We start from the raw sequence: 72,089 nt of genomic DNA, 5'->3' as shown, positions 1-72,089 counted from the left end.
ATTGCATCACATCACTGAATCACCAAGGTCCACTTCTGTAGGCAGAGGCTGCTCATTCATTTTCTGGCCACACAGATGCAAAACAATTATACAGGTAATATGTTAATGCTAGCTAGCTCTTATATCTTTAATTAACCCATCTCTATTAATCTGTGCATCACCATGACATCATGGTCTACCAGGAGGGTTCTATCCAGTTTCTGTCTCCTGTGGTGACTACATGGCATCTCACTGACTCTGCCTTCTTTCCTCCTCTATCTGCCTAGATTTCCCACATTGTTTTATTCTGCTAAGACACTGACCAAGACAACTTTATTCAATAACTGATGAAAGTAACATATATACAGAAGGACTTCCCACACCAATTCCCCATTTCATTTCAAATAAAGAGTGATGTGAGATTCCCTTCTGTATGAGAGGAAAGTAACTATAAATATATAGTCTTCAACTCCATCAAAGACCCAAGAAGGAAAATAATATTACTTGAGTAAGAAGGAAGTGCAATAAAACAACTTCCAAAAATGTACAACAAATGACAGAGACAACTAGCTACCTGGACAATCACCCAAAATCTCATTGGCACCACTGAAGCAACCAACTTTGGCTAAGGCCTAGATTAACTGATAGACCATTTTCAGAGGCAAGAAATTTTTCAAAACTGTCTTACCCAGTCTTGGCAAGATTTGATAGTCTTAATCCTTGTGTCATGATTATTTATTTCTGTATACCATGTACTTTGTCAGTGGTTGAGGCACGGGCAGTTCCTTGGCCAAAGTTTGGTTTTGCCATGAGTGTCTTCAGTGCTCAAAATTCTCTCAGGAATAGATCGGTGCTGCCAGGAACAATCGTATCTCACTTCAACAGAACCCTAAGTTATTTAAATACCATATTCTATAGTTCATTGAAGTTGTTGCAGATTCCCTATCTATGAAGAATACAATCTCTATGTATCTAAAGAAGCTGATTAGTCTAACTATAAGTATGATAAACATAGACAACTTTTGATCTATAATTCTTAATACCTATAAAACATAAAGACTAAGACTTCATATTAGAATATTATACAATAAACAACTGTGCAACAAATGAGGACAATGACCTCAAAATGTAAACAATATACAAGTATCCTGATCAGAGGTAGAAACTGCAATGTGATAAATATATCATAAAATCTTATCAATTTACAAAAATGTTTTAAGAAGAGGTAGAAGCATGCATGCATATATATGACAAAATAACTTTGCCTAGTTATACAAATATTGTAGCCTAAAATAGGAACATATTAAATATAATTGAAGTTTGTATCAATATACAAGAATCTACACCAATATAAATTGCCTATAAATAAAAGCTAACAAGTATTCACCCTAATACTCATTATTATTATGAGCTTACTCAAACTAATCTATCATCCCTTCCAATTTTCCCTGAGCCTATAAAATTTATCCCCAACCCCAACCCCTAAATGAAGTCCCTAACCCTAAGGACAAACTTTGCTAGGAGAGGGGACATTGTCCTCTAGAACTACTTCCACTGCGATGGGTGCAATATTCTTCCTATGGGATTGTGTGAAAAGAAAATGATGGTTAAGTTCCAAGATTACTGTCTGGTAAAATTGCAAATACTCTCTGACTATTTGGTAGGGTTTTTCTGAGGTTTCTATTTGGAGTTCTGGCCAGAACGTTGTAAAAAAAAAATATGCACCATTTCAGCTAACCAAGTTGGAACCATCTTGAGCAGCTGGTAATGAAAACAGTCTTATAATAGCACTATCAGCGTCTTGACATAACCAGATGGAGTCATTGTTGTGGGGCCACATCTTCTTCCTGAAAACTTCACAGATTACTGCAGGAAAATTCATTGTGTACTGTGGAAAACTCAAACATTATTTTATACAGACATAAATATTCAATAAAAGATTGTATAGAGACAAAATATGTATGAAGAAACATATTTTTCTAAATTCTTTCTTCTTTCTGGCCCATAACAAACACTTCTTGACATGAGACAGAAACTCTGAATTTTCTTTTAATAACATGACAGAGTACAATGGCTCTGTCATTCTACAAGTTCAAATCCAGCTCTATATATTCATAAATATGTAAAAATATATGTGTATCAATTATCTGACCTCATAAATTGCATTTCTTTTTCTCAATGATCCTTAGTGGATAGTTAATTTTACATCTGTCATCATTCAAACATCCAGGGTCACTTGTATTTTTGAAGATTAATATTTTCCTGAAAAAACAAGAACAGAACCCTGCCATACCCTGTATGTTTTCCTGACCATCTGTATAGTTCTCATCGTTCTGGTTATCATTTCTCTTTTTCCAGAGATTTCCCTTTTTCAAACTGAATCTTTATTGATTTTGATGGTATCTATAGTTTTTCTTCTCCTGTGGATATAAGAGCAAAACCCCTTCCCAATGTAACACATCTCCTGTCTTCCATTGTGAGGTCAGCCCATCCTTGAAATAAACCAGCTGACTTAATTCAGAAGACTTTTCTACTATCAAATGTCTCTGCTATTGTCCCTTTCTCATTAGTATTAAGAAAATTCAAGGTTAACAAAGCATTCTGTCATCTTTTTCTGGGGGTATTTTCCACCCCTGTAACATGACGGGCCTGCTCGTTGGGGTATCTGTCCCACCCAGTACCCCACAACCAGCAAGCCCCAAAGAAAATCACACAGAGATCTCCATAAGTTATAAAACTGATTGGCCCATTATCTCAGTCTTCTTATTTGCTCTTGTAGCTTATATTAACCCATTATTCTTATCTATGTTAGCCACACAGCTTGGTACCTTTCACAGCTGGCAAGTTACCCTCTTGCTTCTCGGTCGTCTGGGCAGGAATGTCGGAGGGAGCTTCCTGCTTCCAAGATTACTCCTATTCTCATTGCCATGCCTCTACTTCTTGTCTGGTTGATCCACCTATACTTCCTGCTTGGCCAATCAGCATTTATTTAAAACATGATTGACAGAATACAGACAATTCTTCTGCACCGCACCCCTTTTATTTCTTTTAACATATCCTTCATAGTTCAATTTGATCTTTCTATAACTGTCTAACCTGTAGGATTGTGTGGTGTACCTGTAATATGCTTAATATTATAATAAACAAAAAACTGTTTCATTTTCTTAGAGACTTATGCTGGACCATTAACTGTCATTATTTATGCAGGTATACCCATGATGGCCATAACTTCTAATAAATATGTGATTACTGAATCAACCTTTTCTGGGCTTAAAGCAGTTGCCTAAGGAAATCCTGAATAATTATCAATGGTGTGATGTACATATTTTAATTTTCGAAATTATGAAAAGTGGAACACATCCATCTGCTAGATTTTATTCCTTGGAGTACCCTTTGGGTTAGTCCCTGTAGGTAATGGTGTTTGGTTATAAAAAGAGCATGTAGGACACCTCTTTATAACCTTATTGCCATGTAATACAAAACTCTTTTTTTTAAACCTTTGCTATTGACATGATATTTTTTCATGAAACTATGAGGCCTGCAACATGCTTCCCATCAATAATTGATCAATTTCTGCATTACTTTGTGCTGGAGGACCTGGCAGACCCATATGGGATCAGATATGTTTTATGTATATAAGACAATGCCTATTCCTGATTATATCTTGCACCTGGATAAATAATGAAGTCAATTCTGTGTCATCTGGTATAAATTAAGCAGTTTGAATTTGCAAAACAACGATTTCTTCATATTGTAAATCAGTAACTATATTAGGAGGTTCTTTAAAATCCTTTATCACCATGACAATAGCATATAATTCTGCTTCTGAACAGAAATTAGGGCTTTGTTCCACCTTTCATTATTCTTCGGATTTGTAACCTGCCTTTCCTGATTTATTTGCATCAGTATAAAATATACAGGCTCCAGTTATTGGAGCATCATGTACAATTTAGGGAAGAACACAAGTAGTTTTCTTCACAAGGTTAAGTCTATTGCTTTTGGGATAATTTCTATTGACTTCTCTCCAAAAAATTAGTACAAGCACTTTGCCATGGTTCATTGCCTGCCCATAACTTTTTATTTCATCAGTAATAAAAGGCACTATAATCTCTGCTGGGTCTATACCTGATAGTTGATGTAGTCTCAGTTTACCTTTTATAATTAATTTAGAAACTTTTTCCACAGAAGTTTTTAATTTTTTATTTGGTTTCTGTGGTAAAAATGATCCATTCTAAAATAATATCATCCTTCTGCATTAAAATTCCTGTAGAAGAAATTGTGGAAGGATATGTGACTAGAATACAATTAAGATTTGGATTCTCCCTATCCACATGTACCTCCTACAATTTCTCCTCAACAATTGTCAATTCATTTTCTTCTTCAGCTGTTAATTCTCTGGGAATATTCAAGTCTTTGTCACAATCTAAGATTTTTTAAATGAATTATTAGATCAGGTATTGTCCTTACAGCCAGTTATAGACTGGAAATGTCTCCTAACATTCTTTGAAAGTCATTGAGAGTATAAACCCAGTTTCTCCTAATTTGTGCCTTTTGTGCTACAATTGTCTGCAAACCTGTTTTATAACGTAGGTAATTGGCAGAACCTCCTCTTTGTATTTTTTCAGAAACAATTTGCAATCCTCATTTTGGCAAAACTGTTTTTCCTTCTTTAAACTTTATTTCTAAAGTATCCTTGTTTGAATAAGATAGCAAAATGTCATTCTTATAATGGTAATTATAGATATAGTAATTTAAAAAGTATTATTCAAAATGGATGACTTAAAATGTATTGGCATAGGGTGAGACTATTGAGCATTCCCTGAGGAAGCATGATCCACTGGTATCTTATAATAGGTTGAAAATTATTACAGGTAGGCACTGTGAAGGCAAATTTTTCTCTGTCCTTTTCTCGTAAAGATATAATGAAGAAAGAATCTTTTAAATCAATAACTATAAGAGGCCATCCTTTTGATAATAGAGAAGGCAGAGGAGTTCCAGATTGTAGAGGGCCATAGATTGAATTACCTTATTGACAACTCTTAGATCTGTCACCATTCTCTGCTTGCTAGAGTTCTTTTTAATAATGAATAGTGGAGAATTCGAAGGGCTGGTTGATTCTTTAATATGGTGAGCATCCTGTTGTGCTTGTACCAACTGTTTTATGCCTGCAGCTTTCTTCAGTTAGAAGCTACTACTTAACCCATATTGGTTTCCGAGTTAACCATTTTAAAGGTAGGGTCATTGGTACCTCTAAAGATTTGCTAGCTGCTTTGAATTCTTGAAAAACCTAAATGACTGGTGACCTTTGTGTATAGTACCCTTCCCAAAACTGCAGGAATGTTAATCTGAGTATTCCATTGCTGCAACAGGTCACAACCTCATAAATTCACTGCAATATTAGCCACATATGACAAATATTCACTCTCAGACCTTCTGGCCCTATTCAATCAGCCCATATTGTGGTTTGTTTAACTTGAGATATGGTTCCAATTCCTAGGAATTGAACATCTGACTCTTAATGAGGCTAATTTGGATGCCAAGATTCTGGAGTAATGATACTCACATCTGTAGCTGTGTCAATCAAACCAACAATTTCAATACCGTTCATATACACTCTTAGATTTGCTCTTTGATCATTTATAGAAGTTTACCAGAATATACATTTTCTATTTTCTATCAGAATTTTCAATTTGTTACATCATCCAGAACAGTATGGTCTTTTACAGAAAGCTCTGGATGTTTTAATTTCCCTGGTGAGACAGGTTCTCCATAGTGAATGGTAATGACTGGACCACTTTTGTCTTAGGGCCCTTTGAGAGGCCCCTCAAGGAGTTTCCTAATGGTATCGGGTTGCCTTGTCTGTTTTTTGTTGATCTGCATTTATTTGTCCAATGTTAGCCTTTGTTACACCTTCTATATATACCTGACAACTGAGTCCTCTTATTCTTGCCATTACCAGAGGAGATATTGTTCCTAGGGATTCTTTGTCTATAGTCCCTTCTCAGATGTCCTATTCTACCACAATCAAACATTTGGTATCGGGTTGCCTTGTCTGTTTTTTGTTGATCTGCATTTATTTGTCCAATGTTAGCCTTTGTCACACCTTCTATATATACCTGAAGACTGAGTCCTCTTATTCTTGCCATTACCAGAGGAGATATTGTTCCTAGTGATTCTTTGTCTACAGTCCCTTTTCATATGTCCTATTCTACCACAATCAAACATTTGGCATTTTGATGTCTTCGCATTCCTTTGGAAATGGCTTCTTCTATCCAAGATTCAGTGTTATAGTCAAATGTCTCAATGTTCATCGTATGTAGGATCAAATCATCCATAAGTGCTGATTTAACTTTTAAAGGCCCAAGTATATTTTTGCATTCTTAGCTGGCATTTTCAAAAGCCAGAGATTCAATAAGTACTCTCCTAGCATCTGGGTCTGCTACTCCTATTTGTACAGCCTTAGTTAATCCTTGTAAAAAGTCACTAAAGTGTTCTCTCTAGCCTTGTTTAACCCTGGTATGATTCAAACCATTTTCCTGATTCTTGAATTCTGTTCCAAGCATTTAAGACTGCTTTGTGTCATAGGAACAAGATTTGTTCATTATATAAAGAGCTTTAATATGTGAGTTACCATAAGTGCCCTCACCAAGAATTTGATCTTGCAAATCTCAAGTCTTTTTGCTTTTCCCTGGTGTTCCAAAATTTTAGACTCTTCCCTTAAATAACAGCTAAATATCAATTAGGGTCCATCATCCAGGACAGCTGAAACTAACTGAATCAAGTCATGCGGTATAGCCTTGATGCTAGAAGACCATGTCTTTATCATCTCCCTAATAAATGTGGAATGCAAGCCATAAGTTTACAGCAGCTTGTTCAATTTCTTTTAGATCATTCATTTCTATCAGTATACATCTTTTGGGCCTTTAGAACTTGATGCTTTGTCAGAGTAGATTACAGGTAAGAAGCTAAAATCCTGGAAAGGTCATCTCTGACAGCTACGGGTAATGTTGAGTCATGTCATTGTGCCTTCTTTCCGTGTTCATCAGCTCCATTAATTTCCTCAATCATTTCTATTTTTTACTATTGTCTTTTGTAAAGCCTGAATCTCCTGGCCTGTATATATTTCTAGTGGTTTCCTTGAGGCATATAGCCTCTGGTCCTCATTCTGCACACGTGATTCCAAGGTCTGAAGTTTCTCCTTTAAGGATAACACCTCACCCTTGGACATTGCTTTGAAAGCATGAAATTGTTATCCTGAAGAGAAACTCTATCTGCTAACCTAGCATAACTTTTTAACAAATTTTGATTGTCAAATTCAACAGTGTGAGTTCTTTCATGGAGTAGGTGAGCCTTCTGTCTATGTGTTACTTTCATTGATTAAATAAAGAAGCTGCCTTGGCCATAGGTGGGTGGAGTGGACAGAACAGAATGTTGGGAGAAAGAAGCAGAGTCAGGCAGATGCCATGAAGCTCTGGTCCAAGACGGACATAGGTTAAAACCTTCCCAGTAAGCTACAACCCTGTGGTGATACACAGATTACTAGATATGGGTTAGAACAAGACATGAGAGTTAGCCAAGAAGAGGCTAGAAGTAATGAATCAGGCAGTGTTTAAATGAATACAATTTGTGTGTTGTTATTTCAGGGTATAAGCTAGCTGGACGGTGGTACACACTCCACTGCTCCTTTTACAACACTTACAGATAATTTTTCAGTACCCTTAGATATGGATTTAATTTTCTCTGTCAAATTAATGTTACCCTTTTAACATTATTAATTTTTTCAGATAACTTTCAATTTTCAATGGTATTAATCCTGTCAACTAGCTGTTTATTGTTAGTCTGTAAAGACTGTGTCATTCCTAAAAGTGCCACATTCTTTTTAGTTGTAACAGGAGGAGGGGGCTGTTTGTTGCCCCAACCACCCAGCTAGCTTACACCTGAAATAATCACACAGAAACTATATAAATTAAAACACTACCTGGCCCATTAGCTCTCGTTTCTTATTGGCTAATTCTTACATCTTAGTTTAAACAATTTCTGTTAATCTGTATGTCACCACGAGGATATGGCTTACAGGGAAAGATTCAGCATGTCTGACCTGGCAGCTCCATGGTGTTTCTCTATCTTCCCTTCTTCCCAGCATTCAGTTCTGTCTTCTCCATGCCTACCTAAGTTCTGCCCTATCAAAAGGCCAAGACAGTTTCTTTATTCAACCAATGAAAGCAACACATAAACAGAAGGCCCTCCTACACCATAATATGAAAAAAAACTGAGTCCCAATAACAAATAAATTGAAGTATCACTATAACCATATAAGCCTCACAGAATTTAATACATAGCATTAGCAAAATGTTACTAAAAACTTCAATACTGAGGAGTCTGCTATATTGCTTGATTAATTACCTGTTATGAGATCCAGTAAATTGTTTTCAGTGTAACAATCTTTATTGTCCAGCAGATGTCATGATTGTAGAGTCGTGACTAGCAGCAATACAAACAGTGGTGGCAGGAATGGACCTGAGTTGCTTTAGTGTCCTACCTTGGTACAAGTTAAATCCTGAGAAATATGCTCTGCTTGACAAATTAAAAGCCATTAAATCAATTCCATACACAGAGCAAGAAACCCAGAACTCATGGGCAGGCAGCACAAACTAGAAACTGTACAGTTCATGTGGCAAGGAACCTCATCAGGGAACTGCACCAGGGAATGTGACCGTCATGCATGGGCTTGGGAAATTTCCAATTTGCTGAAAGCAGTAAGCTCTGCTGTCGTGGGGTTCCACAAAAAATACTTAGGTAAAAGCAAGCCTAGTCGGCCGTGTGGGGAGTCTTTCTGGGTCATGGACCAGCTAGGTCTTGAGGCCATCCAACCAGTAGATGTGGAGTCCAAATCCACATGGGCACCAGAAGAAGAAGGACACTTAAAAGAAATCCCACACTAGCTCAGAATTGAGAATAATAGATGGGTATTTATTATATAATAGACTTACAAATCGATATCCTTTGCTGGAATGGAGAACAGCAACCAAATCCCATAGCAGGAAAAGAGGCTAGATGCATATATTACATCAGTCACACCCCAGTGGTCAGGTACCTTAAAGGCGATTGGCTGTAGGATTCTGTACAGCAAAATGGCCTGCACAGTTTTGGAAAAAGCTACACCCATTTTCCCAAATACCATTAATAAATCTTTCTTCATATTTAAATGGGGATATGCTATTGAGGTTTGCAATGGTATGGATCTTGGTTTATTGATACAAATTTATTGAGAATTTTGTTATAGAGTGCATATATACTTCTGATCTCGATTAACATATTGTATTTGTGCAGCTCTATTAAAAATGTAATGTGTAATTAAGACATATAGGTTAATAGATAATCATCTGTAATAGTCAAGGGTATAGTCATTTTGGTTAGATTTTCTAGATCCACAGAGATATTTCAGATAGATAGGTATTCTTCAAACATTTCAAAGACTGTAGAATATGTTATTTATTTTATTTTAATGGCTTAGGACTTTTCATGATAATGAGACCCATCTCTTCATAGCAGCATCAATTACTTCAAGAAGAAAATGGGCATCTAAGAGGTTCCTTATGGAGTTGGTTATCAATTTTGGCAAGAAACTGCTCTTTCCTGGACTGCTTGATGAAGTGGTCATTCAGAGCCCACAGAAAAATGACTGTTGAACCTCTCTAAAGATGAGATGGTACTTCGGAGTTCCAGCTTCATGAAAAAGTCTGCTAGACATTCTGAATTATCCAGAAGAAAGTGACTGTCAAACTGCCAATATAGGCAAAACTGTCTTTGAAATTTCCTGCCTCATGGAAGAGTATGCCAGATACTATGGGCCTGTAGGCTAAATTTGGATGCTCCAATGGTACAGAAGAACTTTGGGTGATTGTCCAGTCAGCAAGATGTCTCTATCAATTTTAGAGTTATGGAAGTTGTTTATAATGCACTTATTGTTTACCTAGGTAATATTATATCCTTCTGGAGTCTTCAATGGAGTTGAAGAATTTATAGTGATATAGTTTTCCTTAGTCTTGTTAAAAAATAAAGAAGATACAAATATTGTAACTATAATCCTCGCTTGATACCTGTTTTGTTATATGTAATTATACTATATTAAAGTTAAAACCTTTCTTTTTATTTAAACAGAAAAGGGAAGGTTATGTGGGATTCCCCTCAGTATGTTGTAAAAACCATTGGTTTATAAGGAACTGCCTTGGGCCTATAGCAGAGTTATAAGAGAACAGAGGTAGGCAGGAAAAACTAAACTAAATGCTGGGATTAAGAAAGAAAGATTCAGAGAGAAACCATGTAGCCCTGTTGGAGACAGATGCTGGAACCTAGCCTGTAGGCCATGAACCTCATGGTAAAATATAAAACAATGGAGATGGATTAATTCTAGATGTAACAACTGGCAAGCAATACACTTAAGTAGTTGTCCAAGCAGTGTTTAAAATAATACAGTTTCTGTGTGATTATTTTGGGGCTGAGCAGCCAAGAACCAAGCTAGTGGCCTTCCTCCAACAAAAAAGGAAGGTTTTAACATTAACAGAGTAAAATTATATATAACAAAAGAGATATCAAGTAATAATAACAGTTACAATATTTATATCTACTTTATCTTTTGTTATAACTTAGAAAAGCTATAATTATAATTATCTATTCTTTAACTCCATCAAAGACCCCAGAAGGATATAATATTACCTAAATTAATCTTAAGTGCATTGTAAGCAACTTCTAAAACTCTAGAATTAACAGAGACATCTTGCTACCTGGGCATTCACCCAAAGTTCTTTAATAAGGTTGTGTTACCCATCTTCAGTCTACACACCCAAAGTGTTTTGCAGACTTTTCCATGAAGCAGGAGATTTTAAAGACAGTTCTGCCTATATTAGCAATTTATCAGTTACTTTCTCCTCTATCCTGCAGAATGTCTGGCAGACACTTCCATGAAGCAGATGCCCCCAAATACTGTCTCACCTTTAGGCAAGTTCAACAGTCATCTTTCTGTGGGTCCTGTATGTCCAGTTCTTACAGCAAAACATCAAACAGCCCAAGTAATAGCAGTTTCTGGGCCAACAATATTAGGAGCCTCTTTGAAACCCATCATTCTCTTGAAGTAATTGGTTTTGCCAGTAGCAAATATGTCTCATTGTCATGAAAAGTCCTAAGTTATTAAAACATTTAAAATGTCATATTCTCTAGTCTTTGAAAGGTTTGAAGAATACCTGTCTCTCTGAAATATATCTTTGTACATCTAGAAAATCTAGCTTATATGACTTTAAGCTTGACTATTATAGATGATTATCTATTAACCTATATTTCTTAATTATACTTTACATTTTTAAATGAGCTGCACAAACACAATACCTTAATCAAAAACAGAAATATACATTAAACAAAATTGAACTTAGATTTTTATCTATAATCAATGATCCATACCACTGCAAAGCTTTCATCTCTTCATCCTAACACCCTTTAAATGTAAAGAAACATTTATAAACAATCATTTAAGGAATTTGGGCATAGTTATCTCTAAACTGTTTTCTGATTTTCATTGGTAAAATATTTTCTTTTTAGGGGTTAATGGAGATCTATTGGGGCCTTAGTACATCAAACCACATGAGTCTGGAAGGAATTCAGAGGTTCTCGTCCTCTGTGAAGACAAAAGTAGAACTTCTTTTACAAAGCAACATATCCTTAGACCTAAATTTTGAAGTCAAGATAACTTTAAATTATATTTGCAAGTTTAGCTTAGCAGCTTGTACAATAAAATGTCTCTCTGTACTTACATCATGCACTTCTTGTTAACTCATATAATGTTATATTCTTTTGGGCTCTTCAATGGAATTGAAGAATAGACGATTATAATTATAGTTTTCCTTAGTTATGATAAAGAATAAAGTAGATATAAATATTGTAACTGTAATTCTTACTTGATACCTGCTTTGTTACATATAATTTTACTATGCTAAAGTTAAAACCTTCCTTTTCATTTGTACAGAAAATGGAAAAATGGTGTTGGATTCCTTCTGTATGTGTTGCTCTTATTGGTTAAAAAAAATAAAACTGTTCTGGCCATTGGCTTAGTAGAATAGAACAAGGAAGGAATTCCAAGCAGAAAGAGGAGGAAAGAAGGTAGAGTCAGTGAGATGCCAAGTAGTCACTGCTAGAGACACACACTGAATGAAAACTCTGCCTGTAGAATATGATAGGTGGTTCACAGAAATATAAAGATTTGTTAACTTAAGATATAAGCTTAAGCTATTTGCCAAGAAATGTTACAAATAATATAGTTTCTGTGTAATTATTTTGGGTCTCGGCAACCCAGAAACAAATGAGTAGCAACCACCAACATTTTTGCCTAATTGAATTGATTTATAAAACTCCCTTTTGCAAATGAAATTATTATGGAGTATGTTCTTCTGTGTGAATACAATTGTAGGGATACATATTTTAATATTATTCTCAATGTATTTACTAGAGAAATTAAAGTAAAAATCTCAGTTTGTCATTATAAAGAGATTTTCTTCTTGCAAAGGATTCTTATCAGGGATTCTTTTATATCTCTGTTTCTCAGGCTATAGATGAATGGATTCAGCATGGGAGTTACCACTGTGTACATCATGGCCATGGCTGTCTCCTTCACAGTAGAGTTATTGGCTGATGGACATAAGTAGAGACCTATAATTGTCCCATAGAACAGTGAGACCACAGACAGGTGGGAACCACAGGTAGAAAAAACTTTCTGGATAACCTGAGCAGATGAAACTTTTAGGATGGAACAGACAATTTTTACATAAGATACAATTATCAGTAAGAATGGGATGACAACAATGGGCCCTCCCAAGATAAATATCATTAGTTCATTAATAAAAATGTCAGAGCAGGCCAACTTGAGCAGGGCAGATGTGTCACAAAAAAAGTGAGGGATTATGTTATTCTCACAGAATGACAATCTAGCCAAGAGGAGGGTGTGCAACATGGAATACGACATGGTACATACCCAGGACAGCCCTACCATACACACACAGAGCTTGGTGCTTATGATGCTGGTGTAATGAAGGGGAAAACAGATGGCCACATAGCGGTCATAGGCCATGACTACAAGTAGAAAGTTTTCCATGTTTGCAAAAAACATGAAAAAGTACATTTGTGTCAGGCAACCTACATAGGAGATGGACAGATCTTGGCTTTGCATGTTCTGCAGTAATTTGGGCATTGTGACAGAGGAAAAGCAGAAGTCAGAAAAGGACAAATTACTGAGAAAGAAGTACATGGGTGTATGAAGATGGGAGTCCAGTAGAATGAGGATGATGATGCTGAGGTTCCCCAAGACAGTCGTGAGGTACATGGCCAGGAACAGGGCATAGAACAGGTGCTGGTGCTCTGGGGGGATGGGCAGGCCCCAGAGGATGAAGTGAGAGATGACAGTTTGGTTTTTCATTATCCTTCTTATTATCTGGTATCCGAATGAGGAAATATTAGAATCCTTTTAAATTAAAAACAAAATGAACACATATTTAAGATTTATTTTGTACAAAAAGAGATCTGAAATGGTTAGAGTGACTATATCCTCAATCTCCTAATGTCTTTAATTATTATAATTATCATTGATTTTTTCCAAGTTCTTCTTAACATGATACCATCTCCCATCCTTCTTATGAGATATATATGCATTTCTACTCCAATCCAATGGTACTAACACTTCTCTCTCCTACTGCCTGCTCAACTGTAATTTGTTCATTTGTAATTTGCTGTAATTTTGTGTATTAATATTACTGTAAAATCTGTTAAACTTTGTCATTATTGTGCGTGTGTGTGTGTGAAAAGAAAAACACACATACTCCAATGACATAGATTACCATTTAAATCTCAGATGTGTATGTCTCTGTACCATACAAATTTCTGTTCCACTATTCACTAATAATCTTCTTCCCACTGCATTTAGTACAGGTATCAGGAGCTCAAAAGCCCTGGATGAAATTTATGTTTTCACTTTGCTGTCTTCCAGAGAATTCCTGATTCTCCTACCTCTCAATTTTTCCATTGTACAGTGAAAAAAAATTCAGGTTTGAATCAGAAATCTCTGAATGTTGATCCATTCATTTTTCACTATCTTGAACTAGTATTACAAATTACTCAGAGTCACTCCTTTATTCACTTCCTGTTTCATCCATCACTTTTCATTAGATATTCACATATCAGGATCACCTTTTGTCTTTACTGGAACACAGAAGCAAATTCAATTCATGTCCATCTTCTTTTGTCTCTTGATTCTTCTCTTCTCCTTCAGCATGCTTCATTTATGCAGTCTAACAGAGGTATTCAATCAGCTATTGTTTGATTTATTCTTCACATTACCAATGTTGCTCTAAGGATAATAAAAAGCTCCTATTAGGGACATAAACACTGTTTCATTATCTCAAATGTGCCAGTGGTATTTCACCATATTGTCTCACAGTGACACTTGCCTTTTTCTCTTAACATATGCTTGGGTTAAAACTCTTCCCCTTCCGCATTTTAGAGTTGCTCATCTACTTTACTATCACTTCCTTCCCTCTTCTCCTCCATCATTTGGTTAATCTGTATTTGTATGCAAAGGTATTGCTTATCACCTACCCAGCTAAATTTACCATTTCCCCACGCTAAGTAAGAACTTCATCTATGTCTCATATCATTCTACTTATATCCAATGCACTTAACATTTTAATCACTGCTTTCAGCTTCCACCACACAAATTGTAATCTACATGCATAAGAGGTCTTATATGACATAATTCTATCTGGTTATTTACAATTTTTCTTAATCTCTAACTAGGGCCAGTATCTACTATGAATTACAATTTTGTTCAGTGAAAGTTTATTGTCTGGTGCCCAAACTGATATATATTTCTTCAACTTAAATATAAAATTCCCCATTTCAGTTGAAAGACATGACCATTTGATTTACAACTCAGGTGGGTTAGACTCCGACATCAATTTTGGAAAAATTCTAGGTTGTAATAAGATATTCTATAAATATTATTAAAATCTGCAGATTTTATGTAAAACAACTAAAATTTCATAATATGAGCCTCATTCAGTCAGTTCAGTCAGAAGAAAGAATTAGGGGAAGGGGACAACACATTGTAGAAAACTTTTGCATTTTTGCCTTAGATAGAAGTCTATAACCTCCACTCTTCTCAGAGGCCCAAATATTCTAGAGAGTTTTCAAATGTTCACCTTATCAGATGCTAATCTATGTAATCTATGTAATCAAAGTCACATACATGTGCACACACACACACACACACATCATTCTGGGATTCTGTATAGCACTGACTAGTGAATGCATTACATGTTTCAAAGCTGATAAAACAGGAGAAACATAAAGGTGTCTAAGTAACTTTCTTTGGAATGCTACAGCCATGTCTGACAGTATGTATCTTCACAGACTGACAGTCTTTAATGCAGCTGAATCCAGAGTTTGTACACTTAGACTTTGTAGATTAGCCTGGCAAAGAAAAACTGTGTGGGGAAAAAATCACCCACCAATTAAAAAGATGCTCACCTTAGGTATCCAAGACTGGTCTCAAGGAAACAACACCCCTGACTCTTTCTCAAACACTGAGATTACAGTTATGTGTCATTATTCCCAATTTCTGCTTCTCTTATAAACAATATAAGAGACATGTGTACATAGATCACAATCCAGAGAAATCACCATCAACTGTTATCAATAATGGGCTAGTGGAGGCTCTGCCTTCGTGCCTTCTTTAGATATGAGGCCCACCACTCTCAAATTAAATAACACAGGAAAATACCAAGGGATATATTTCAAATGGTTGGTATGCCTGTGTATTATCTTTGATTCTGTAGAAGAACTGATTTCAATTATAGAGATTTTATTTTACATGAGCACCTAGATGATATTAAGATATTAATATTTTCCTTGATGGACTGCATTTAGGAGAAATACAAGATGTTACCACTGAAACACAGATTCGTGAACTTGTACAGATAAAATGGACTGTAATCTTGGGTAGGACATTGTTCAGAGCTTGCTAAGACAATACAGCAGAAAATATAGTAAACCATTCAGCACTAGAGTAGTGAACTCTATCTCACAGTACTATCTCATGTTGAAAAGTTGTGGTATTGAGAGAAAATTGCATAATGAGTAATTGAAATGAAGCTATCAAAATGAAAGTGGTTATATGATGATGATCAAACATTCACAGTGTGATAAATTCTTGTGAGAAAGTGAAAAGACTAATGTTATCATACCTGAAATATGCCCTGCATGATACTGGAAATTTGCATGGATTGACAGCAAGACACCAGCTTATTTTTCTGAATATACCCAAACCTAATGAGACTGAGTCAAAGTTTCTGGTTCAAGATCCTGCTCCCCTTTATTTATTTTTGCAGGCACTGTAACTAGTGGCCTCTCTAATCATCATCTATCTGCCCATTACTACTCATATCCACCTGTGGATATTCCTTGGCTTTAGAGGCCCTGCATCCCTTAGGAGTCCAGATCCTGTATACCACATTAAAAACAGAGTAATTACACAGGTCCTTCCTAGGACCAATTTACCCAGTGGAGAAAAATTATACTCACTGATCATGCCTTTTTCTACTTACTGGAAGGTAAAATTTAAAGAACAACTACAAAGAGAATAAATATATAACATTAACAAGAAAACTAAAAAAAAAAATGTAGAAAAATGCATACCCATTGAGTGTTACAGCAATGAACAAGTTTCTGTTTGACTGGAATCCACTTTGTCAGAGGGAGAAATGTAGAAATTGACAAGAAAACCACCCAAGTTACCAGGCATTATTTTCATTGCTAATGAGTTAAAGCATCTCACACAACAAAAATTTACACAAGAAGTCACAAATAATTTTGAAAGGTTTGGGAGTGATCTTCTCCTGTAATGGCTGAGCCATCTCTCGAGCCCATCATACAGTAGTTTTTAAGTGGGATAAAATTGTAGACTATCACACACACTGTGATGGCTTTCAAATACAGCATCTCAACTCAACATTACTACTTGTAAAAGGATTTAGGATATATACACAACCTTCTGGAATAATTTGAACTCTATCAGCTAACTTTCTATGTGTTCCGAAGAAAAGGGCTGGAATATGATGTTGTTGCTTGTTTTCTTTTCTCTTCTGGGGTACTGTTCCCCAGATCTCAATTAAATCACATATGGAGGCTTATTCTTAATTATAAATGCCCAGTCTTAGCTTGTTCATTTCTTATCAGTTTATTTTAACCTAAATTATCCAACCTGCCTTTTGCATCTGGACTTTTTCCTTTTCTATTCCTATATACCTTTTCTTTCCTTCTTACTCTGTGTCTGACTGTGTAGCTGGGTGCTGGCCCCTGAAGTCCTCCTCCTTCCTGTCTTGTTCCTTGATCTTTCTTACTGCTCCTCCCAGATTTCTCCTTCTATTTACTCTCTCTGCCTCCCAGCACTGCTTATTCTTTGTCCTGCCTTGCTATTGATTGTTAAGCTCTTTATAAGACCATCATGTGTTTTAGACAGGTACAGTAACACAGGTTCACAGAATTAACCAAAGACAACATAAACACAAGTAACATACTTTAAAATAATATTCTACAACAATATGGCAAGAAGATGGCATGTTTAATGGTTCCTCAAGCCAACAGAAAAATCAGTCTACTGTTTACTCATTTGTAACTACAACCACCATTATTACCCTAATGCTCTCCACATATGTAATATCAGTTCCTAATGCCCTGTTCTATGAGTTCACCCTTGATCATGAGACCATTGTTGGCTTTTCTAAAATTCCTTCCTTCACTGTACTGGTCCTGAACATTGTAGGGTTCTGTTGATGGAGTTTTGCATATGATAGTGAAACACAAATATCCACCTCCAGAAAAGCTTAATCCTTATTGGTCTAATGTGATTGGGCTATTAGGGATGAATAGCTTTTGTTTTTGAATGTGAAAATAGTAAGTGGGATCTAAAAATATATCCAGCATTTTAGACAGTGTGCTGCCTGCTCTGGTTGTGTTAAACAGCCATATTTTGCTTGAAATGTGTTTGTTACAGATACTTCCAAGAAGAATGATATTTCTACTCTCTATGTTTTGATTGACATTAGAAGTAAAAGTGGTTTATGGTAGACTCAAGTTCCAATTCATTTATCCCTAAGGACTGTGAAAAAAAGTAAATAGGTTTAGTATTTTCACTGTCTTTGGTTTACTAGAGACATGAATGCTTACCCTTGTTTATTAACGTGCTATTCACAATTGCTAGAAATACAAACAGTATAGATTCAACTGAGAGATACTATTGAGCTTTATGCAGTGTACAGTGTACACATTTATAATGCCCTTACCTATGCCTACATCTTGTAGTGTGTTTCCTACTTTTTCCTAAGAAGTTTAAGATATTCATGATGAAGTCCTTGATCCAATAGTCATTGATTTTTATATTAATTTCTTTCTTTTTTTGCTTTTCTGCAATTTAAAAAAAATCACACAATTTATTTTGCTCTTTCTTACTCTTACTCTTCCAATTCCTCCCAGACCCGCCATATCTCTCGATCTACCCCATTCCATGCCTCTTTACTCCTTCTTTAAAAATCAAACAAAATAGAATAAACGCACACACACACAAACAGATACACACATGTATGAACTCCTCAAAACCATAAAATAGACACCAAAACACAAAAGCAAAAAAAACCAATAAGACAAAAATGACCCAAAAAATCATACTGAGGCCAAATCTCTACAAAATTACTGAGTTCATTTAGTGTTGGTCAACAACATATGAGCATAGGCATACACTGAATTATAGTTCATATACCCTGTGAGACTTCACTGGATAATTTTTTTCTTTGCCAGGAGGTATTAATTTCATATATCTTCTTTCTTTTGTTCTCTCTCTCTCTCTCTCTCTCTCTCTCTCTCTCTCTCTCTCTCTCTGTGTGTGTGTGTGTGTGTTTGATGATTTTCTTTTTTAAAAAAGAACTCTACCAAAAACTCTACCAAAGAACTCCTACAGCTGATAAACACCTTTAGTAACGTGGCAGGATACAAGATCAACTCCAAAAAATCAGTGGCCCTCCTATACACAAAGGATAAAGAAGCAGAGAGGGAAATCAGAGAAACATCACCTTTCACGATAGCCACAAATAGCATAAAATATCTTGGGGTTACTCTAACCAAGGAAGTGAAAGACCTATTTGACAAGAACTTTAAGTCTTTGAAGAAAGAAACTGAGGAGGATACCAGAAAATGGAAAGACCTCCCCTGCTCTTGGATTGGGATAATCAACATAGTAAAAATGACAATTCTACCTAAAGCAATCTATAGATTCAATGCAATCCCCATCAAAATTCCATCAAACTTCTTCACAGACCTTGAGAGAACAATAATCAAGTTTATATGGCAAAACAAAAAACCCAGGATAGCCAAAACAATCTTATACAATAAAGAAACTTCAGGAGGCATTACCATTCCTGACTTCAAACTCTATTACAGAGCTACAGTATTGAAAACAGCTTGGTATTGGCATTAGAACAGAGAAATCGACCTTTGGAATCGAATAGAAGACCCGGATATTAACCCACAAACCTATGATCACCTAATTTTTGACAAGGGAGCTAAAGGTATACAATGGAAGAAGGAAAGCATCTTTAACAAATGGTGCTGGCATAACTGGATGTCAACATGTAGAAGAAGGAGAGTAGATCCATATCTATCACCATGCACAAAACTCAGGTCCAAATGGATTAAAGACATCAACATTAATCCATCCACTTTGAACCTGATAGAAGAGAAAGTGGGAAGTAATCTACAAGATATAGGCACAGGAGGCCTCTTCCTAAGTAGGACCCCAGACAATAAGAGAAACAATGAATAAATGGGATCTACTGAAACTGAGAAGCTTCTGTAAAGCAAAGGACAACGTCAGTAAGACAAAAAGGCTGCCTTCTGACTGGGAGAAGATCTTCACCAACCCCTCATCAGACAAAGGTCTGATCTCCAAAATATACAAAGAACTCAAGAAACTAGACACTAAAACTCTAATTAACCCAATTTAAAAATGGGGTACTGAACTGAACAGAGAATTCACAACAGATGAACTTCGAATGGCCAGAAGACACTTAAGGTCATGCTCAACCTCCTTAGCGATCAGGGAAATGCAAATCAAAACCACTTTGAGATACCATCTTTCACCTGTCAGAATAGCTAAAGTCAAAACACCAACGATAGCCTATGCTGGAGAGGATGCGGGGTGAGGGGAACACTCATCCATTGTTGGTGGGAATGCAAACTTGTGCAGCCACTGTGGAAATCAGTGTGGCGATTTCTCAGGAAACTGGGAGTCAATCTCCCTCAGGACCCAGCAATTCCACTCTTGGGAATATACCCTAGAGATTCCCTAGCATACTACAAAAGCATTTGTTCTACTATGTTCATAGCAGCACTATTTGTAATAGCCAGAACCTGGAAACAGCCTAGGTGCCCCTCAATAGAAGAATGGTTAAAAAAGGTGTGGAGCATATACACATTAGAGTTTTACTCAGTGGTAAAAAATAATGACATATTGAATTTTGCATGCAAATGGATGGACATAGAAAACGCTTTACTGAGTGAGGTAAGCCAGACCCAAAAAGAGGAACACGGTATGTATTCACTCATAAGTGGATTCTAACCATAATTTAAAGGTCTTTGAGCCTATTATTCGTGATCCTAGAGAAGCTAAATAAGAAGATGAACCTGATGAAGATTATTTAGCTATCCGCCAGGAGGTAGGAAATAGTCAAGAGTCCCAGGTAACCTTGGGTGCATGGGGGGGTGGGTGGGAGGGTTGTTGGAAGGGGAGAGGGTTAGAGAGAAGGGAGTAGGGGAGGAATGGAGAAAGCTTGGTTGACCGGGATGGGGGGAAGGGAGGAAGGATGAATATGGGTTCAGAAAGAATATATTTCAACTAAGGGAGTCATTTTAGGGTTTATAGGAAACTTGATTATATATGGGATCCCAGGTCCAAGGAGAGATCCCCAGATTGTTCTCTGGACAGAGGAGAGGGTGCCTGAACTGGCCTTGGCCCATAACCATACTGATGAATATTTTGCTTATCACCATAGATCCTTCATCTGGCGATGAATGGCGATTCAGACGGAGACCCACATTGGAGCACCGGACTGAGCCCCCCAAGGTCCAAATGTGGAGAAGAAGGACGAAGAAAATGACGAAGGACTGCGAGGGATGCTATCACTCACTGATACAAGGGGTCAGATCTAATGAGAGTTTACCAAAGGCAGTTGGACTGCGACTGAACAAGCACGTGATCCAACCAGATTCTCTGAATGTGGCCGGATTCTCTGAATGTGGCTGGCCCGGAGTCTTTCTGAGAAGCCATTGACAATGACACTGGGACTGGTTTCCTCTGCATATACTGGATTTTTGGGATCCAGTCTGTTTGGATACTCACCTTCCTGGACCTGGAGGGAGGGGAGACGATCTTGAACTTCCCACAGGGCTTGAAACCCTGACTGCCCTTATGGACAAAGAGGGAGGAGGAGAGGGGGGGTTGGGAGGGTGTTGGGAAGAGGGGCATAAATGGAAACTTTTATAATTTAATAAAATTACTTAAAAAAATACTCTAAATTTTAATTATGGTTGTTTGACAAAATAAATCAAATAAAACTCTTTGGGCTATATCTTTAAAACGGGTATGAAAACTATTCTTCAATAAATTTGAATTTAAGATATCAAAAAAAAATTATTTACTTATTTTATTTTCTTATTATTTCTCATATATTGCACTATGATCACATTTTTACTCCTCTCTTCTCATCCTAGTCCTTTCTACATTCCCTATCCCCAAGATCCTCTCCTCCTCCATTTCCCTTCTAAAACAGTAGGCTTCCCAAGGATAGCAATCAAACATTGGATTACAAGTTGCAATAAGATGAGTCACAAACCCTCATATCAAAGATGAATGAGGCAGCCCAGTAGGAGGAAAAGGGTCTTAAAACCAGGAAAAAGAGCAATAGAGATCCAACACTCCCTCTGTTAGTACTCCTACAAGAAAATCAAGCTACACAACTATAACATATATGCAGAGGACCTAGGTCAGACCCATTCCATGTCTCTGATTATTGCTGCAGTTTCTATAGCCCCAGGAACACTATTTAATTGATTCTAAGTGTCTTGTTTATGTGGTATCCTTGACTCTCTGATATTCGCCTAATGTGTGTGAGTCTCTGCATCTGGTCCTACAAGTTGCTGGAAAAAACCTCTCTGATAACATTTATGCTAGATTCTGATCTATAAGTGTAGCAGAATATCATTAGAAATCATTTCATTGACATTTTTAGCATTTAGGTTTGGTTCTACCCTGGCTATTCTGTCTCTGGTTTCTGACCTCAGGCAATATCAGGCTTGGGCTCCCTCTTATGGCATGAGTCTCAAGTTGGACCAGTCTTTGGTTGACCACTACCAAAAGTTCTGTGCCACTATTACCCTAGCACATCTTTCACATGGGACAAATTGTAGGTTGAAGGTTTTGGCCCATGTTGATGTCATTCCTTTCATTGGAAGTCTTGTGTGGTTATAGACGATAGTGGGTACAGACTCTGTATGCTGCATTACTAGGAATTTTTGTTAGAGTTATCCCTGTAGATTTCAGGGAATTTCCATGGCAAAACCAAAGTGCCCCTCCATTTCAGTTGTCACTCCCAGTATTTTCTTCTCTACCCTCTCAATTTGATGCCTTCTGTTCCCAATCCTACTCACCTCCAGTTCAATCATATATCTCACTTCCAATACTCCATACATCTTCTTGGTTATGGATGGGAAATTAGTTCTTTCTCAGATTTGACACTCCATCTGTCTGGAATGTGGGCATGAAACCACATTCTTTGTGAGTTCATATGTGAATCAAAAATGTTGTGTCCAGAAAACATTGTTCCTTTGAATTCTTCCACCACCTGTGAATCTTATAATCTTTCAATCTCTTCTTCCAAGCAGATTTCCTTGATGTGATTGGTGATGTAACATAAAGGGTCCTGTTTGTTGGGGTTTTCTGTCCCGCCCAGTACCCCACAGCTGGCAAGTCCCAAAGTTATAAGCTGATTGGTCCATTAGCTCTAGTTACTTTTTAGCTAACTCTCACATCTTGATTAACCCATTATTCTGATCTATGTTAGCATTGTGCCTCAGTACCTTTTTCAGCTGACATATCACATCCTGCTGCTTCAGTGATCTGCACAGGACTGGCAGGAATCAACTTCCTCCTTCTCAGAATTCTCCTGTTCTCATTACATCATTTTTACTTCCTGTTTTGTTTTTCTGCCTATACTTCCTGCCTGGCCAATCAGCATTTATTTAAAACATGATTGACAGAATACTTACAATTCTTCTGCACCAGGTGACATTGTTATCTTATCACTAGTGTGTATTTATTTTTGTTCTCCTAGTATGAAATTGGGTATTCATAGTGTATGGACTTTATCTGGCTCTTTGGTTTGATCCCATCATCAATATGCCTATTTTCATGCAATACATGGATTTCATGCACACTAAGAAAGATATCCACTGTCCCCAGCATTATTTGTTGAAGAGATTTTCTTTTTCTCTAGGTTTAATTTTAGATTTAGCTTAATTTTGCTATTGATTATATACACTAATGCATGTTAAAATATTAGGTTTTTCTCATGTAGAGAAAAATAATTTAACTTATATGTTAATATTCTTTATTGATGTGGGATTTCCCTATGTATGCTGTGAATACCACTGGGTAATAAAGTAGCTTTTTTGGACCTGTGATAGGGTAGAACAGAGCTAGGCAGCGGAAACTAAACTGAATACAAGGAGAAAGGAGGCAGAGTCAGGGAGAAGCCATGTAGCCTAACAAGAGACAGATGCCAGAACTTTACCTGGTAAGCCACAGCCTCATGGTGATACATAGATTAATGAAGATGGGTTAAATTAATACATAAAAGATAGCCAATAAGAAGCTAGAGATAATAGCCCAAGTAGTGAATTGATCAGTTTCTGTGTGGCTATTTTATGTCTGAGCTGATGGGCAGCTGGGAAACAAATAAGCAGCCTGCCTCTTACTACAAATGAGTACCCAACATGGTGCCAATTAAAATCCACATAAAACTTGAGAGGACTTGAAAAGGAATTCTAGACTCTAAAAACCAAAGTTTAGCCACATTTTTTCCCCAAATGGGCGTTGCTAGATGGCAGCATGCTGCGGCTCCTTTAAGAGAGGTCTCCCTGATTCAGCAGTAGCAGAATAAAGCCATGGCTTCCCAGGCCAGGCTGCCAGCACAAACTCTGATTCTTTTGGGAAGCAGAGCATTATGATAGGGTTTGTGAGCAGAGTGCTACAACTTGTTTCATGATAACATAGACCTGCTGTGTGCCTGAAAATGGGGATGTGGGTATGACTTGCATTAAACAGACCTCTGCCTTGCATTGTTGAACTGAGTAGAGCAGGGAGACTGGGCCTTAGCAATGCTGCTGCTTAGGTTTTTAAGAAGTTCTTAGCCTTTTAAGAAGCAGTCCTAGTCAGAAAAGAATTACAGATACACAATAAAGACAAATACAGATAGAAAATAATTCTAAATGAGTCATAGTGTTGTATGTATGCTTGGGAGAGAGAAGAGAAAAAATATAGAGAGTTATAAAAAGAAATAAATGGTTTTAAAAAAACAACACAAAGTTTTTACAGAGACAGTCATCGATTAAAGGAATAAAGATAATAAAATAAATATTAAAAAGTAATAGAGTAAAAATAAATAAACCACTTAAAGATGGAATACACACAGAGGGTTTGAATTATGTATATTATTGCATTTTCTTTGAATTTTTGACTGTGAAGGAGCTAAGAACAGAGAGACAATTCATTTTATGGGCTGCTAAGCTAGAAAATGAGGTAACAGGAACAGGATGGTGGAATTGGGTGCAGGAGAGAGGAAAAACAAAGAAAGAGATATTTTGATAGAGGGCACAATTATGGAATTAGGAAGAAACTTGGAATTCTCAGGAATACACAAGTATGACCCAACTAGGACTCTAAGCAATAGTGGAGAGGTTACCTTAACTGGCCTTTCCCTGTATTCAGATAGACAACTACCTTAACTGAAATCATAGAACCATCGAGTAACTGATGGAAGCAGATGCAGAGATCTACAGCTAAGCACTAGACTAAGCTCCCTGTTGAAGAGAGAAAGGAATGATCATATTTCCAAAGGGATCAAGATCATGATAGGGAAAACCACAGAAACAGCTAAACCAAGTTAGTGGAAATTCATTGAATCCAGACTGAGAACTTGGTAACCTACATAGGAATGAAACAGGACTTCTCAATGTGGGTGACAATAGTGTGACTTAGGCAGTTAGTGAGGCCACTGATAGTGGGACCAGGATTTACCCTTACTGCATGAACTTGATTTTTGAATCCCAATCCTTATGGAGGAATATCTCGCTCAGCCTAGATACAGTGAAGAGGGCCTTGGTCCTGCCTGAGACATTGCTGACTCCCAATGGGAAGCCTTACCCTCTTTAAGGAGTCCATGGGAGTGAGGTGGGGGAAGGATGGAAAGTAGAAAGATTGGAGGGAGGGGAAGCTGGAATTGGTGTATAAATCTTTTTTTTTTAAAAAAAAGAATGCAAGGAACGTAAATCTGATAAAACTGTGGGTCTTATCTAATGATTTTCAAGAATTGCTCATGTAAGGCAGAGGATGGTATCATTGAGTCATTTTTCTCTTCTTTAATTAAACAACTTTATAAAATTCCTGTTTGCAATTGAAAATATCACATTTCTCATTATTATCTTTATATGTGGATCACATTGTGGGGAAATATTTTGTGATATTATAAACAAAATATTTATAAGATAAATTTAAGTAAAATTTTAGTATTGGCATTATAAGAAGATTTTCTTATTACAAAAAGGTCATATTAGTGCCTCTTTCCTATGCCTGTTCCACATGTTGTAGATGAAGAGATTCATCATGGGAGACACCACTGTGTATATATATCATCATGGCCATGGTAGTATCCCTCACATTAGAGTTACAACCAGATGGACATATGTAGACAGAAATAACTGAGCCATAGAATAGTGAAACCACAGACAGTTGGGAGTCAGAAGGTGAAAAGACCTTGTAGATAAGCAGAGCAGAACAAACCCTTAGGATAGAGGAGATAATTTGTACATAGAAAACAAATGTAAGAATGAAATGAAAATATCAAGCCCTCCCAAGGTAAATATTATTAGTTAATTAATGTAAATATCAGAGCAGGCCAACTAGAGCATAGTAGATATGTCACAGAAAAAGTAGGAATTACATTGTCTTCACAACATGATAATCTTGCAAAGAGTAGGGTGTACAACATGGAATATAACATTGTTAGTATCCAGAACAATGCTACCTGTCACACACTGAGCTTGGGCTTCATTATACTGTTGTAACCAAAAGGGTAACAGATAACTACATAGTGATCATAAACCCCCAAGAAGAATGTTCTCCATGTCTCCAGAAACCATTAAAAAGTATATTTGTGTCAGAAAATCTGCATAGAAAATCTAGGATGGATCCTGGTTTTGCATGTTTTGTAGCAATTTGGCAGTGAGACAGAGGAAAATTGTCGATCATAGAAGGAGAAGTTGCTGAGAAAGAAGTGCATGGGTGTGAAGAGATGGGCATCCATTAGAATGCAGATGATGATGATGATGATGATGATGATGATGATGATGATGATGATGATGATGATGATGTCCCCCAGGACAGTGGTGTGGGACATAGCCAGGAACAGGGCAAAGAACATGTATTCTCTGGGAGAATAGGCAGATGCAAGAGAATGAACTTGATACAACAGTTTGGTTGCTCATTATTGTCTTTCAGCCATTTTAGATTCCTCTGTTGAGAGTTCTCTGTTTAAGTCTGTACCCCATTTTTTATAGTATTATTTGTTCTTTTGATGACCAATTTCTGAGTTATTTGGCTATTTTGGTTTTTTCCTGATAATTTCTATTACTTTATTAATAATACCAATCAAAATTTTCACTTCCTCCCCTCTTCCCACCTTCTTCCTAAGAGAGGGCAGGATACCCTGCCCTATGGAAAGTCCAAGGTCCTCCCCCTTCCATTCAGGATTAGGAAGGTATGCATTCAAATAAAATAGGATCCCAAAAGCCAGTACAGAGACAAATCCCAGTGCCATTATTATTGGCTTCTCTGTCTGCCTCAATTGTGAGCCACATTCAGAGGGTCCAGTTTGATCCCATACTTATTCAGTCCCAGTCCAGCTGGATTTGTTGAGCTCCCATTAGTTCAGGTACACTGTCTCAGTGGGTGGACCAACTCCTCGTGGTCCTGACTTCCATGGTCATATTCTCCCTCCTTCTCTTCAACTGGACCTTGGGAGCTCAGTCCAATGTCCCAATGTGGGTCTCTGTCTCTATCTCCATCCATCTCCAGATGAAGGATCTATGTTGATATTCAAGATAGTCATCAGTCTGAGTACAGGACAAGGCCATTTCAGGCACCCTCTCCTCCACTGCTCAGGGTCCTAGCTGGGGACATCCCTGTGGACATCTGGGAACCCATCTAGAGTCAAGACTCTTGCAAACCCCACAATGCCTCCCTTAATTAAGATATCTTCTTCCCTGCTCCCATATCTGTCCTGCCTCCATCTCAAACAACTCACTCCCCCAAGCTATCCCTAAACCCCCTTCTCCCTTTTCTTTCCCCCTCTCCCCTTCCCCCCACCCCATCTCACCTCCATGCTCCCAATTTTTGCCTGGCGATCCTGTCTGCTTCCAATTTCCAGGAGGATTTATATGTGTTTTTCTTTGTGTTCACCTTATTACTTAGGTTCTCTAGGATCATGTACTATAGGCTCAAAGTCCTTTGTTTATGGCTGGAGTCCACTAATGAGTGAGTACATACCATATTCATATTTTTGGGTCTGGGTTATCTCACTCAGGATAGTGTTTTCTATTTTCATCCATTTGCATGCAAAATTCAAGATGTCATTATTTTTTACCACTGAGTAGTACTTTATTCATTCTTTCATTGAAGGACATCTAGGTTGTTTCCAGGTTCTGGCTATTACAAATAATATGGCTAAAGCTTCAACAATTAAATATCCCAAACCAAAATCTTCCGACAAACACACAAACATATTGAATAGACAGCATAAAAAGAGAAAATATAAATGTGCAATTACATTTTAAAACATGTTCAACATATTAAAACTCGCCCATTTGTTATATCTAGAACTTTAAAGATAGTTTTAGATCATAATTAACTGTCAGCAAGTAAAGCCATGGAAAGTTGTAACAAGTGCTACTGCGTATCTATGATAGACCTCTTCAAAACTATAAAATGATGGTTTAAGAGATTAATATGAAAAGGTAACAAAAAATGTTATCACCTCATTATTTGCCCCCAAAGCCTTTTTTTGATGTTTAAAAGAGATTAATGATACAAGGGACATATATAAAATAATAAAGGCAATTCACAGTTATCCTATAGCTAACATCAAATTTAAATAGTGAGAAACTTAAAGCATATTGCTTCTATTTTGATTTAATTTGATAGATTTTTATATTTTCAACCACCCCTGCATCTCCAAGATGAAGCCTAATTTATCATGATACATGATCTTTTGGATGTGTTCTTGTATTTGGTTTCCATTTTGTTGAGCATTTCTGCATATAACTTCATAAGGAAAATTAATCTGTAATTCTTCTTCTTTGTTGAATCTTTCTGTGGTTTAGATATCAAGGTGACTGTGGTTTAATAAAATGAATTTAGCAATTCCACTAAAATTAGGATTGAGACAAAGTTGTCTACTCTCCATATCTGGAGTAAGAGGAGTGGGCTGCATCCCACCGTCAAGCTAGCTTAACCCCCAAAAAAACCACACAGAAATTCTATTAATTTTCTATTAATTAAATTACTGCTTGGCCCATGAGCTCTATCCTCTTATTGGCTAACTCTCACATCTTGATTCAACCCATTTCTAATAATCTGCATGTCACCATGAAGTCGTGGCTTATCGGGAAAGATTCAGTATGTCTGACCTGGTGGCTGGCTCCATGGCGGCAATCTCTGAACCCTCTTTCTTCCTCCCAGAATCAGTTCTGTCGACCCCACTTACCTATGTTCTGCCCTATCAGGACAAGTAGTTTCTTTATTAATTAACCAATGAAAGCAACACATAGATAGAAGGACCTCCTACACCCCATATTCAGTATTGAAAACTGGAAGTTTTAGCTAGAGCAGAAAGACAACTGAAGGAGATCCAGAGGATACAATTTGGAAAGGCAGTGGTCAGAGTACCGTTATTTGCAGATGATATGATATATAAATAAGTCACCGCTAAATATTATACCAGGGAACTGACAAAGCTAAGAAAACATTCAACAATGCGGATGGATACAAGGTTACCACAAAAAAAGCCCATAATACTCAGAAATGCAATCAACAGATTGAGAATGACATTATAGAAGGAACTCCTTTTACCAGGACCCCAAATAATATAAAATATCTTGGGGTAACCCTAACCAAACAAGTCCAAGACTCGTATGACAAAATCTTTTAGTCTATGAAGAATGAAATTGAAAAAAATATCAAAAATAGAAATTTTTCCCAAGCTCATGGAATTCGTAGAATTATCATAGTAAAACTGGCCATCCTACCAAAAATAATCCCCATCAAAATTCAACACAATCCTTTACAGTCCTTGAAAGAACAATACTCATTTTCATAAGCCAAAACAAACAAAAACAACAAAAATCTAAGGGTAGCTAGTACAGTCCTAAAAAATAAAAGAAGTTCTGGAGGAATCACCATCAGTGATTTCAACCTGGACGACAAAGTTACAGTAATAAAAAACACATTGTATTGGGATAAAATGAGGCATGTTGAAGAACAGAATAGAACCAAAGACCCAAGTGTTGCCATTACAGGAATATTTTCTTCTTGGAAAGGACTCTTAGCAGGGCCTCTTTCATGTCTCTGTTCCTCAGGCTATAGATGAAGGGGTTCAGCATGGGAGTCACCACTGTGTACATCATGGCCATTGCAGTCTTTTTTGCAGTGGAGTTATTAGCTGATGGACATAGGTAGAGACCAATAATTGTCCCATAGAACAGTGAGACCACTCGGGATAACCCGAGTAGATGAAATCTTTTGGATGGAGCAGACAATTTGCACATAGGACACAATGATTAGTAAGAATGGTATGACAATATTGAGCCCTCCCTCAAACAATATCATTAGTTCATTAATATAAACATCAGAGCAGGCCAACTTGAGCAGAGAAGATATGTCACAGAAAAATTGAGGGATCACATTGTCTTCACAGAATGACAACCTGGCCATGAGCAGGGTGTGCAGCATGGCATGGAATGTGGTCAGAACCCAGGACAGCACCACCTGATACAGACAGAGCCTTGGGCTCATGATGCTGGTGTAATGAAGGGGAAAGCATATGGCCACATAGCAGTCATAGGCCATGACTACAAGAAGAAAACTCTCCAAGTCTCCAAAAAACATTAAAAAGTACATTTGTGTCAGACAACTTGCATAGGGGATGGATGGGTCCTTGCTCAGCATGTTCTGCAGCAATTTGGGCATTGTGACAGAGGAATAGCAGATGTCAGAGAAAGACAAGTTGCTGAGAAAGAAGTACATGGGTGTGTGGAGATGGGATTCCAGTAGAATGAGGATGATGATGATGATGTTTCCCAGGACAGTGGTGAGGTACATGGCCAGGAATAGGGCATAGAAGAGATTTTGGTACTCTGGTGGTATGGGGAGGCCCAGGAGGAGGAACTGGGTGATGGCAGTTTTGTTGCTCATTATCATTTTTCATCTCCAGAAACCTAATGAGAAAAATATCAGGATTAATGAAAGCTCAAAATGTAAACAAACATTTATCTAGAATGCATAATCTACAACAATGCATCTGACAGTTATCATAATTATAATCTCAAAATCCAAATATCTGTAATCATTAAAATCATTAATGATTTTTCTCAACTTCTCTTTAACACATTTCTGTTTTCATCATTTTCTATTCGGTTCTATGTATTTCTACTGAGATACAAAATGGACTAATGCTTCTTTCTCCTGCTGTCTGCATATCCTGGGAAACTGTTGTTTGTTCATTTTTATGTTGTTCTATGTTATGTATGTTGGTGTTCTTAAAGAATTTTGATTAAGTTTATCACCATAATTCTACATAAGTTTCAAGAAAAACACACAAACTCTATTTCCTTAGATTACCATTTCAAATCGAGATATACAGGTCTCTGAAACACACAGATTTCTATTCCACTGCTCACGAGTCACCTTCCCTTTATTAAATGTGTTACAGGCTTCAGTAGGTCAAAGCACCAAGTTTAATTCATGTCTTCAAATTGCTGCCTCGCAAAACATTCCTCATTATCCTACTTCTCCTGTATCCCATAGTGTAGTAAAAGAAAATCATATTTAAGTCACAAGTTTATGAATTTCAATCACTTACCTTGAACTTCTGTCATACATTAAACAGAGTCTCCCTTCATTCTCCTCCTATATTATCCACCCTTTCCTGTGAAATTATATCCATAAATTAGGATCAGATCTTGTCTTTACTGAAATACAGTAGCAGACTAAGTTCTTTCCTTTGTTCTTATGTCCCTGATGTTTTACTTCTCCTTCAACCTCCATCATTTAGACCATGGCATCCTAATAGAGATGTTTGAACATCTCTTGTATGAACTATGCTTCAGATTACCACTATTGCTGTGAGGATAAGGACAAAGCTCCTGTCAGGGACACTAATCCTGTTCCACTATCTGAACACTAATGCTGTTTCATTATCTCATGTGTTCTAAAAGTATATCCTTACATGATCTCACCATATCTCTTGAATTTCTCTTTTTATCACTTTTATGGTAAAACTCTTCACCTTTCAATTTGAGAGTTTCTCCTGAACATTTCCTATTCCTTCCTCCCTTCTCTTTCCCCTTCATCTGGTTCATCCTCATTCATATGTAAGAAATATTACTTATCACATACACACAGCTAAATTTACTCTGTCTCTCCATACTAAGTAAGAGCCACAGCTATGTTCCACTGCATCTGTACATATTCCATGCACTTAATACTTTTATCACTGATTTAAGCTACCTGCCATTCAACTGTAAATTATATGCAAGAAAGGTCATGCATGAGTTCATTCCATTTGATCATTTACTGTCACTCCTAATGTTTAATTAGGCCAGTATTGGTCTTGATGCACAAATTTTGGCAATGAACATTTGTTATCTGGTGTTCAACCTGATACAGATTTCTTTTAATTCAAAGGTAAAAAATCCGCATTATAATTGAAAGACTTGACCAGTTCTCCTAAATTTTAAACTATATAATGAGTATCAGAAATATAATGTCACATTTCTACAGTATTAGGGTTAGTCATTTGTATCACACAGAGTACTGATGACTCTAAATTATATCCATATTCTTTAATTCATAAGCTGTTATTGATATTGGTACAGTAGACAGATATTTTAAGATTTTTATGAACAATAAAAGTGACAAAATTAGTTATCTTTGAGTTATTATTCCCATATATCTGTAGTGTATGTGATAATTAATTTATGCATCAAGTCAGTGAATCATGATGTTAAGTTTTGAAAACTAATTGCTTCTATGAAGATGATCTATAAATATTATCTGTAGTCCTTGAGTCAAGTAACTACCATTTTATAAGATGATGTTCTTTGTTAAATCAGATGAAAGTATTAGAGGAAAAAAGACAGTTGACTCTAGAAAAGTTTTCATATTCTGACATTGATACAATACTGTGCCCTCCACTCCTTTCAGGGACTCCATTATTCTAGGCAGTTTTTCAAATTTTGTCCTTATCAGCCTCTAACACTGGGCAGTCTCTCTACTATGTCCCTACTCACACCACCTTGTGGGTATTTCTGGGCCTTGGGGTCCTTCAACACTAGCATTCCAGATCTGGTATAACTCATTAAAGACATTGTAATCTCTTTGGATTTTTCTGGGACAAATTTGCCTCAGGTATCTACAGAGGAGAGAAATTACAGTCACTGATCACTTCCTCTTCTACTCAGGGGAAGGTAAAATTTAAAGAGCAACAGCAACAAAAAAGAAATAAACATTAGCAGTCACTAGAAAACCAAAAAAGTTAAGGTGCATACCCAATGACTGTTAATGTAATGAACAGGCCTGACTGGATCCTACTTTGTTACTGGGTGGAACGAAGAAGCAGACTAGAAAACCACCCCAAGTTCTCAGGCATTATTTTCATTGCAAATGATTTAAAGCATATCGCACAACAAAAATTTACACAGAAAACCATAGATAGTTTTGAAAGTTTTGATTGTGAACCTAGCTTTTAATGGCTGAGTCATGTCTCCAGCCCATACGGTGGTAAATGTTAAATAAAATGAAATCAAAAAATGTAACAGACACTGTGATGGCTTCACAATCCAACCTACAACATCGCAATTCAACATGACTGATTACTTGTACAAGAATTAAGGACATATACTTGACCTTCTGAAAAAGTTTAAACCTTTTCTTTAGCTGACGTTCTATGTGTACCAATGAAAAGGGCAGGAATATAGCAAGCTGATGGCAAATGTAATGCTTCCTCATGCCAATAGTAAGGTAGTCCATGTTCCTATGCATGTTCACTCATTTTATCTTCTTACCTATATGTGAAAAGCATAATTGTACCTACTACCATCATTACTCCAACCCATTTACATATATGTGAGGTGAGATCAGTGCCTAATTACCTGTTCTATGTGTTGACCATCAATCATGAGGCCATTGCTGGCATTTATAATTCCTTCTTTCATTGTAGTCCTCAACTTAGCAGCCATTTCTTTGATGAAATTCTATATATGATAATGAAAGAAAAAATTCTACACCAAGGGATCTTGATCCTTATTGGTCTAACCTTATTGGAACCTTATAGATAATTAATTTATGTTTTTGAATGTAAAGTAGTAAGTGGAATGAATCTAAGGACATGCCCAATATTTCAGACAGATTACTGCCTACTCTGGTTGTATAAAACAACCATATCATGGATAATAATTTGTTGATTTCAGTTACTACAAAAAGAATGTGTCTACTCTGAGTTTTTATTGACTTGAATAAATAATGTAGTATATGGCATTCTCAAGTTACAATTCAATCATCCTAAGTATGGTGATGTTCATGTACATGACTATGACCTAATAACTTTAGATTTTTTTACTGGAGAATTACATTCTTATACCAGTTTATTGATGCACTATTCATCATATGTAGAACTCTGGTTCTAGTCTAGACACCTTCAACTGAAGGATAATGAAGACATGGAACATATATGGTACAGAATTGCATTCAATCATACAACACTGCTCAAATTTTAATTGAGTTGGTTGTTCTTGATATTTGGTGATTTTTGGTTTTGGATAATCTATATATTAATCCTCTGTCACATGTACAGCTTGCAAATAGTTTTCCCCAATCTCTGGCCATTTCCATTGATTGTCAGTTTTCTTTACTGTACAGAACACATTAAATTTATTTAGTACCTCTTCTCCATTAATGAACTACCAGCACTCTGTTTATAACACTCTTGTCTATTCCTATATCTAGCAATGTACTTCATAATTTTCCAAGAGAAGATTAATAGCTTCATGATTAAGTCTTTTGTAATTATAACAAAGAGTTCCACAATAGCCTGGAATGGAGTATACAAATGTTTATTTATTGGAAGATAAACTCACAATAAGAACAGCAATCCACAGTCCTCTTTGTGCACTGGGAACTAGAACCAAATCCAACATAAAAAATGGCTGCACACACTTTTTGTATGCACTTATAATATATGAGATTGTGCCTGAAGTGCACAATCTCATATATTAGCTGAGTGCTATTAGCTGAAGGAGATTCTACAACATCTCCCCATTTTTCTAAATTCAAATTTTGCAAGAAATTTCTAAATTTCTAAATTTCAAAATTTGCAAGAAATTACAGAGACAACCAGCTACCTGCACATTTACCCAAATTCTCATTGCAATGTTGGGGCAACCACCTTTGACTGAGGTCTAGAATATCTGAGAGACCATTTTCAGAGGCAGGAAAATTTGAAAAATTGTCATACTCTGTCTTGGCAAGGATTGACAGTCATTTTGCTTGCATCCTCCTTGTCTAGTTTGAACACTACGTCTCTTGTCATTAGTCAAGGCAGGGTCAGTTCTTTGCCCAAATATTAGTTTTCCAATAAGAATATAAGCACCTAGTGGAGTGTCTTCAGTGCTCAACATTCTCTCAGGAATGGATCGGTGCTATCTGGAGCAATCATGTCTCACATCAACAGAATCCTAAGTTATTTAAAGGACATACTCTACAGTTATTTGAAGTGTTTGAAGATTATCTATCTATGTGGAATACAGTATCTATGACTCTAAAAAACCTAACTAGTCTAACTGAAAGTATGAAAAGCATGAATGATCATTGATCTGTAATTCTTAATACCTATGCTGCTTAAAGACTAAGATTTCAAACAAAAATATTAAACAATCTTTAAAAAAATGTGCAACAAATTAGGATAATGATCTCAAAATATAAATGATGTATTTAAATATTTTGATTGCAGATAGAAATGTATGCTACAATATGAAAAATATAAACTAAAATTGCATCAGTATACAAAATATCTTGACTAGAAGTAGAAATGTGCATGCATAAAATATGACAAAATAACTTTTCATAGGTGCACAAATATTGTAAACAGAAATTGAAGCATATTCAATATAACAAGTATAATTGGAATTTGAGTGAATGTGCAAGAATCTATACCAATATATATGTCTATAAATAATAGCTCACAAGTTAGATATACTAATCTACATATTATCCCATTCTATCCAATCCCTTTCATTTTTCAAAGGAATTCCCAAGCCTACTTTATTGACAACCCCAACCTTATAACACTTATAACTAACCCCTAATAGATGTCCCTAACTTTTGTAAGACCTAGACTGCTCTTTTGTTTCCCAGCAGCACAGATGCAAATAATCATTCAGAAACTATATTAATCACAACACTGTTTGACCAATAGCTTAGGTGTATTCTTAGTTAGCTCTTACTTTTTAAATTAATTCATTTCTATTAATCTGTATATTTCTACAAGGCTGTAGCATACCGGGTAATGTTCCAGCATCCATCTCCTTCAGCAATTATGTGCCATCTCCCTAACTCTGCTTATTCTCTCTCTACATATATATCTCTGTTCAGATTTCCTTGGCTATATTCTGCCCTGCCATTGACTGAAACAGCTTCTTCATTAACCATGGTAATAAAACCGACTAATAGTATACAGAGGGGAAACCCACATTATCTCCAATTTTCTGTCTAAAATAAAGGACTGTTTTAAATTTAGTAAAGTAAAATTACATATACAAAACAGCTATTAACAAGAATTATAGCTAAAATATGTAGTTCATTTGTTTCTGGAAAGTTTCATATCTAATTTGTCTTTAACTAAGAAAAACAGGATACCAGAAAAAAGACTGCCAAACCTTACCAAGAGTGTATAAGACAGTTTTTCAAATCTTCCTTCATCTGAAAATGATCTATCATAAATTCAAGGACTCAGTCAAAGGTGGTTGCACCAACATTGCAAATGAGAATTTGGGTGAATGTGCAGGTAGCTGGTTGTCTCTGTCATTTCTTGCAAATTTTGGAAGTTGCTTAAATGCACTGCCTATTTACTCATGTAATATTATTTACATTCTCAGATTTTTAAAGGGTTTGAAGAGTCAATTTATTTTGACCATTCTAGCTCCTCCTCCACCTCCTCCCATATACTCGCTACCTTTCTACCAGTTCCACACCATGCCTTTACTCTCTTTCATTAGAAAACAAACAAAACACAAGAAACACACAATACTGATCCACACATAGGAACTCAACACAGAATGAACACCAAAACTTAAAAGCCAAAAATTCAATTTAAAAAAGTTCCTCAAAAGGAAACTGAAGCCAAAAGTCTACAAAAGTATAGATTTGGTTTAGTGTTAGCCAACTACTCATGAGAATAGGGCTTATATTGAAGTATATTTGATGTACCCTATGAGACTTCACTGGAGAAAATTGCTTTTTTCTTTGCATTCAGGTATCAATTTCATGTGATATTTCATATATATGATAGATAGAAAAATAGATAGATATAGATATAGATCTATGTATGTGTTTGTTCTATAATTTCCTTTTTAAAAATATTTAGCTATTCTTATCTCATATATTATATTCTAACTACATTTTCCCCTCCTTCCTCTTATTATAGCCCTTCCAAGCTTCCCTATATCTAAGGTCTACTCCTCCTCCAATTTCATTCAGAAAGAGCAGGTCTCCCAATGATATCAACCAAACATGGGATAACAAGTAACAATACGACTAGTCACAAACCCCCATATCAATACTGGATGAGGTAGCCTAATAAGAATAAAGGGGTCTGAAAAGCAGGTAAAAGTGTCAGTGAGGAGTCCCACAGAAACACCAAATTAAACAGCCATAACTTATATGCAGAGGACCTAAGGAAGGCCCATACTGACTCCCTGATTATTCTTCAGTTTTGTGAGCTTCTAGAAGCCCTGGTTAGTTGATTATGTGGGTCATGTTTTTGTGGTATCCTTGACCCTTCTAAGCTTCACCTAATATTTGACTGTACATCTCTGTATATCCTTCTGTAGCTTGCAAAAGAAGCCTCTTTAATGACCATTGTGTTAGACTCTGTTCTACGAGTTTAGCAGAATACCATAAGAAATCAACATTGACCCTTTTTTTGCCATTTGTCATTGGTTCTATCCTGAGTCTCTGGGCTATTCTGCCTCTGGTTCCTGGTTTCCAGACAGTGTCAGGGCTAACTTTTCACTCATGTCACAGGTCTCAAGTTGTACCTGTCATTGGTTAGCCATTCTTAAAAGTTCTGTGACAGTATTATCCAGCACATCTTGCAGGGTTGAAGAATTTATGGCCATGGTGATGTCATTCCCTCCATGGAAGCATTGTGTGGTTACAGAAGGTGAGGTGGCTAGTTCAGATTCTGTATCTCCCATTACTAGGAGTTTTGCTTTAGTCAACCAGGTAGATTTCATGGACTTTAAATATTAGGTTTATATCTCATACCCAAAATGCCCCCTTGTTTCAATTGTCTCTCTGTAAAATTTCTTCTCCTTTTTTCAACTTGATCCCTTCTTGTTCCCAACCCCACTCACCTCCAGCTCACCCAGGTACCTCTTCCATATATCTTCTTGGTTAGGGTTGGGAACCTGATCCTTCTCTCAGTGTGGACACCCCACCTGGCTAGAACCTGGGCATGCTGCAACAGTCTTTGTGAGTTCATACATGCTCTATACTATTGTGTCTGGAAGACACTGTTTCATTGAAGTCACCCATTACTTGTGGCAATTACAAGCTGTCAACCTCTTCAGGGGCAGATCCCTCCATTTTGAAGGGATGGTTTGTTTCACCAGTGTGTATTTTGGGCTTCTCAGTAAGAAAATGTAAGTCCATAAGAGTATGGACTTATGTCTGTGCTCTCAGTTTGATTCCATTGATCAATATGCAATGAATTGATTTAATGCGTGGTAAGAAAGAATAATCTAGTCTCACTCTTTCACAGGTGGATATCCATTGTTACCAGAACTTTTTGTTAACATGGTTGTCTTTTTCTCTAGGGTGAATGTTAGGTCTTGCTTGGTATTAATTGTTATCAAATATATGAAATATTGCACATTAAATATTAGATTTTTCTCATGGAGAGAAAAATTAACTCTATGCTAATATTCTTTATCATTGATAATTCTGATGTACTATGCCACTGAGATTTAAGTTTATCTATGAGAAGAACTGCTGAGACCTTTACAACTATATAAATAATAATATTCCAGAAAGAATATTTGTCTCAATAAGGTGCAGTATAAAAACTGTATGAATAACTGTCTATTTATTGGCAGTTATGCAGATAGAGAAGAGGCTGTTCAGGCAATTGGTTGGAGATGATATCATAAATCAAAACATGAAATCATAAGGTGAAGAAGACATGATAGAACTTAGCATTCAAGTTTGTATGTGTTAAAATTAAAATGATTACAGAGACTTAAATGAAGATGGGCACTGAACATGCATTCAGTGCATCAGAAAGCTATGTAGGTGTTAGTGTTTGAATGAAATTAAGAAAGTGAATAAAGTAGAGAATACTGGAAAAGATTTTACATCATAACTTATAGGGACAAGTTAGTAATGAATGGATTAAGACAAAGGACCTGGTTCATTGCACACTAGTTGATATGACATGAAAGGATTTGGACAACATATTTTTCAAGTACAAGAAAATATCTGCACATGGAATTTTGCAGGCAAAATAAAAAATAAATCAAAAGACAATGCTTGAAATTGAATTTTGTTATATTCTAGCTTCGTTCTACAGTTTGGGGCAAATAAATTTGAAAAGCTGCTACCTAATAATTCCATGAAAAAAATATAAAAATGACACTATTATACAATAGGATGGCAAAAATGTTCAGATTAAGTCAGTAAAGACAATACAGAAATAAAAAGAAAGAAGAAGGTTAAGAGATGAACTGTTGTAAAATTAGTGTAGGAAGAAGAGTAGGAGACATTAGAAAAGCTGTGTTTGAGTTACTTAGATGCTATGACACATCAGCCCTGTATTATTAGATATAATTTATTCATATTTAAATAGTATTCTGCAATCAACACAGAAATTTTGATAAAATAATGAAACCTTGTAAAAATTAGGAATCAATCTAATTCAAGACCCAGGTGTACTACTATCAGGCATATATCCAAAGGATGTTCAACCTACCATAAGGACACTTGCTCAGCTTTGTTTAATGCAGCTTTGTTCATAATAATCAGAAACTGAAAACAACCTATATGTCTCTCAACTGAAGGATGGATAAAGAAAATGTACTGGGCAGTGGTGGTGCACGCCTTTAATCCCAGCACTTGAGAGGCAGAGGTAGGCAGATATTTGTGAGTCAAGGTCAGCCTGGTCTACAAGAGCTAGTTCCAGGACAGGCTTCAAAGCTACAAAGAAATCCTTTCTCAAAAAAGAAAGAAAAGAAAAGAAAATGAAGGGCATTTACACAAGGAACTGTTGTTCATCTCTTTTAAAAATGACAGGAATTTGCATGTAAATTATTGCAACAAGAAAAAATTATACTGAGTGAGGCAACCCAGACCCAAATTGACAAATATGGCATGTACTAAATTATAAGTGGATATTAGCTGTTAAGTAAATGATAATCAAATTACAACTCACAGATCCAGAGAGGTTATGTAACGAAGAAGGCTATAATAGAGAAGCATGAATGTCAATGTTAAGGAGAAATAGAATAGATTCTTTAGCTGAACTGGCTGCAGGTGAGAATGGGAATGTGATGGATGAGTTGAAAACAATGAAGAGAGAGAGTGCTTGGAGAGACAGTTGCAACTGATGGGCAAATTGGGGGCAGTATAGAAATCTAGTACTGTGGTAAATACCTGGAATCTATGACTCAAGTGATAACTTCTAGTAATGTATGATATAGAGTTTTAACTGACCATCTTTTGTAGCCAGACAAGACTCCTGGTGGTGGTACTAGGGTAAATTTGGATGAACTGTTGGCTGTGAATGTCTTGTAGCAATCCCTAAACAAACCAGGTTGGTGCTAGGAGAGAGGTTAGCCCTCTGAAAAGTGATAGAGGGCCCAATTGCCAGAGACAACATCTGGGTGTATCTCATTGAACATACAGAGCATGTCACGAAGGCTTCTAGCCTTTATGACTACACTCTGGTCTCTTTAACTTATGAAAGAACACTTCAGGCTTAAAAAAGAGAAACCTGTACTTCAAAATAGCCACAAACCATCCACCTACACTCTGCCCTGCCTACAAGATATGCTGGGGTAATGGTCTTCCATAGTACCTTATACATGTTCCATGCACTTAATACTTTTATCACTGCTTTAAGATACTCCACCATCAATTGTAAACTATATAAATGAAAGATCTTATATGTCCCCTTTCTGTTGGATTATTTATAATCATTATTAACCTCCAATTAGAGCCAGTATCTGTCACGATGCATGATATGACCAGTGAAGTTTTGTCACCTGCTGCTCACCAAATGCAAATCTCATAAACTACAATGGGAGGAAAGAACACACATTTATACAAAAGACTTTATCAATTAGCAGTAAATTTTGTACATTATAATGATTGTTGAAGATCTAGTATTGTATTTCTGCAGTATTAGTTCTAGTCATTTATATTTTTATTAGGAATACTGATGATTTCAAATCATGTGCAAAGGCTAAAATCCACAAAATGTCATTGATATTGACGAAGAAGACAGCATGAAAAGTATTATGAATAATAAAAAAGTAAGAGCAACAAGTTCATTTGGAATCTTCACCTGAGATATTCCTCAGATTTCTATACTGTGTATAATGATTATTTTATGCTTCATGTGTGTTAACTCTGATACCAATTTTGGACAAATGCTAGTTGCTATGCAGATATTCTTTACTTTTTGAGACAGGGTTTCTGAGTATAACTATGTAGGTATTCTATAAATGTAATTAATGTGTAGACTTTGAGTAAAGTAACTAAAATGTCATGGCATGATGAGTTTTATGCAGTCAAATGAAGGATATGTCACTGTAGCAAAATCTGCATTTTTCAAGGAGTCCAATATTCTACAAAGTTCTACAAATGTTGTCCATATCAACCTCTCATACTGGGCAGTCTATATCCTAAGTAACATTCATGGCTTCCCACACATGCATGCACAGCTATGCACATACAAATACACACACAGACACACACACTTCATGTATCATTATGTTCCTGTACAACACTGTCCAATGAATCTATCATACATCTCAAAGCTGACAAAGGAGCAAAAATATCAAGGGATCTTAGCAATGTTCTCTGATATGATACACCCAAGTCTGACTTTTTGTATTTTCTCAGACAGTGTTCAATGCAGCTGAATCCAGAGTTTGCACACATAGACATTGTTGATTAGCATTATAGAGGGGAAACCATGTAGAAAAAGAAATCATGTACCATTTTAAACGATGTTCTCCTTTTGTATCCAAGACTGGCCTCTAATATGCAGCACACCTGCCTCTCCTTCCTGAGCACTGGCAATATAGACATGTGCCACCATGCAGAGTTTCTCCTTCTTCTGTAAATGAACAGTCCCTTTGTGTTAGGTCGGCATGTGTGCAAATATCAGAAACCAGAGAAATCACCATCAACTCTTACCACTAATTGCCAATGGACATCATACCGTTTTTTGATATTCAACACAATATTCTCAAACTAAAAAGTACTTAAAACTTACAAATTATATGTTTCTAACATTTAGAACACCTGCATATCATCTTGAATTCTGTAGAAGCACTGAGTTTGAAAGAGTAGCTCTTCTTGTACTTTAAAATGAACACCTAGATGATATTAATGTCTTTCTTGAAGGACTACACTTAGGAGAAATCACAGATATTACCACTAAAGCACACATTTGTGAACTTGTACAGATAAAATTAATCATCACCTTTGGTAGGACATTGCTCAGTTTACTAAGACCCCAGAGGGAAAAGTAAGTATCATAAACAATCATTCAAAGTTAATGCAGTGATCTCGATCTCACAGTGCTACTCTTGTGATGACATTGTATGATATATAGAGAAATTTACATAATGAGTAAATTTGAAGAACCCATCAATATGAAAATGATTATATATTGATTATGAAACAAATATTTGTACAGTGCAGTGATATCTTAAGAGACAGAGAAAAGAAGAATGTTATCATACCTGGAAACTGCCCTGCATCACACTGGAAATTCATGCGGATTGACAGTAAGACAGCAGCTTATTTTCCTCAATGTACCCAACTCTGCTGAGGCTGAATCAGTTTCTGTTTCAAACTATTGCTCATCTTCATTGTATTTGCTGCACAGAAACTAGCAACCTCTATACTCTATCTGGCTCATCCCTCCTCTCATCTCCTTTGGCCATTCTTTGGCCTTAGGGACTCTGCATCCCCTTGTTGTCCATATCCTGTATAACTCATTAAAGATATACTAATTACCCAGGATCTTTCCAGGACCAATTTACTTCAGGGATTTCTAGTGAAAACCAATTATTATCACCTAATACTCCTTTTTACACTTAGGGGAAGGCAAAACTTAATGAACAACAAATGTCCACAAGCAAAGAACACTTAATATTCTTACTGTTCCTGTTCTTAATATTTCATGTGAATGCAAGTTATTCATGGCTAGCTTCATTCAAGGTACATTTCTGTAATTCTATGTGACAATAATCAATTTTATTGTCAAATAATATGCCATTGTTTACATATACATTGGTTATTCACTTAATCATTGGTTGATTTTTTTCCTCTCTGGTACAATGATAAGTACAATTTCTGAGAATGTTAATGTACAGTCATTTGTTTGAATCAATTATTATAAGTATGTACCTAGCCATGTGGTGATTCTACATTGAAAGGTTATTTTGCCTTTTTAATTTTTTAACGTATTTTAAATTAAAAATTACTCTCATTAAAATTAACTCACAAAGAAATTGCATTACTTATGGCATCTCATTGTACTTAACCTTGTTATTACCTGCTCAATGTCTGTTTTATCCTATACTTCTATCCCATCTCTGCCCACAACTCTGCTGTAATCCAATATTCTTTCACTTTCATATTATCTGTATTCTGCTGTCCTTCTACATCTCTCCTTAAGATCTCTATTTTTCTTTTATCACAAGTAATTTTCAGTGTTGTGCCCTCTATACACAATCCCACATAAATACAAATTTAAAATAATTATTAATATGACTTGAGGAATGGTTTAGGGGTTAAGAATACTTCCTGCTCCTGCAAAGAATAGATTACTTTCCCAGAACCGAGGGTGCAGCTCATAAACATTAGTAAATTCCAATTCCAGGAGATCCATACCCTCTTCTGTTCTCTTTGTGCACCAGGTATGCATGTGTTGTAATATTTACATATGTATAGGAAAACATTCATATACATAAAATTAAAAAGAATATATTTCATATTAATGATTTGAATTGTGCTGACTTAGAGAAATGGTGATTCTAGGTTCTTCTCAAAGATCCATGACTTCAGTTTTCCCGTATAGTTGGTGCCACAGATACATTTACAAGACAATTTCTGTACTTGATTAAATTCATTGTATAGAAGTTTTACTTTTCATTTATCAGCTATAGGCATCAAAGATGATTCTGTTTTCTTTTTTTTTGGTGCCAATTTAAATATTTTTATTAGACATTCTATTTTACCACCTGTTTTATTAGACATTGCATTTTCCACTTAGGATACAGTGCTTATAAAGTTCAATGTTTGTTTTACTCCCTGTGCACATGTTCCAACATGTTCAAGTATTGAGAATGCCCAGTTAATTTATTGTAGCAGTTTGAATTTGAAACTGCCATGAAACTTGCTAAATTTGGGTCCTTCAAATGTTTCCCTGTGGAACAAATGCTACACTTCTACTTGGATTGACTTAATCCACCTCTTCAACAGTGGGCCCTGAAGCAGATCATAAGTAAACATGGGCATGCAATATCCCTAGAGAGGTTGAGAGTACTTAGGGCATATGATTTTTACAAACATTCTGAGTTTATTTATCTCTACTTTATCCCTCTTTCTTTGTATGATCTTCTTCCTCCCACACTTAAATTTCTTCCCAATTTCGTCTTTCTCTCTTTGTAACACCTATGTCCTTCTATTTAAGAAAATAACTGACAAGAGATGGTGAGGACAAAACATCAAGGGGAATCCTAATTCACTATTGGTAGTATTACAAACTGATGTAGCCACAACTGGAAACCAGTTTGGAGAATTACCAAAACATATAAATCTGCTGCTTTCGCCAACCATACCATTCATTGGCATTTACCTGAAGTACTCAATATGCTTCTCCAAACATACTTGGTTTTCCATGTTTATTTGGTCACTATTTACAATAGCTATAAAGTAAATCAGTCTAGATATCCTTCAGCTGATGTGTGGGTAATGAAAATTTCAGGCAAATACATAATTCTATTTCATATGTGATGGGAAATTAAATCATGAAACTTGTAAATGAATGGAAGTAGAAAATATCACACAGTGTTTTAACCAAGAACAAAAAAGACAATGCTTCATGTTCTTTAATATTTTTTTGTTCCTAGCTCTGAATATATCTATGTGAGTATATAACATCTAGAAACACTATAAACCAGGAAAGCAGAAAGGGATCATGGGTTAGAGGAGAGGCATGAAAAGTGGCCATTTTTAGGTTTCTTTTAATGCATTATTTTTATAACTATTGTGAATTTGTATTATTGTCATCATTCTTCTTCAGCATGGCTGATGTTGGAATATAGGAACTCTATGGCCTTTTTGTGATGTTTATTTTGTATTCTGACACTTTACTGAATGTTTTCTGCTATAAATATTTTCTAATGGAATCCTTAAAGTCCCTTGTATAGAAAGATACCTTCAAATAAGAAAAATTTTGACTTCTTGTTATATGCAGCCTTTCTGTTTCCTTCAATTATCTAATTGCTCTAGCTATGTCTCCAAGTATTGTATTTATTAAGAGTAGGGATTGTAGAGATCCTTGCCTTGCCTTATTCCCGATTTCAGGAACAAGATTTCCTAAGTGTTTCCCAAATAAGCATAATATTGGTTATAGCTTGGCCAATTGTAATATTTATTATGTTGAGCTAAGTTCTTTAGATACCCTGTTTTTATTAGGACTTTTATCATAAAGAAACATCATACATATTTTAAAAATGTTTTCTTCTGTATCTTCTAAGAGGATCAAGTGACTTCTGCACTATGTGCAGGTGACTTGAACCTATGTGTTTGATGTAGTATATAGTAATTTACATATGTTAAGCATTCTCTATCCATATAGTATAAAGCCAACATAGTCATAGTGAATGATGTTTTTGATGTGTTCTTAAACTCACTTTCATAATAATCTTTTGAGAATGTATTGCATCTGTATTTCCTGTGGAGATTGGTTTATAATTTTTTTATTTTGTTTTATCTTGATCTTATTTTTCCCAGTTATTATTTTCTGCCTTACCACAATTATTTTTTATGTACAGAGTTTTTATTTTCATGTAGTACAATTTTGGCATGTGCATATATGCAAAAACTGAAGGTTGTTTCGGTTCCTTTGTGTGTGCATGGATGCAGAGGTCAGGAGATACTCTGGAGTTCATTCTTCAGATGATCTTCAACTTTCCTCATGCTGTGATAGGGATTCTCAATGAAGTGTAACTCATCAAGTAGGGTAGGTTGGCATCATACAGGATCTCTTTTCTCTACATGCCCAACGAATCATTAAATTTTTGTACTGCTATATACACTTTTTGTACGTATGTTCTACAAATAAATTCAGACCTTCATGCTTCCATAATAAGATTTTAATAGCTTATCCATCTTTCTCATCTTGGCTTTTTAACATACATTTTGGAATTAAATCTAAAGTTCAGTGTTTAAATTATTGCTATGCCAACTTTCTACCATGTTCTCTTCAAACAGTCTTGTGCTTTCAAGATTTATGTAGATAACTGAGCTCCTCTGTCCAGAGCATGTTCAACAATCTAAAAATAGATTGACTGAAATGATTTGACTATTCCATGCCTGAGTGTATATTCAAAGCAATACAAGGCAGCATATAATGTAGAAACTCAGATACCTATGCTTTTTATGATACTACTTTTAGTACTCAATTCATGATATCATCCTTAGATGTTCATAAGCAATGAGTGAATAAAGAATGTTTGATACATACACTACCTGGACTCTTATTCTGTGAATAGAAAATCAAACTGGGTCATTGCATTGTCTAAGAATTAAAATGGGACTGTACATAATATACTAAACATGACAGACACAGTAAGATGAGCATCATATAATTCCTCTTGTATATGGAATAAGAACAAAACATGATATTGAACTATAATTATTAGTGAATAGGAAAAAAACGCATTCTTGAAGGAGAGAGAGAAAGAGATATGAAGAGAGATGGCGATAGAGAGAGAAAATGTGGGAAATTGTAGATTAAATTAGATCAAAATATCTTATCTGTATAAAATATAAGGAAATCTATTTCATGAACTACTAGTACATACTCTTAAATGAGATTCATGTGACTTTAGTTTCTTTTTAACTTAGTCAGATCTTATATATTGTATTATTGTATGAATAAGACTGTAATAAATGTTTTGCTTGTCCATAACAATTAAAAGCTTCTGATACAATGCTCTCTTATTTTAAAATTTTTCCTTATTAGTTGAAAAGTTCTTAGATGTATGTAGTGCATCTTAATTATATCTTTGTCAATGTCCTTCCTCCAACTCCCTTTGGCCCTCTTTCCTGTATTATTATTATTACTATTATTGCTATTATCATTATTTCCTACTCAGTACTATGGTTCTTCTGTCCCAGAGAAATATGCAGAGACTTATATTAATTATAAACTATTTGGTCTATTAGCTCAAGCTTATTATTAACTAACTCTTACAAGTGAAATTAACCCATAATTCTTGTCTATGTTTAGCCATGTGGCTTGGTACCTTTTATTAGGAATGAGGCATTCTCATCTTGCTTCCTTTATTTCTGTCTAATGACTTTATTTCTTGTCCCACCCAATTCTGTGAGCCCCTACTCCCCAACACGGGTGTGTGCCTCCCGTATCAAACCGTGACCTTGGAACAATGTCCTAGGAGTTAAAAACAGACACACACAGAGAGAGAGAGAGAGAGAGAAAGAGAGAGAGAGAGAGAGAGGGAGAGGGAGAAAGAGAGAGAGAAACCTGGATCATTTGCCCAAAAGGTAAATGTCAACTTTATTCAGCAAAATTCCAGGTTTAAATACTTGGGGGCCAAAGGACGAGAACCCCCACCCATCCAGAAGTGAGATCAAGGTGTTGGGCGCCTGGCGCCAGATGGCAGAATCTGCTGGGCAGGGGGTACCGAGCTAGCTGCAGTGACAGACATGGCAGGTGCCACTGCAAGAACCTTTCTTTGCAGGTTGAATTACCATGACAATAAAGGATAAGGCTCTCTATGCTAATTCCCCTAGCTGATGAAGCAAGCAGAGGAGATAGCAGGAAGCTAGACTGGTTGGGTAAAAAGTCCTGCATAGCACCTTGAGGAGCTGGGGAAGGCCTTGGATCCAACAGGTCTCCCTTATTAAATATAAAATATGATGACCAGGCCTGTCTTAGGCATGACAGAAGCCAGGCTAAATATCTGTACCTGTCTACGGAATGTGCACAGATCCAATCGCATCCCTGTCTCAGGTTGAGATTGCCCCTCCATGCAAACAAACCCGTCTTTGACTCAGGTCATGCATCCACAAGTTCAGCTGGATTTAAGCTGAGAGATATTCCGAGGCGAAGGCTTAATAGGACTAGTCGTGCGGTGGACCTGAGTAGCCACCAGCTCTGCATGATGGGATGATGCACAAGCATGTCAAAATGAGACTGTGCTCAAGCACAATCCTTAAAAACCTGCTGAGAGATGATGTCCCTTAAGCAAGGGCCAGTACCAGCGAAAAAGGCCCCTGGTAAATCTAACTAGATTAATAATAATGCCAATTAGCAAATCTTGTATACCAGGGTCAAGGAAGACAGCAAAAAGCCTATTCTGTGACCAGCAGAGGTCAAAATCCCATACCCAGTCCATAAAGATAAACTGCAGTACTCAATTGTAAATTTAGCTCAATTGTAAATTTAGCTCAATTTGAACGGCCATGGCATTTCAGCCTGCCTCGGCAAGGTTCCCACAGCACATAGCAGGAGCTGCTGACAGGATAGGGGAGCAAAGCTGTGTCTAGCAGGCATGACAAAGACTGAGAGATCAAAGGCAGGGAGCTGGGTAAAAGGTAAAATCAGGCGCTGGATCGCTTCTCAGGAATCTGCCAGCTCCGCCGTAGACAAGCCAGTGTCCATGGGACTTCCCGGTTTTTTCTCATCTCCAGGTCTTTGGGCGAAAGAATCCACGGTCTGTACCAGTCGCTTGGGTACCCAAATGGGATGATCTGCGTCCTGTGGGAACACATATACCGCTTCTCTCCAAATTAATATATGAACTGGACCATATTATATTAGTATATGACCTGGACCATGCCAGATGTCATTGGCTAGATGAGGCAAATCCTGCTGGCTATGCGCCACCATAACCAGCTCCCCTCGCCAGTCTCTGGGGGTGGAGCAGTTTTAGGAACTTAACTACAACCAGACTAGCCTGGGACATACAGAGATCTGTAGGTCTCTGTCTCCAAGGAGCTGGGATGGGAAGCATGTGCCATCTTCATCCCCCGTGGGGCCAGGGCCAAGTGAGGGCTCTCCTCCCTCCTTGTGCCGCCTAGCTCCAGCCCGCTTGCGGGCTCCTCTCTGTGCGGCTCTGCAGTTTAGCCTGGCCTGCCACAATGAAAGCAATTTCTAGATTTATCTCTGCCTGGAGCTTTCCTAGATGCAGAAGCGATCACCTGTCCCACCACAGGGGGAGTATCCACGTCTCTGCATAGGTGTATAAAAACATCTAAGCTCCTGTTTCTATGTGAGTGCAGAATCTCTCAGCAGAATCTGTTAGAGTTTTCATAGGCTAACAGTTTTATTACTGGCATTGATGGATTTATATCCCCAAGAGCACGATTGCCCACATCTTAAAGGCGATCAATGAACTCAGAATAAAGCTCTGTAGGTCTTTGTACAATTTTTGAAAGCTGCTCCCCAGTTCTAGCATTGGGCAGAGTTTTCCAGGCCTTGATCACTGCGACAACAATTTGAGCATAAACCGCAGATCGTAGGTATTCTGTGCTGCAGGGTCAGAATATTGACCCTCACCAAGTAGCATGTCAAGGTTATGCTGGGGAAAACCTGTGGTGACATTATGCCACCCAGTTTCCTTGCAATTTTTTCTCATGTCACCCCTCCACAGCAAATCCCCCCCGCCCCGGAGAGACAGGCCTTGCAAAGTTGTGTGCAATCACTGGATGTAAGGTTAAGTTTAGCGAAGGACTCCAACAATGCCACAGTAAAAGACGCGTGAGCTCTGTAGACAACAAACGCCTCTTTCAGTTGATTGACATCCTTAAAGGCCAAAGAGTCAAGCTGTCTGATTCTGTGTACTTGCTGACCAGTAGTTTCCTCAGCAGGATAAATCGGCCTTTCTCTACCCAGATTATTAGATCCGTCTAACATCTCTCAAGTTCCTGCCTCTAGGTCCACAGGGGCGAGAGCCATAGCACAATGGTTTGGGGTGGCAAAATTGTTTTTTTGTGGTGGAGGTCTCATAGGGAGATCTCTGTTAGCGGCCCCGCCTTCCTCTTTTTCTAGCTGTTTGGTTAGAAGTGCGATTTTGCCTTCTAATATTTCCTTTTCCTCTTCTAAATTCTCAATGCTTTTGATTTCTTGCTCCTCAAAACTCCTGAAAGAGCTCACAGATTCTACTTTCTGAATCTCCTCAAGGGTTTTGTTCAAAACTTCTAACCATTCCTTCACTATTACATCCTCACTGAGGAGGGCATCTCTGATAAGACGCCATAGTGAATAGGTCGCTAGGGGGAAGGCTTTAGCTCCCCATTCTCTCTGTGCAAAACAAAGGTCAGCCCTGACTTATTCCCAGTCCGATATTAAAACTTCCTGTTAATGAGAACCAAGGACTGAACTCTGAAATCGTCTTTACGATCTCCTGCGCAGTGTCTATTCTGATCTTGGCGCCTAGCCTCCCTATGAGGTCCAGCACCTGGTCTGCTAACCGGTCTTCTAATGCCGGAACAGACAAATCCGCACCCATTTTTCTGAAATCAAGCCAATTCACCCCCCTTGCACACTTACACACTTACAATGCTGGCCAGCCTTCTTGAAGGTGACTCCCACGGGGTCTTACCTCCTCAAATTTCTCGCGGGTGAGTTCGCAGACGAGCAGAACGCAGCTGTTTTTTCTCCAATCCCATCAGGGCCTCCAGATGTCCCACCCAATTCTGTGAGTCCCTACTCCCAACATGGCTGCGTGCCTCCCATATCAAACCGCGACCTTGGAACAATGTCCTAGGAGTTAAAAACAGACACACACACAGAGAGAGAGAGAGAGAGAGAGAGAGAGAGAGAGAGAGAGAGAGAGAGACCTAGATCATTTGCCCAAAAGGTAAATGTCAACTTTATTCAGCAAAATTCCAGGTTTAAATACTTGGGGGCCAAAGGACGAGAACCCCCACCCATCCAGAAGTAAGATCAAGGTGTTGGGCGCCTGGCGCCAGATGGCAGAATCTGCTGGGCAGGGGGTACCGAGCTAGCTGCAGTGACAGACATGGCAGGTGCCACTGCAAGAACCTTTCTTTGCAGGTTGAATTACCATGACAATAGAGGATAAGGCTCTCTATGCTAATTCCCCTAGCTGATGAAGCAAGCAGAGGAGATAGCAGGAAGCTAGACTGGTTGGGTAAAAAGTCCTGCATAGCACCTTGAGGAGCTGGGGAAGGCCTGGGATCCAACAATTTCTGTCTTTTCTCTTCCCAGAATTATCTTAGTCTTGTCTCCCTGCCTATTCGTCCTGGCTCTTTACTGGTCTATGAGAGTTTTATTTAACTAATATGAGTGACAAATCTTTACAATGTATAAAAGCATTATCCCACAGTATTTTCCCTTGTTTTCTTTTCAAAACAAGACCCTGAATCTAATGTCCTTTGTTTAGCATTATCCATAACTACTTGTAGCCAACACTCTAAACAAAGACAAACATCCATAATAATTTGTTGGGAATCTGGTCATAATTTTCTTGGATAATTCCTGCTGGTTTAGGGTAATGATAGTCTTTTTTTTTGGTCTTTTTTTAGTTTTTCAATACAGGGTTTTTCTGTGGCTTTGGAGCCTGTCCTGAAACTAGCTCTTGTAGAACAGGCTGGCATTGAACTCTCAGAGATCTGTACACTTCTGCCTCCTGAGTATTAGGATTAAAGGTGTGTGCCACCACCACCCAGCTGACACTGATAATCTTATAGGGACCCAAAGAAAGTTTAGGATTATGGTCAATTCCTTAATGGAATATTCCCTGGGGCTGGATCATGTCAGCCAACAGTCTTGAGGCATTCCCATTTCTACTCACTCTACTCCTCCTTCCTCCACCTTCCCCACTCCTCACTTTCCCACCCACTCATCAGAAAGGGTAAGACTTCTCATGGGGAGTCAACAAAGTCTGACACTTCACTTCAAGACAAGACCAGGGCTCTTTTCCCTATATCTAGGCTGAGCAAGGCATTCCTCCATAAAGAATGTGTTCCTAGGTACCAGTTCAAACACTAGAGATAAATCCTGGTCCCACTGCCAGTGGTCCTGTGGGCTGCCCAAGCCTCACAACTGTCATTGTGAGGCTCATTCATTGTTGGTGGGAATGCAAACTTGTGCAACCACTTTGGAAATCAGTGTGGCGGTTTCTCAGGAAACTGGGAGTCAACCTCCCTCAGGACCCAGCAATTCCACTCTTGGGAGTATACCCAAGAGATGCCCTATCATACTACAAAATATTTGTTCAACTATGTTCATAGCTGCACTATTTGTAATAGCCAGAACCTGGAAACAACCTAGGTGCCCCTCAATAGAAGAATGGTTAAAAAAGGTGCGGAACATATACACAGTAGAGTGTTACTCAGCAGTAAAAAACAATGACATCTTGAATTTTGCATGCAAATGGATGGAAATAGAAAACGCTTTACTGAGTGAGGTAACCCAGACCCAGAAAGAGGAATACGGTATGTACTCACTCACAAATGGATTCTAGCCTTAGTTAAAGGTCTTTGAGTCTATAATTAGTGATTCTAGAGAAGCTAAATAAGAAGGTAAACCTGAAGAAAATCATATAGTTATCCTCCTGGATATTAGAAGTAGGCAAGATTGCTAGGCAAACTTGTGTGCACAGGGGGTGAGGGGGTGGAAGTAAGGGGAGATGGTTAGAGAGAGGGGAGAGGGGGAGGACTGGGGATGGCTTGGGGGAATGGGAGGGGGGAGGGAGGAAGAATGGTTATGGGAGCAGGGAAGTTTATATCTCAACTAAGGGAGTCATTTTAGGGTTTGCAAGAGACTTGATTCTGGAGGGGTTCCCAGGCCCAAGGAGAGGTCCCCAGATTGTTCCCTGGGCAGCAGAGGAGAGGGTGCCTGAACTGGCCTTGGTCCATAACCATACTGGTGAATATTTTGCATGTCACCACAGAACCTTCATATGGCAATGGATGGAGATAGAGACAGAGACACATATTGGAACACTGGACTTAACTCCCTAGGTCCAAATGAGAAGCAGAGGGAGGGAGATCGTGAGCATGGAAAGCAGAACCAGAGGGAACCTTCATCAGATGATGGATGGAGATAGAGACGGAGACCCACATTGGAGCACTGGACTGAGCCCCCAAGGTCCAAATGAAGAGCAGAAGGAAGGAGAACATGAAAAAGGAAGTCAGGACCATGATGGGTGCATTTACCCACTGATACAATGGGACTGATCGAATGAGAGCTCACCAAGACCAGCTGGACTGGGACTGAACGAGCATATGATCAAACCAGATTCTCTGAATGTGACTGACATGGGGGCTGACTGAGAAGCCATTGACAATGGCACTGGGTCTGGTTTCATCTGCATGTACTGGCTTTTTGGGATACTGGTCTGTTTGGGTGCTCACCTTCCTGGACCTGGAGGGAGGGGGAAGGAACTGGGATTTCCCACAGGGCAGGAAACCCTGACTGCTCTTGGGAATGGTGAGGGAGGAGGAGAGGGAGTGAGGGGAGCGGAAGGGTATTGGGAGAAGGGGAGGAAGTGGAAATTCTTTAAATAAATAAATAAATAGATTAGGAAATAATAGAAACCAAAATTATACAATGGAAAAAGGAAAGGATCTTTAACCAATTAGCATCTTCAATCAATCAATCAGAGCAACAAATATAACAAGAAGGGGCTTACTTGTTGGGGTTTCTGTCCCACCCGATACTCCACAGCCAGCAAGCCCCAAAGAAAATCACACAGAGATCTCCGTAATATAAAACTGATTGGTCCATTAGCTCCGACTTCTTATTAACTCTTGTAGCTTATATTAACCCATTGTTCTTATCTATGTTAGCCACATGGCTCGGTATCTTTCTCAGCTGGGCATATTACATCTTGCTTCTTCCGTGGTCTGTGCAGGACTGCAGGAAGGGCTTCCTTCTTCCCAGAATACTTCTGTTCTCATCATCCCACCTCTACTTCCTGTCTGGTTAACCCACCTATATTTCCTACCTGGCCAATCAGCATTTATTTAAAGCATGATTGACAAAATACAGACAATTTTCCTGCACCAAGCAAATGGTGCTGGTCTAATTGTATGTTGGCATGTAGAAAATGCATATAGATCCATATCTGTCACCCTCCATAAAACTCAAATTTAATCAAATTAAAGACTTCAATTTAAAGCCAGTTGTACTTAACCTGATAGAAAAGAAAGTGGAGAACAGCCTTGAACACGTTGGAACAGGAGACAACTTCCTTGAAAGAACACCAATAGCACAGGTCCCAATTAATGAATGCGACTTCATAAAATGGCAAAGCTTCTGTAAATGGAAGGAACCCCTCAATAGGACAAAACTGAAGCCTTCAGAATGGGAAAAGATTTTCATCAACTACAAATCTGACAGAGGGCTAATATCCAAAATATACAAAGAACTAAAGAAAGTATATGTCACCAAACCAAATAACTGAATTAAAACATGGAGTACATGTCAATGTTACAGTTCTGGAGGGAAAGCTGTCAGAAGCCAGGATATGCCTATAGCTCAGAAAAGAAAGGTGTCCTGGCCATCAGAAGACAGACTACAACTATAGTACTGATGGGAACGGTATCCTGGAAGCCAGAAGCCAGAGTATCTCAGTATGTGTTACAGTTCTAAAGAGAAACATATCCTAGCTGTCAGAAGCTAGGCTATACCTATATCTCTGTTCTGGTGAGGAATTTTTTAAAGCAGGAATGCAGTTATTCTGCTCCTCTCTGAGAGAGTCACTACTCTACAGTTCTGCGCCACTCTGATAAGGGGGTTTCCCCACAGAGATATAACAATTCTGCTTCTGTTCTGGTGAAAATTGTTACTTTTCTGCTCCTCACTACTAAGGGAAATGTAGCAGTTTGTTCCTGTTCTGGTGTAAGTTGTTACTTCTCTGGTTTGCTCCACCCTGTCAAAAGAAGGTCTCACCCAAAACTCATTCAAGAGATTTATTGAGAGGGAGGATCTATCTAGGAGAGTAGTTGGCTTTGCCAGGATGGAAATATGTCAGCATCACCTGACATTAACAGGAACAGGGTTTATATAGAGCTTTTTAGGGGTAGAGTTTTTCCACGGTGAACAATTCTCAGGGTGGGAATTGGTTGTATTTCAATACCTGAAATTGGACATGCTCAGAGATTTGCTGGATTTTGTGCTCAGGGATTGGTTGGTTTTCCAGCTCAGGGATTGTTTAATTTTCATTCTGAGTTAGTCAGGGCCAGAGTGTGTTTCTATGGCTCTGGTTTCAGGCTAGTGTTGTTTCTTTCACTGGATCTGGTTAGGGGTCAAAGTGTGTTTGGGTCAAAGGGTTTTTTTGTTGTTGTTGTTGTTTTGTTTGTTTGTTTTGTTTTTATTTTTGCTCTGGCTTCAAGGACAAGATCTGTTTCTTTGGCTCTGGTTTCAGGGATAAATTGTGTTTCTCTTCCTGGTCTGTTTTTAGAGACAGGGTGTGTTTCTTTGGCTGGCCCTTTCATCCTACAATACAGATCTAAACAAACAAAAAAAACTTCTCAAAAGAGGAAACTCAAATGGCTGAGAAGCACCTAAAGAACTGTTCAACATCCTTAGCAATCAGGGAAATGCAAATCAAAACAACTCTGAGATTCCAGCTTGTACCTGCTAGAATGGTGAAGATGATAACAGAAGTGACAACTCACACTGAGGGGGGTATGGAATAAGGGATCACTCCTCCATTGATGGTTGTAATGCAAACTTGTACAGTCACTTTGGAAATTAATATGGTGTTGTCTCAATAAAATGGGAATCAATCTACATCAAGATACATTTATAACACTCCTGGGCGTATACCCAAAGGTTGCTCCAACCTACCATAAGGACACTTACTCAAGTTTGTTCCTATTAGTGTTTTCTAATAGCCAGAAACTGGAAAGAGCCTAGATGTCCATCAACCAAAGAATGGATAAAGAAAATGTGTATACAATGTACAAATTGATATGGTGCTGAGTTGTTAAAAACAACATGTAATTTTTAGGGAAATTGATGAAACAAGGAAAAAAACATAAGTGTGATAACGCACACCCAGAAATATGAATGTGGTATGTATTCACTTATATTGGATAGTATCTATAAAGCATAACCATGCTACAATCCACAGACCCAGAGAGTACAGACCCAGAGAGAACATGAAGATTCGACGGGGTTTGTGTGAATATCCCTGGGATGGGTAAATAGAACATATATTGTGGGTACACTGGGTGTGGGTGAGAACATAAACAGAAGGAATCAGGTGGGAGGTCAATGGAAGGGAAAAAGTATCAAGAGAGACAACCCTGTGCTATTGAAACTCTTAGGAATCTACAAGGATGACTATACCTAAGACTCCTAGTAATGGGAAGAATGGAGTCTAAACTGACTGTCTCCTGCAACCAGGCAAGATTTATAGTGGAGGGATTGGGATACTAACCCAGACACACAACTTTCATCCTACAATTTGTCCTGTCTTCTAAATGTGGTCGCACAAAGGTGGCACAAATATTATTAAAGTGACTAACCAACTGAAAAACCATGGTAAGAGAGAAAGCCCACTCCTGACACTGATTGGAGGGCCAGAACCCAGAGCCTAGATAGCACAGAGAGCTATAATAGAACAGAACAAGTTCAGTAAAAAATCAATGAAATTACCAATAATTATATTCTGCTATACTCATAAATTACTCCCTAGCCCAATTTTCATTAGAGAAAATTCATTCAGCTTTTGATGACAACAGAAGCAGAGATCCACAGCCAAAATTAGGTAAAGCTTGGGGGATCCTGCTGAAGTTGGGAAGAAAGGATTTCAGAAGCCATAGGGGTTAAAGACAACATGAGAAAATCCACCTAATTAACAAGCCTTGGAAATTAGAGGCTCAAAGAAACTGAATCAAAAATCTAAGAACCCTACATAGATCTGACCTATTCACTCTATATATGTGTAACAGTTGTGTAGCTCAGTCTTCCTGTGGGACTGCTAACAGTGATGACAGGTGCTATCTCTGACTCTTTTGCCTTCTTAGGCACCCTTTTCATCCTACTGAGTTGCTTGGTTCAGCCTTAATACAAGGGGAGGTGCCTAGCTTTGCTGAAATTTGATATTGAATCTTTTGCTGTTATCTCTGGGAGGCCTGTCCATTTCTGAAGAAATAATTGAGAAGGAGTGACCTGGGAGAGGCTAGATAGGGGGAACATTTTGGAGGAAATGAAGGAGGGAAAGTTTTGGTTGTAATGTAGTATATGAAAGAAGAAAAAAATACGCACACACATATCTATATAATACCCATATTATAATATGTTACATATATAGATATGTAATAGATAATTACATATCTATATAATAATATATAGAATAGGCGAGCAGGGACCTTATCACTGTGGAAGATGAATTCTCTCTCTCTCTCTCTCAGTAATTGTTAATTACCACAGCTCTTTATCCAGGAGTTGTGTCTTACAAGATTTCCTCCATCATCATTAGAATGTAAGCTGCTGCTGGAATTGCTCAAGCTGGACATTTCAACTGGTTCCATCTTCTACATTACATATTATATTAATACAGTGGTAGGGTTTATGTATCACTTAACTTTTTAAAATGTGTTTAAAAAGATGTGCATTCTAGGCTACATTTTTGCACTGTGGCACTGCTTTGCATTGCTGAGAATAGCTTTTGTTTATTTCCTATAGCTCTTAAACTCAATTGAATAGAAAAACTATGTCTTTCTTTTAAACCTTGTTTTTAAGATATTGAAGAAAGTGATGTAATTTTTATATTGTCTATCTTGTCCCTGATAATTCTGCTATACTATGACAATATCAGAGTTTAGCTATAACAACAATTATTGCTAATAATTAACTATATGGGAAAAATAATAATAAAAGGTCTTATAATAATATTCAATAAAAAGGGCAAAATTATAAACTCTATGAGCTATTATGTACTTTTGTAAATATATAAATGTACAGAGAAAAGGTTATTGGGTAGGAGATGACATCATAATTCAACAAACAAGAGACTTATAAAGAGAAGACTATGCAGGAATAAAAGAGATAAAGTATTAGATGTTTCTATTGAAGTTTACAGGGAGGATCAAGTTGAGATGTTCACCAAGTAGTGAAAAGCCCTAGGGGAGGATTGGCTTCACATGAAGATGAATGTTGGGGAGAGGTCAGAGGAGTATAAAGACTGGGTTTTTATGTCATCATATACAAAGGACAACTGAGGAAAACAAGGGAACAAGGTTATTCCATTCCATAGTGAGGCTAAGAATATACAAAAATAAAGAAATATTCTTCTTTTTAAAACAAGGAAATGAGACAAAAGAGTAGAGTTGGTCTATGATCTCATAAACACTTAACCATTGTTCTTTGGTGTGAGCCTCATTCTTTATTATGTGAAACAGAACCTTCTCTGTATCCCTGAGATTGTCACGGGGTAAAATAAAGCCATCCCCTATAAACAGGAATTCTATGAAGTAAAACAAATTATACATAAGTCATTACCAGCTTCTAGTTTTCTTTCTTCTTTCCCTCATCATAGATAAGCAAATTGAATTGTTTCTGGTTACTACTCAATTACAAATTAAAAGGAAAATTTTATAAATGACACTGTTGTACAAAACAATTACCCCAGATTTGTTAAGGCTCAAGAGTAGACAGGAAAGACAACAAAGACAAAATAGTATGCGGGATTTAAGGAAAAAATAATGTCAAGTCAGAGTGGGGTAACTGCAGGAAATAATAGAAGGAAGTGGAGTGGTAGGGAGATTGCATTGTTAACAATAGCTGTGAATCCATTACTTAAACTACTTTAATAGAAACATCAATGGCTGCAAAACTCAGGTTACAGTAACTTAAAAGTGTAAGGAACAGAGATTGTTTTAGAGAGAACCTCTTCTGCTATGTATTTACAAGATAATCTGTGCAAGGTATGGAAGAAGATATAGCCAGCTATCAAAGACAATCTTTACCACTTTGACTTTGAACACTATACTACACTGCTCTTTCATGCATTGAACAATTATGTAGCATGCCCTTTCAAGCATATTCTAGGATTTGGGACAGCATCTTACATAAAATTTTAACATCATTATGTTTATTACATAAAATTAGATAAAAATCACAAATGCAACCATTACAAAGAGATTTTCATATTGTAGAAAACTCTTATCAGGGCCTCCTTTATGTCTCTGTTCCTCAGGCTGTAAATGAAAGGGTTCATCATGGGTGTCACCACTGTGTACATGATAGCCATGACAGTCTCTTTCACAGTAGAGTTATTAGCTGGTGGATATAAGTACACACCAATAACTGTCCCATAGAACAGAGACACCACAGACAGGTGGGAACCACAGGTGGAGAAGAGCTTGTGGATGGTCTGGGTAGAATGAACCTTGAGAATAGAAAAGACAATCTTTGCATAGGACATAACAATGAGTAGGAAAGGTATAATGCCAATGAGACCACTCATGATTAATATCATTAACTCATTAATGTAAGTGTCTGAGCAGGCCAGCTTCAGAAAAGCCAATATGTCACAGAAAAAGTGGAGAATCACATTGTTCTCACATAAAGACAATCTTGTCATGAGTAGGGTGTGCATCATGGCATTGAATGTGGCCAGCATCCATAGTGGAATTAATAGACAAGCACAAAGCTTGGGGCTCATGATACTAGTGTAATGAAGGGGGAAGCAGATGGCCACATAACGGTCATAGGCCATGACCACAAGTAGGAAGCTCTCCATGTCTCCAAAAAACAATAAAAAGTACATTTGTGTCAGACAACCTGCATAAGGAATGGATGGGTCCTGGCTCTGCATATTTTGTAGCAATTTGGGCATTGTGACAGAGGAAAAGCAGAGATCAGAGAATGACAAGTTGCTCAGAAATAAGTACATGGGTGTGTGGAGATTGGGGTCCAGGAGAATGAGGATGATGATGAGGAGGTTCCCCAGGATGGTGATGAGGTACATGGCCAGGAATAGGGCATAGAACAGGTGCTGGTACTCCAGGGGGATGGGCATGCCCAAGAGGAGGAACTGGGAGATGATAGTTTGGTTGTTTCCAGTCATGATCTGTCTTCAATGACTTTAAGAAAAATAATTAACAGTTTTTTTTAAACTCTCAATGTTTGAGCCTGTATGAGATAGATCAATTCTATTCTTCATTCTCAATTGTTTAATTTAGAAAGTGTATTTTTAAATATTTTCTAATTTTATATTCTATGCCATGTAATAACCTTGATCTGTTAAGCTCTTCATTTGTCCTTGGTAGGTGACGACATGTTAAACAAATCCTATATACTCTGCTGACCTTTTCCCAATTCATCTCCATGCCACAGTAAAAAGTCGTGTTTCTGAAATACACAAGGTGTGTTTCCAGTTCTTCAGTTATCAATCTTACTTTCACAAATTTATTGTAATCTCTATATGCCATATGCTCAGTTATTATAACCATGAATGACTTTTCTTATTGTTGCCTTAGCATGCTCTAATTGTCTAATTACATAATCAGACCTAATTGTTTCTGATATGCACAATATATTGACAAATCATCCTTCTGCCTGCCTGCTTTTTCTAGGCAACTATACTTCACCCCATTCGTAGGTTTTTCTGTTAATTTTTAAAGCATTTTTATACACCTAATCCTCTTAATTCTATGAGCTCCCCCAAAACACATGTACTTCAATGTGTTAGATTACTAATTAAAAGTCAGATATAGCTCTCTCTAACCTACAGAATGCACTGCCTTAACACTGACTAATCATCTTCGATGTTTTCCTCCACAGGCATATAAAGCTCAATGCATCTCAAGAGAAAATCAATTCTCTTTTTCAAACATCTGGTTCCCATGTCCCTTCTTTTTCATAATACAATAAAATTAATTCAACATCAATTATATAAGTTTTATTGCATTTTTCTTTTTCCTTACCTTGGACTTTAATCTAGCACAACATATAGTTTCTCTCCTCCATCCTCCTCTCTCCAGTCATTTAAAATCACATATTCATATTCTTATTAATGGATGACACAATTTTCTGACTGAAATATTAAGGTCAAAGTTTGATTTCAACCTATGTCCCTACGTAAACACTAGTTTCTTCAGTATGATTATCCAGCATTGGCATTCTGAGATGGAATTACATTCTGAGATGTAAAATAAAATGACTATTTCCTGATTTATTCCGCAGGTGATCATCTTCTTCTATCATGTGCACAAATGATGTTTGCTTATCTGACTTTACAAACCTCTATAACTCATTATGGTCTTACACACACACATTGCGTGCATACTTCTCTACAGCAATTCTGTACTTCAAATTGAAGTTTGTATACCCATCATTTATGATTTGATCTACATTTTACTTATCACATGCTTTCCCTTGTGGTGTGGTTTGTCTAACTTATGTTTCCACAATATGATATGCCAAATGCTAAATGAATCCTTCCTTGTGTCTCTACACACAAAATGTTTTACCATGTTGTCTGTGCATCTTGTACACATTTAATCACTACTAATGACCCTGATTACTGCTTCACAGCTACTGTTGCCAGACTAACTTCATTCAGGAAAGGCCATTACTTCCCACATACAGAAGCAACACCTACCCTGCCTGGATGAGAGTAAATGTCAAGGAAGATTTCCCGGATGTGATGTATTCTGAAACAAAGATGTTTTAAAATTTAAGGCAAAAATGCACATTAAATCCAAATAAGTATTCTTCTTCAATTTCCTCCAGAATATAAAGTCACTAAACTTGAAACTTTCAGCATGAAAATTTAATATTTTGTGATTAGCTTTACAGAAACAACTCTGTATTCATGGAAAGTATTAGTGTGAGAAGGATTCCATGCTTTTTTCAGTAATGGTAATGACTCATAATTTTTATTTCTCAATTCATATGATTCCACTGATAGTAATGTAGGAAAATACATATGATGGAACATTTTATGAAGTAGCAGTTATTTTTATACTGATCTGGATTTCATCTTCAGACATCCACAGCTAACTTTTAAGTTAATTATAATAGGAATTGGTCTAGGTCCTGATAGCAATTTTGGTCGGACTATAGCTCTGTAAATTTCTATGAAAGTGTTTTAACTTGTGATTAACATTTAAACTAATAATTAAATTTAAATCATTATAAAAATAACTTTAGCCCTTCATAATGTGATGACACTCATGCAAGCATTTGGTGGAAGAATCAGCAAAACTACAATCTCTTGAGAAACCTTATCCAGACTGCCCTGAATGTGAAACTGTAACTTCCACTCTTTCCAGGAACTAGAGTCCACATCTACTGGATTTATCAGTTCTCCATTGTGTGGGCTGCATCTTTAAAATCCTTGTCTTGCTCTGCTTTCTTCTAGATAACACTGTCTAATGAACCCTAGTCAATCTGTAAGATGGCAAAGAAGTCAAGGTGAAATATAAAAAGATGTGAGAGCAAGGGCTTGAGCTTTAGCTCAGATGTACAGTAGTTACCTAGCATGCCCAAGGTTCTGAGTTCCACCTCTAATTGAAAAAAAAAATAAAACAAAATGAAAGACACACAAAGAGGTGGGAAATTCTTTCATGACACTACCTGACTGAGTGCACCTCTGGGGCCTCAAATCCTGCTATTAGTCATTAGTGTAGCTTATTTAACAGTTTAACACTTGCATATTATATTTAGTGACAATGAGAAGGACAACATAGGTGAAATTGTGTACCTAGTTTCTCAGAATTATTCTTATTCTGTGAATGAATGGGACCCTGTCTTATGTAGGTGTTGTGGGATATGTTAATCATGCTCTTACAGTTCTGATGCTGACAATAAAGTTTTCCTTGAAATATTGGGTAAAGCTAGCTACTAACCGACCAAAATTAGCCATAGAAATTTTTGATGGCTGAGGATATATACTGAGTCACCAAAAGTAGTATGGAGGGGTTTAGAAAGATTCTCAGCCCTTTTGGACTGAGAAAGGAGAGAGTGAGGAGGTCACTGCTTACTTCTCATCGGCTTGTCTAATTATCCAGGTTATTGCCCTTATATCTGAGTCCTAGGTTTTTAACGAAAAAGAATAATTGCTATAATACATGCATCATATAGGTTTATATGCAGAAATTACCAAGCCAAGATTGCCTTTAAAGTTTGCTGTTTCTGACCAATGTAGTTCTCCTCTTTAATTCTTGACCTGAATAGCAGATGATAATCTCCATGGACATGGTTCTATGAGTTAAAATACATGCAACTCACCTGGAATTCTCTGAAAACACTGACTCTTGTTTTGAAGCTGATATACAACTTTATACATGAAGACTCAGGTCGACTCTGGTCAATGGGTTTCAGTAAGGAACAAGTACATGCATTACTTACAGTTACAGAATTCTGAGCTCTTTCGGATAGGAGATCTATAACAATTTTTCTAATTTTCTAAAGCTAAAAATGTTTAAAAGAAGACTTAACACTTCCAGCACTGCCTGAACCCTCTAAAGAGATGTTATTGGCGTGAAATGGAAAGAAAAATTAGCCTTTAAGTAATTGTAGTAAAACTCATCATCACCAAAATGATTACTGATGCAACTATGGAACAAGGTATTTCTACAGTATGGCAAAATTTTACAAAGTTTGAAAATGACAGAGAATGTTATCATACCTGAAAATTGCCTGTCATATTATTACAAGACTGGAAATGCAAGATTCATATGCTGGAAGACAGTAAGGTATCTCCTGACAATCTTTTTCTAAAAGGGATAAAGTTATATTAATGTCCCTGCCTCAGAGCCTGTCACCCTTATTCATTACAAGTAGGAACGAGCAGCCTCTGCAGTCAACATTTTCTCACATGGCCCTTTCTAGCCAATCCTGGACCCAAGGGGCCCTGCGTCCTAGAGGAGTCCAGATCCTGCATAACTCGTTAAAGATACAATAATTGCCCAGGACCTATCTAGGACAAATTTTCTCAGTCCCCTGGGGTGGGGGCTGCTATTGACCATTGAGCACCCTTGAATATACTTGTGGAGAAGGTGGAAATGATGAAGAGAATATTAATTTATTCTCACCATTTGCAGGTTAGACAAGATTTATTTGTAAATCCAATTTAGATATTTATGCAGGCTAATGGTTAACTATTTGAAAACCACTGAAGTATTTATAAATACTTTGTATATAAGAAAATTTGGTGCTTTTATCTTGACATCAATTTGTGGGGATGGAGTTGTTCTCAGAATTCTTTTGCTACTAAATTTCCTTGGCATGTATAGCATATCTCCTCATTCATTTTTTATCTTAGCAATTAATGTCTCTTTCTTCATCTTTAAGGTGAACTTATAGATTTTTTAGTACTCTATTAAAAGTACAAACTTTTGGCTTCATTAACTACTTTGATATTTTATCTTTAATTTCAACTTATTCTTTGTGTGTGTGTGTGTGTGTGTGTGTGTGTGTGTGTGTGCTATTGCAGTGTATGTGTGTATGGATGTAATTTCCTTCTACCCACTTCTTTTACGATTTAGGCATTTTTTTCTGGATTCCTACTACAATTAACTATTGATTTTTCTCTTTTCCGATGTGTATATACTCCTGTATATATTTCTCTCAAAATTGTGTTTGCTGTTTTCACAGTTTTGATAGTAATATTTTTTTCTGTATTAAGATTAATATATTTTTAAATCTTATAAATGTAACTCTTTTATCAGGATGTAGCAAAGAACAACAACAACAAAAGAACTTATTTATATATGAAAAAGTACATGAGTATTATTTATAGGTAATATAATGGTCCATGCAGAATTTGAGAAAATCTGAAAAAGGGTTCTAGAACTGCTAATCTAGCAACAGTATAGGATTCAAATATAACAGTACATATTATAATATTTCCCAGTCACTAAATAACTTGTTATTACTGTTTCAAAATACATCAATTTCTCCCTCCCACTGGGAATAGAATCCAATGTCTCAGAAGATGCTTGAAAACAAAGGTGGCACAAAATTCTATAATGTTGACATTTCCTACACAAATATTTGATTATGATAAATTTTAACTTACAAATTAGGCACAATAAAGACTAAGAGGAACAATTAGTTATAGAAATAAATTATCTCAATTAAAGCCATCTAATGTTCTGTTTTCTTTCTCCAAAAATATACTCTATTTTACTCATCTTCCTATTTTTGGTCATAAGAGGTATTACAATGCCTTTATAGCAGGAAGTTAGGTAACAGACACAGGAAAAGTGATGCAGTTTTAACCTGATCTCTAAGTCTCATTTGAAGATTTACCTGAAACTCTCTATATAAGGCTTCATAGCACAGGGACTGACTTGGTTCTCAAGATTGCAGAAGAACACCTCATAGGGAGGGCAACAGATAGGTTATGGAAATGGTAGACAAACTGATTATTCATATTTCTTGTAGATGGAGACTGAGCACTCAGTTTTTATTATACTAGATGGATGGCATATCATTCAACACCATGAACTGTTCACCTCTGGCATTTTCCATTTAATACTGTCTGACTAGAACTGAGTGGAGGGAGCAGTTACTGTAAGTCTTTATTAAGGAAGAATCAGAGATGAAAGTACTTAAAATGTACTGTATACATACAAGAAGCTGTCAAGAAAACAGTTTATTTTGTCTCTTTGTTTGAGGATGTAGGTCCACTGTAGGAGGAAGACATGACATCTGGAACACTAGGTAACTATTTACATTGCATCCATAGGCAAGAAGCACAGCAGCGAAAGTATATATTCCATCATCCAGTACTGTATTATAGAATCTATATTTTCAAAACTGTAAAATACAAATTAAAGACAGAAAGGTCTAATGATGTAAGAGTCCCCTCTGTGTGCTGCTTTTCTTGGTTAATAAATAAAGAAACTGCCTTGGCCTGTTGATAGGGCAGAAGTTAGGTAGGCAGGGAAGACAGAACTGAATGCTGGGAAAGGAAAGAGTCAGAGAGATGCCATGGATCCTCTGCCTGAGACAGACAACAGTTAGAATCCTTGTCAGTTAGCCACTACCATATGGGGGTATACAAATTAATAGAAATGGGTTAAATTAATATAAGAGTAAGCCAATAAGAAGCTAGAGCTAATGGGCCATGCAGTGATTTAATAAATACAGTTTCTGTGTGGTTATTTTGGGGCTAAGATAGCTGGGTGGCTAGGACAAACAAGTGGCCTGGCTCTTCTTGCAACAGCCTAAGACATATTTTGATATAGCATTTTCCTGTATTGTAAGGTTAAATTTTGTTAATATGTCATCTTTCATCACAATGAAATTTAAACCAAAATTCCAACAAGAACTCTTTGTGCAAATTGACTGTATGCTTATAAAAGTTACACATAAAGCAATTAAATGTTGGAGGGAGGCTACTTGTTCTTCCCAGCCATTTGACTAGCTCAGTCAGTAGAGTATAGGAATCTTAATCCCAGGGTTGTGGGTTCACGCCCCATGTTGAATGCCAATCTGTTGGAGGGAAGCTGCCTGTTCTTTATTATTAATTTAACCCATCTCCATTAAACTGTGCATCGCCACAAGGCTGTGGCTTATTGGGTAAAATTTCAAGCATCTGTCTCTGGCAGCTTCATGATGTCTCTCCCTCTTCCTTCCTTCTTTTAACATGCAGTCCCATTTTTCTTGCCTACCTAAATTCTGCCCTGTTATAGATTCAAAGCAGTTTCTTTATTCATTAACCAATAAAAGCAACATATAGACAGAAGGACCTCCCACACCAATTAAATATTTAGCTTTTCATGTGGTGGTTATTACTTTTTGTTGAAAATAGAATAGGTTTTTTTCATACAATATATTTTATGATTTCACTTCTGTCTCCTTCCAAATCATTCTCATACATTCAACTCCACACCTTCTTTCTCTCTTTTGAATAGAAATAGGAAAATGAAAATGAAAGAAAAAGTAAAAGAAATACACACAAACACTTACACACACACAGACACCATATAAACAAAAACTCAGAAACCATAGTATGCAAACAAAAAACTAATAAGGTAAAAAGTGCCCAAAGAATTAAGAGACAAAATAAAATCTTCAAAAAAATTATTGAGTTTCAGTTGATTTACATACTTCTGGGCATTAAGCCTACACTTCCATGTGATTTGTTATACAGTAAGACTTTATTGGCAAGAATTAATTTTTCTATTGTAAGTGGTTGGTCAGTTGGTCACAGCTTCTTGGTGAGTGAGCAGAGAGCTTCTTCTTAGCACCAGGTTCCCAAGTTGGACTTAGGCAAGCCATGAGCATTCAACCACAGTCTCTTTAAGTTCATACGTTCATCAGTCTTGTTGTGTATAGGCGTCATTATTTTCTTGGTGTTTTTCATCCCTACTGACTCTTACAACCTTTCATCTTCCTCTTCCACAATTTTCCCTCAGTCATGAAGAAAGGGTTTGATAGAAACATTCCATTTAAAGCTGGGTGCTGCAAGGTCTCCCAACTCCTGTACATTGTCCAATTGTGGGTCTCTGTATTTGATTCATGTACTTCATGAAGAAGTTTCTCTGGTGATTGCAGTGCAAGTCACTGATTTGTGGATATAACAGAATGCCATTGAAAATAATATTCCTATATTTCTTTAGCAAAATAATAGTATTTGTTTTTCCCATATGTGCATGACCTATCTAATCCCAGGTTTTGGCTAATTGAGCAGTGTCGGACATGGGGTCCCTCTCAGGAAGTGGACCTTCAAGCCAATTATATAAAGGTTTATTATTCCCACAAGTATCATGCCACTATTATGCTACTGTGTCATGTGGGCATGTCACCATTGTGGGCCAAACGGTTAGGTGTTGAGAAAGTACTTACTAGTGGCCTCTGTACTCATCAACTATCTGTTTCATCACTATTCATATCTCCCCATTTATCCTTTCCTTGACCTTAGGGACCCTGAATCCCTTAGGAGTCCATATCCTATTATAATTCACTAAAGACATACTAATTACCCAGGGCCTTTATAGAAACAATTGATCCCAAGGATTTCCAGTGGAGACCAATTATTATCACCTTTCCTCCACTTAGGAGAAGGTAAAATTTAAAGAACAACAAAAGGAAAAGCACCTAAACAAATAGAAGCAACAAGAAAGCCCCTAAAACTTGGAAAGAAGCAAACTCCTTGCCTGTTCATGTAATGTACAAGGTTTTTTTCTTGACTGGAGACAACTTTCCTTGGGGTGTGGTTAAAGGTAAAAAAGTGTGACTGGAAAACCATTACAATTTATCATTTATTTTTCTGATTGTTAATAATTTAAAGTGTCTTACATAAAAAATTTTATACAAGAAGCTCTCAGTATTCATATTTTGTGGCAGGCAGTTGGTAGAAAGTCTAGCCTTTAATGACTAAGCTATCTCTCCAGCCCATTCAACAGTAGTTTTTAAGCAGACTGATACAGTAGAAAACCACACTATTTGGAAGACTCTTTTGTATAGCATCTCATCAGATATACAACCTTCTAGAAAGTTTTGAACTTTACCAGCAGACTTTCTGTGTGTACCAATGGTGGGAAGTCCTTCTGTATATGTGTTGTTTTTATTGGTTAATGAATAAAGCTGTTTCTGCCAGTGGCTTAGCAGAAAAGGGCAGAATGGGAATTCCAAGTAATTAGAGAAGGAGATAGTGTGCAGAGTGAAAGAGAAGCCATATAACTGCCACAGGAGACAGATGTCAGACAGAAACTTACCAGTAGGCCATAACCATGTAGCAATACACAGATTAATAAAAATTGGTTAATTTATGATGTAAGGACTACCTAGAAATATGCATAAGCTAATAGGCCAAGTAATGTTGTGATAATACAGATTCTGTGTGATTATTTTGGGACTGGGTGGCTGGAAAATGAATGAGTAGCCTCTCACTACATAGCAATATGTGAAAAGTGAGGACTATGTCAAGCAGACAACACATTCAATACTTCCTTAAGACAATAGAGAAGCAACCCACATGCCCATGCATGTTTATTCATTTTGTCTTCTTTCACCTCTATGAAAACCTTAATAGTTCCTACTACAACCAGTGGCCCAGCCCTCTCTTTATGTGTGGATACTTCCTAATTCCATGTTCTATGAGTTCACCCTTGATTATGAGTCTGTAGGTGGCATTTATAATTCCTTCCTTCAGGATAATTTCAAGAACTGACATTAATAAGTTGGATAAGTTCTATTTGTGATAATGAAACACAAAATTTCAGCCCCACGGAATCTTGATCCCCTTATGTGGAATGTGAAATGGGCTCTTCGATATGATGAAATTTTGTTTTTAAATGTGGAAATAGTAATTAGGATGTAAGAATATATCTAGGATTTTAGACACTGTGCTGCCAGTTCTGGCTATATAGAACAACCACATTTGCTTGCAAATTAATTGGTTTCAACTACTCCAAGAAGACTGATACATATACTCTCTGTGTTTTGGTTGACACAAGAAGCAAAAGTGGTTGTATGACAGGCTCAAGTTTCAATTCAATCATCCCTGAGCATTGAGATGTTCACTTACATATATATATATATATATATATATATATATATATATATATATATATATCCTTCAGATTTTTGTGTCGTTCTAAACAATTTATGATGCATTTTAGAACCCATAATCCCCCAAAGAAATCCTGTGCCCATTCAGGCAACCATCCACAGGCAAAGAATATTTAATATTCTAATAGATTTTTCTATTGTTGATATTTCATGTGAATATAAGCTATGAATGCCTAGTTTCTTTCTATTAGCATGCTTTCAAGATATGTTTGTATAGTTCTATGTGCCAATGGTTCATTTTATTGCCAGAAAAATATATCATCACATAAATATTTATTGGTTCTTTACATAATCATTGATTGATATTTTTATACTTTAAGACAATGATAAATGCAAATTCTGTGAATATTAATGTACACTCATTTTTGTATTAATTGTAGATAAGTACTAAGTCATATTGTAATTCTAAATTAAAGGTTATTTTGCTTTTTAAATTTTTAATAATAATGTGAATTAAAAATTATCCTTAGTTAAATTAGCCTACAAGGTAGTTGGAATTCTTACTGCATTTTCATTGTACTTAATCTTGTTCATCATCTGCTCAATGCCATTTTCCCCATCTCTCTATCCCAATATTTGTTCTACCATACTTCAACTCAGCATTATCCCTTTCACTTTCATAATACATGGATTCTGTTGTTGTTCTACATATCTCCCTTAAGGTCTCCATTTTTCTACTATCACAGTAATTTTTTTAATGTTGTGCCCTCTATATACCATCCCACATGAATACAAATATATAACATGAGTAATGGGGTTGGAGAGATGATAGCTCAGTGGTTAAGAGTGCTTTCTTAAACTATAGAGATAGATTACTTTCAAAACAACAATGGGAAAGCTCAGTACCATTTGCAATTTCCATTATAGGAGATCTAAACCCTTCTTCTGGTCTCTGTGTGCATCAGACAAGCATGAATTGCAATATTTACATATGCATAGAAAAATGATTATACACATAAAATTTATTTTTTTAAATTAGTGATTTGAATTATGCTGGGCTAGTGAAATTTGGGTTATAAGTTCTCTGAGATTTATGACTTCTCCCCAACCCCAGGTAATTGACCCCATAGATTCATCTCAGAGACAACTCCTGCACTTGAAGTAAATTCATTGTCTATAAGTTTTATTTTCACTTTTTATTCCTCAGCTTTAGGCATCTGAAATAATTCGGTTTCCTTGCTATAGTAAGCAAATCATGAGTAAAAATAGGTATATAAGTTTGCCTGGACATGTTGTGAATACTTATGGTATATGCTCAGGAGTGCTAGAAAATATGACAATTCTATTTTTGGTTTTAGTAAGATATTCATCTGAACATCAGTCACAACTTTACATTTTGGTCAACAGTGAATAAAGACTTCTTGACAATGTTTGTTAACATTTGTTTTCTTGATGATGATCTTTCTTTTTGGAGTGAAATAGAATCTCATGATAGTTTTTGTATTAATTGCCCTGGTGTCTTGGATGTTGAATAATTTTAAACCTGTGTATTGCTCATTTATAGGTCTTCTTTTGAGAACTCTCCCTATAGTGTCTTTTGCCTGTTTTTATTGGGTTTCTTTTTGTCTTGTTCTTTGGATTTTTGAGTTCTTTGTGTATTCAGGATATGAATCCTCTATCAAATGTGTACCTATCAAAGATTTTCTCACACTCTGATTGCTATTTATTCATTCAGGAAACTATCTTTTGTTGTTCTGAAGTTTTATTTTTCAGATTATCCTTTCTGTTGATTGTTGCCATGTCTTACTAAGCAACGGGAGTCCCCTTCAAAGGGTTCTTACCTGTTTTGTTCTTTTGAACTGTTTCTCCAGCTCTGTCCTCTGACAAAACACTTTAGTTTTAGACTTATTGAAATAATTTTTGCCCCTTTTGTAATTGATTTGCTTGAAAATTGAGAAATAGAAGTTCAGTTATTCTTCCACATGTAGATATCTTTTTCTCTCATCAATGTTTGTTACAGACTTTTCCTCTCAACTGAGAATTTTTGGGATCTTTGTTGGAATCTTCAGTAGAAACATATGCAGGTCAGGAGATTCAGGCTTTATGAGAGACAATGATAAAAAGATTTGAAATGATTGAGGAAATTATTGGAGCTAGTGAACAGGGTAAGAAGGCACAACGACAGGATACAACATCACC

General features: G+C 36.9%; 2 protein-coding genes and 1 pseudogene across 2 annotated transcripts; all 3 read right to left on the bottom strand.

The window, feature by feature from the left end:
• Positions 1-12,505: 12,505 nt before the first annotated feature.
• LOC125409246 (olfactory receptor 1468-like) lies at positions 12,506-13,450 on the bottom strand. The gene has a single exon (XM_048448057.3). It carries the CDS (start codon positions 13,436-13,438, stop codon positions 12,506-12,508), a length of 933 nt encoding a protein of 310 aa, XP_048304014.3. The 5' UTR covers positions 13,439-13,450.
• Positions 13,451-29,964: 16,514 nt separating this feature from the next.
• LOC148120898 (olfactory receptor 1468-like) lies at positions 29,965-30,876 on the bottom strand (annotated as a pseudogene).
• A 28,671-nt stretch (positions 30,877-59,547) lies between these two features.
• LOC146892994 (olfactory receptor 1496-like) lies at positions 59,548-60,486 on the bottom strand. The gene has a single exon (XM_085694332.1). It carries the CDS (start codon positions 60,484-60,486, stop codon positions 59,548-59,550), a length of 939 nt encoding a protein of 312 aa, XP_085550458.1.
• Positions 60,487-72,089: the final 11,603 nt, after the last annotated feature.

Source organism: Myodes glareolus, chromosome 9 (genome assembly GCF_982192425.1).
Source record: "Myodes glareolus chromosome 9, mMyoGla1.1, whole genome shotgun sequence".
In the NCBI taxonomy this organism is placed as follows: domain Eukaryota; kingdom Metazoa; phylum Chordata; class Mammalia; order Rodentia; family Cricetidae; genus Myodes; species Myodes glareolus.
The sequence above is the reverse complement of the archived record's forward strand: the minus strand, read 5'-3'. Positions and strand labels throughout refer to the sequence as shown.

Bases quoted from the DNA above. Each gene is read 5' to 3' on its own strand.
- LOC146892994 (XM_085694332.1), bottom strand. From the start codon at position 60,486: ATGACTGGAAACAACCAAACTATCATCTCCCAGTTCCTCCTCTTGGGC.
- LOC125409246 (XM_048448057.3), bottom strand. From the start codon at position 13,438: ATGAAAAACCAAACTGTCATCTCTCACTTCATCCTCTGGGGCCTGCCC.